This window comes from Mauremys mutica, chromosome 3, assembly GCF_020497125.1.
Source record: "Mauremys mutica isolate MM-2020 ecotype Southern chromosome 3, ASM2049712v1, whole genome shotgun sequence".
NCBI lineage: Eukaryota > Metazoa > Chordata > Testudines > Geoemydidae > Mauremys > Mauremys mutica.
This window is the reverse complement of record NC_059074.1, coordinates 164,870,421-164,942,509: the sequence shown is the minus strand read 5'-3', so window position 1 is coordinate 164,942,509 and position 72,089 is coordinate 164,870,421. Positions and strand designations below refer to the sequence as shown.

Below are 72,089 nucleotides of genomic sequence, written 5' to 3'. Positions count from 1 at the left end.
AGGTGATAACAAGTGGGAAAAGATGTAGCATGCTAATCAAGCTATATTTCCAGAAGAGCTCAGTGCCCCTTCTTCAAGCGCTATAAATGCACAGTTCAGGCTATGTTTTCAAAAAGATCTCAAGCTCCCATTTAGTTTCCTAAATAAGGGCCAGATTTTCAAAGATGAACAGCAAATAGTAGCTGCCATTGTGACTCATATGGCCAGATTTCCAAAAGATCTGAGCACCCAACATACTGAGCTCTTCTGAAAATATGGCCACTTATTTGGTACCCAAAGGAGGGCTGAGCTCATACATAAGTCTGCCTGATCCCAGTTACAGGTGCTGGGGTCTTGACAAATTCCTGCCTTAGTGGGTAGGATTTTGCAATGGGACTTGAGCTCGTAGGTCACTTAGGTGCTTTTGAAAATTCCACTAATATCAACAAAAATTAGAGTGAATTGTAATCAGTATGTTCCAGTAGGAGTGCACAGAAGCAAGCACATCTGAACCTCCAACACAATTTACATTCTTTTCTGAGAAGGTGCTCACCACAGATATGAGTGGGGTATAAATACCAAGAGAGACAAGATTAGATACACTATATACCATTATAGCCAGTGGCCAATACAAGTCCATAAACCACTATTGCACCATACTGGTTAATCAGAGTGTTTTTTTCCACCCCTTTCTCTAGGGAATCTTGGTGCTTAGGTAGTTTTGTGACCATTCCTCCAGCTAATAGCTATGGGTTGACAGATCCATAACATAGCAAACTATTCTGTGTATTTTTACACATAACTAATTTCTCTACTACATGGAATAACTTCAGCCTTAGGTTATGTTTATCCATGGTCCCCCTCACCCCTATCCCAATATTTAATGTGGGAAGATCTTTGCCCTAATTATCACTCAATATGGAGATAGTCTAGGGTGACCAGACATCCCGATATTATTGGGACCATCCCAATATTAGAGGCTTTGTCTTATATATGCAACTTTGCTCCCTCCCACCCTTGCAAAAAAAGTATCCCAATTTTTCACATTTGCTATCTGGTCATTCTAATATAGTCACATCCTGAATCAAAGATCCAAAAAAAAGAATTAGATTAAAGGATGAAGATTAGAACATATCCTCGGTGATAAAATGGGGACATATCCATGTACCAGGAAAAGGACAGGCAGATTTATGAATGGATTAAAGGAGAGGCAGCATGATACTTGTGCTGTGACCTTGAGCAACTCACTTAACCTCGCTGTGCCTCAGTTTCCTCACCTTGCAAGGTGAGATAAAGTAAAGTACTTCGAAATCTACTGATGAAATCTTCTACATATACATTAAGTGTTTTATTTTATTGTTCTGTTATTTATCTGCTATTAGGTAATTATAGGCATGTCAGTTTGACATTGATCTCCGGCAAGATAATGGAGCAGCTGATACGAGATTTGATTAATAAAGAATTAAAGGAGGGTAATGTAATTAATGCCAATCACCACAGGTTTATGGAAAATAGATCCTGTCAAACTAACTTGATATTTTTTTTGATGAGATTACAAATTCGGTTGATAAAAGTAATAGTATTGATGTAATATACTTAGACTTCTGTAAGGCATTTGATTTGGTACTGCATGACATTTTGATTAAAAAACTAGAGTAGTATAAAATTAACACGGCACTCATTAAATGGATTAAAAGCTGACTAACTGACAGGTCTCAAAATGTAATTGAAAACACAGAATCATCCTTGAGCAGGTGTGCTAGTAGTGGGGTTCCTTGGGGATCCGGTCTCAGCCCTGTGCTATTTAACATTTTTCTCAAGGACCTGAAAGAAAATATAAAATCATCACTAATAAAGTTTGCTGATGATACAAAACTTGAGGGAGTGGTAAATAATGAAGAGGACAGATCATTGATACAGAGCAATCGGGATCGCTTGGTAAGCTGGGCATAAGCAAACAATATGGTTGTAAATACAGCTAATATGTAAATGTATACATCTAGGAACAAAGAATGTAGGCTATACTTAGAGGATAGGGGAACTCTGAAAAAGATTTGGGAGTCGTGGTGGATAATCAGCCAAACATGAACTCCCAGTGCAAGCCTCTGACCAAAAGGGCTAATAAGACCACTGGATGCACTAACGGTAATCATGAGTAGGAGTAGAGAGGTTATTTTACCTCTATATTGGGCACTGATGTGACTGTTGCTTGAATACCGTGTCCAGTTCTGATGACCACAATTCAAAAGGATGTTGCTAAATTGGAGAGGGTACAGAGAAGAGCCCCAAGAATGATTAGAGGATTAGAAAACATGCCTTATGGGGATAGACTCAAGGAGCTCAATTTATGTAGCTTAACAAAAAGGAAGTCAAGGTGTGAGTTCACATTTTATAAGAAGCATCATGGGGAACAAATATTTGATGATGTGCTCTTCAGTCTAGCAGAGAAATGTAGAACATGATCCAATGGCTGGAAGTCTAAATGAGACAAATTCAGACTGGAAATGAGGTGTAAAAATTTAAAGCGAGGGTAATTAGCCATTGGAGTAATTTACCAAAGGTCATGGTGGATTCTTCATCATTGGCAATTTTTAAGTCAAGATTGGATATTTTTCTAAAAGATCTGCTGTAGGAATTATTTTGAGGAAGTTCTGTGGCCTGTGCTATACAGGAAGTCAGACTAGATGATTACATTGGTCCCTTCTGGTCTTGGAATCAATTAATTTACTAAATCTGCAGTCTGAAATACAGTCCACCAAATCACAAAGGTTGATATAATGTCCTCAGTTTGTAGGCAGGAAGTTCCATTGATTTCAATGAGGAAGGAGATCTGCTTTCAGGTAGGGTCACCGCCACCTGTAAATGACTTAAAAGGAGTATTTCCCCTGCTCTTCAGTACACCTGCTCTTCTAAAAGGATTTCTTGCCCCGTGTTAGTGTGAGAATAAGCTACACAAACAGTTGGAGAAACTGATTCACCAACTGATGGTACAGGGAAACAATGAAAAAGAGTCAACTTGATGGGCTAAATTCTGCTCCCAGTTGTATCATCTCACTGGGGTATCTCCAGATTTACTTTGGTGAAACTGATAAGAGAATGTAGCCCAAAGTGCTGCCCAGTTCAGAAAGTAAACACACTGAGAAAGTACGCAGAAATGGCTTTGTCTCTAATCTCTTTGAGTCGTACTCATCTTAGATGTCACTTCTAGCAATAGTAACGTTACACAAGTGGCAGGCAGAAATGCGGTATTTAAGTTGATAGTTTCTTTTTAAAACATGAAAGCAAGATATCGCCCAAAGCAATCAAAAATAAAGTGGATGAGGAGTCTATAGAGAACTGTAAGGAAAGCTTTTAGATATCACTTTGTTTATACCCTCCTGGAAGAATGCATTGTGCATATATTGGTACAGCTGTGCTCCTGTACTGTTAAAAAGCTCAGGTCTAGATTTTTGAAAAACTAAGAATTTCAATGGTATTTAGGTGTCTAAAGATGCAGAAAGGCATCTGGTAGGATTTCCAAATTGCCTAAGGAGGTTAGGTGCCTAACTCCATTGAGACCTTTGAAAATCTGGCCCTAAGTGCCTACATTTATTGAGTGAGAACTGCTGGGTGCGCAACACTTTTGAAATTCAGGCCATTTATTTAGGTGTCTAAATATGGACAGAGGAGCCTAACTTTAGGTACCTAGTTGAGAAAATTTTAGCCTCAATGTTTAAAGTAAAGACAAAGGATATAGTATTCTGCAGTGGTATAACCCCATTTTGAGCATTCTTGTTCAGTTGAGATCAGACCAGTCATACATTATACTGTGGGGGAGATTGTTGAAGGTACAAAGAGCAGTTAGGCCCTCAGGCTGGGTTTTCAAAGCCAATGGGAGTTGGGCACCTAATTCCTTCAGGTGATTTTAAAAATTCCAGCCTCAACTCCCATTGACTTTCAATGGGAATTGGGTGTCTGAGTATAATTTATGCCATTGAAAAATCTCCCCTGTGGTAGTACAGTGCAATATTAACTAAACTGATTACACTCATTGTGAAGTATATTTTGATGATATAACTGTAGATGGATATTTTCCTAAGATGGATCCAAGGAATAATGTCTGCACAAAATACCAAACAGTCTGAAATACAAATCTGATCTGCTTTATTAATGAAACAATCAGGCTTTTGCAATAGCAAACCTAGATTCATTTCCCTCCCTTTTCCCTCAAAAAAATAAACAAGTAATTAGGAAGTCTATAAAAACACAGACGTGGAGCAACATCCTGCCATTGACTTAAAAAAAATTAATAAGTAAGTGCATTCAAGGGGGTACTTCGTAGCTCAGGGGATTGTTAATGGGCTATAGAGCCTTTCACCTCTAGGCCACTGGTTTGAATCCAGGAAGGTTGGTAAAGACTGATAGTCTTAATCATCCAAATAGTTAATTGTGCTCAATGCAAAATGAGTTGGTTGTTTCAGTCCAGTTTCTAGTAGACTCTTGGCCACAAAACAATAGGCACTAATTAGTAACCTCCTAGGTAGCGACAGCCAAGGATTTCAATGAAATTCCTTACCATGCTTCCATACCCTCTGTAAATGAAAAGATCCTCAGATGCAGTGGAACCAGAGTGATTACATTGCTGGAAATGGATATTGGATTAAGGGAGTTTGCGCAGAGTTTCTGTGCTATCTGAATGCTAAGTTGCCCAGAGCTGTGGAGTACCACAGACAAATCTGCATACTCAGGCATCAAATCAGTGTCCTCTTACAGAAGCATTTAGGGGTCAGTGAGTGGGAAGAGCAGGGACAGAAATATTGGATATGCCCAGTGGATGCACCATCTTTGTGTCCCATAGAATGGTGAAGCAAGAGAAGTCAGGATGACTGCAGAAACAGACCCCTAAAACTTCAGCAGCTCAGAGAGGGAAATTTCTCCCCTGCTTATATATCGCAAGACTCCCCTGCACCAAGCCCCAGCTATTCTGGCTTGGCACAAAGAGGAGGATTTAGGGCTCAGTCCTGCTTCCATTCAGGTCAATGCGAGTTTGGCCATTGACGTCAGTGGGAGAAGGATGAGGCCCATAGGTGAGAGCCCTTAGAATTGGCTTCACCTGCCCAGGCTGAGCCACATTGGTGGGCAGCTTGAGGGAAGGCTGCACTGTTGCTCTCTGTTCTCTTCCTGTTCTGTGGAGCAATAGGTTTAAAGCCCTCAATGCGACCAACACTTACACAAGTCAGCAACTTTAAGCATGTGAGCAGTCCTATGGGTTTCATTGGGGCCACTCCTGGGTGTGCATATGGGCTTGAAGGACTGGGGCTTTAGCCTGTTCCATTGCCAAACTCACTTGAAATAATTACAAATAAATAACTGAAAGCAAAAAGACAAATACACATAAAGAGTGAAAGCACTGACTGATGAGAACAGTTGCTCCCAGGCACAGAGGAAAGGTGTGCACATGCTGTTCTAGGGACTCTCACTGCAGATCCCCTGGCACCATGAGTTAAGAGGGCATTCCTAAAAATGAAGCACCAAATTCACAATCTGAATGTATAAAATGAAGAGATTTCAGTGTGGGCAAAGCTACTTTTCCTAGTAACTTTTAACTGACATTTCTGGTGTTAAAAAAATAAAAGCATCACCCCTCCCTCACACATAGACTGTTATTCAAAAGCAGTATTCGCTAGAAGTGCATCAATGAAATTCCAAATGTAAATGGGCTAAATGTTTTCATTTTGTGTGTGGATCCATTTGTAGCTCTGTGTCATGAAAGAAGAAGCGGTGAGAATTTAATTCTCCATAGCACATCCCTACCCCCAAATTTGTTTACCAAGAATAAACATTTATTTAATGTAATTTAGTTCTAAATATTTAAAAGCTCACTTTGTTTAATGTGTTTTCATGCACAAGATGTTAAGTAATTACGTATGATGTGGTGGTCTTTCATTAGGTAGAGTTAATGACCATCTGGGGATTCAGGCCCCAAGGCAGTGCTGAGGGCTTCCCAAGTGCTAGATGGCCATTAACGTACTGGTAATGGACTAGTACATTGTACATGATTACTGTTATAAATTAAGCATAAAAATCACATTAAAATAGTATTACAGCAATGAGATAAAACCCACCCAAAAACCAAAAGGAAAATTAAGGTTTAAGGCTGTTCTATCACCCTAAACTGGTCCCTGGGTCATGTTGCTACATATGGCCCTCTCTTGGGTGGGTCTGGATCAAATAGAATAATGGCAAGATGACTACGTAGCTACGTAGGTCCATGATACAGCAAAGAGCTCCATGTGGTAGAGGGAGTCCCATTGTGTAAGCTGGGGCTCTGCACTGGCACAGGGGCCTGCCTGCATGGTCAGGACCTTATTGTACAGTACCATGCCGATATTAATGAAATACATATTTTCCCTCTTGCACATAACATCAATCACTTTCTGTGGAACTTTCTGATAGAGGGTAATTATTAATTTATACTATGGTAGCACCTGCCGGCCTTCACCAGCATCAGGATTCATGTTGCACAAACGCAGAGTAACAAACAGCCCCACCACAAAGAGTGTACAATCTATATAGGTGACACAGAGGCGCAGAGAGGTGAAGTGACCTACCCACTGTGACAGGCAGACCCAGGAAGATCATCCAGGCCTCCTGAGTTCAGTGCCCTGGCTCCTGGACAACACTGTGGCTCAAAGATTATAAGTGGTACAATGCCCAGGTATAGCAGAGCTGAAGGATAAGGATAAAATGGCATTTCCCTGATTATTGTATGTTTCACTTAACAGTAAGTGTATTTTTTCCGGAGTTTTACTTTCTTTCTAGTATAATAACATGTTTCAAATGTATTAGAAGACAAAGATATTTTACTGGAAACAAACCAAAGATACAAGGCGTTAGAGTATATTAATATGCTATGCCTGGGTGCCCAACCTAAAGCCCGTGGGCTGTACATGGCCCACCACTATATTTCATAAGGCCTGCAGCCTGCTTTGACACAATATACTAATGGCCGATTCATTAGTGATTCGTCATCATGTTTACATCATTTTAGTTTACATAAGTGTGTAAATAGACAATAGTGTACATAGAAACAACCTATCTAAATACATACAAAACAAAATATAAATCAATACGGGTGACTTTAAATTTTATTAAAATAGGTAGAATCTGTTTAGCCCACACAAGGTCATCTTGCTGTTGCCTCAGTGTTGTTGAATTGTTCGCATAAGCAAGTATCAACATTGCTTGTGGAAGTTAGAGAGAAAAGACCTATTAGGTATTACCAGTCTTTTGACATGTTAATGTGCTCTGCATAGACTTACACTGAGTTTGTTTTGCTATCATTTGTCACATGGTCTCCATCGACCTGAATTGCCATTATTTTGCCTTCATAATGACATCTTAATATGGTCTCGTCTCCACAAAGTTGCCATGACATTGTCATGGGATCATTAGACTATGCTAAAGTCCCATTTGGGGTGGTGGTGGGGGGAGAAGGTGTTATTTTAAAAAATGGCTATTGGGATTTGGTCATTTGTTTCTATCCCTTTTTATACAGAACAGCTACCTGACGAGTCAGTAAAAGAAGGATAAGCAGCAGGCTCACTGGAAATTCATTGGACACTACTATCTTTTACTGTTACATATGCTTTGAAGCTGAATGTTAAGTGATTAAAACAGATTTTTTAAACATTAAAGATTATAACATCATTTAAAATTATTAAAAATAAATCTTGTAAAGAAGAAATGGTAGTGTATGTAACGTTCAGTTACAGACATACTGTATATTTTTGTAGGGAAATCAGGAGTTTAAGGTAATAATACTGTAGATTTATATAGCACCTTACTTTCCAAATGAACCCAAGAACTTTGAAAGTTTAATATATAACAGGGGTAGGCAACGTATGGCACGAGTGCCGAAGGTGGCACGCGAGCTGATTTTCAGTGGCACTCACACTGCCCAGGTCCTGGACACTGGTCCGCGGGGCTCTGCATTTTAATTTAATTTTAAATGAAACTTCTTAAACATTTTAAAAATCTTATTTACTTTACATACAACAATAGTTTAGTTATATATTATAGACTTGTAGAAAGAGACATTTTAACATTTTTAGAAGGTATTACTGGCACGCAAAACCTTAAATTAGAGTGAATAAATGAAGACTCAGCACACCACTTCTGATAGGTTGCCGACCCCTGATATATAATGTGCTCTAAATATAAGAGTTTAACTACTGCTGAACGCAGCCAGCTCAGGGCTATGATGCAACAACCATTCAACAGTGCACAGTAATACTACACAGGAGTTTTTGACAAGAGGTGAAGAAAAATAATATAGCCAATGTAAATTTAGCTAATGCACAATATTTGTGCATATGTGTTTCCTGAATGTACGAGATCTCAAGTCAAGTAAAATTTCAGAGGTTAAAATAAAACAGCAACCAAGGAAACAACAAGACAATATTAACTAAAAGGTCCCAAGACAAATGAGAAGCACATCAATTAGCTCACCCACTAACATGTTCTAATAGCAAAATGACCCTGTATCAAAATAGTTACCACCGTTGAAATAGCCTAAACTCACCAAAGAACGCATGAACATGTTTTCCTTCCAAATCAATGAAGTTTCATAGTTTGCTATGATATTTGACTCAGGACCTTTAAATCCACTAAGATACCACTTCAGTTAGTACAATTTCCCTTTGAATAATAATTTAAAGGAAGAAGACATATAATTTTCCAGTAAGAAGAAGTATATTTATTGATGCCATTGCCCCAGTTGTGTGGCACCTCAAGTGCTCACATGTATTGCTTATCACTGAAACTGATCGTGGCTTAGTTTAATGTCCATTTTCCTTAATCATTTCACTCCACTGTGCAAAAGGGAACATGAAGATAAAGATTTAATGTGAAATCTGGAGGCACAGGGAACATACTTTATAACAGCTCATATTGTGCTCATCTAGAGCAATTATTATTGCTCATTACATTTATATGTATGAATCATTACATTTTATATCGCAATATGCATGTTTTTTTATAAGTAAGCTTTAAGCAAATTAGAATACTTAATATGTTGTTTGAACTTTTGCCAGAAATGAGCTCCAGAGCCAGTTCTTTCTATTTACATTGTCGCATTTATCCATTTCCAAATATTAGAAGATTTATCTATCAGATTCTGTGTAAATTCAGTACACAGATAATTTGTAAAAAGCTTCCTTTTTAAAAATGTTCTGTGGTTTTTCTAATCTAATCTCTTTTCTAATTTCCTAATCATATAACCTTGAAGTCTAAAGACACAGCCTGTGATAATCTGTGTAAACTGTCTTTATTGTTATCACAGACATTTACAAAAAAATACACACACACATTCAAAGCTCCCTTTTAAGTAATACTTTAGTCACAGTTCAATCAGATCCCCATTACTCCTACTCATCAGATAGAAAGTGTTCGCAAGCAGAAGGGGGATATTGACTTTAAAAATTCACTGGTGAGGCGTACAGAGCCTGCAGGAATGTCAAAACTCCAACCTGCATTTTGATGTTTTCGCCTCAGGTTAGTCTTGACTGACATGCTTGGAGCACTCTTGTTTGTGCTCCGGCATCCATTAACTGTCCTTGACTCAATGTTATACAGGCCTTTACGGTCAGTTCAGTGCCTAATGGTTACAGCAGATTAGGTGCCACGAGGTGTAAGAAAAGCATACGCCTCTCTTTAAGGGATCACATTGGTTGTTCTTTGCTTCATTAGGGTGTATTGTTTGATCCCAAATTAATGAGAACCTGTTAATTATTATTCTGATAATTGTGCCACATGTGGGAGCATGCCAGGCAAGTGGTATTTTAAAGAAATAGAGTTTTGCAAAGGAAAACAAAATGTCAAGGTTGAGATGTCTTTGAGTAGGGTTTGTTTATATGCAAGGCATTGCACACAAGTGTGGATGGCATTCAATGTAAAGAACATAAAGAGGGCAAGCCTAAACTACGCTTGCTTCAGCTATTGTATAATGCTAAATAACTACCTTGTAAAAACAGCTCAGAGAAAGCTTATCTGCTCCATATACAGAGCTATAGACACACCTGTAATCCCACACACTGCACTGCTGGGCCTTTGTGTCTCTTTTGACTTTACCCTTCCCTTGTCTACACCAGACGTTTTTTAAGCTTTATCGAAATGTGACCCAATTCACACTTGCACTTGGGTTCAAGGGAAGGATCCATTTTAAAATAGGGAAAAATGAGTGCTGAAGTGATGTTAACATTAACAATCATTTTAATCACTTTAATGTCACTCACATTAATATATGAGAAAGAACTCTTGAGTAAATGCTGACAGGTATAAGTATGTCCATAGAAATAGTTTTCTTTTACATCAAGCTCAGATAAGCTTCTGTGGTGCCTATATTCATTTAACAGAAAGTATTGAGATTAGACAGATGTCTCAATTTAAAATGAAAAAAAAAGTCTTATGTAGATAAACCAGGATGTGACACTGTTTCACCTGTGTTTTTCTGCTAGCCTATATAATGCTATCAGAACATAACTAGAGTTTTGATTCCTACATCCCGTTTGACATTGACTGACAGTTCTGCAGAGAACAAAGGCAGAGAGATGTCAGTTTTAAAATGTGGAGATTTTATTAGGCTCAAATGAACAAATTCAGTTCACTTTACTTCTTTTAAAATTAGATATGGGCCAAAACACTAGAGAGCAACATCCCCAAATTCAAAGATTCAGAATCTGAACCCAGGTTGGCTCCTATCTCTGTAACAGGCCAAAGCAAGGACCTGGATCTGAAACTCGCAGAAATTTGAGGGGGGGAAGGTTTGCAATTTTCATCTGAATTTTGCAGCTCCTAGCCATCTCTGCTTAAAAGTGATCTTCTCCAGTTAGTCTAGGCAAAGATCTGGACATTCTCAGATGTTCTACATCCTGAAGCTTCTTAGCACCTCTTCAAACTGGGTTGTCTGTCAGGAGCCTAGTCATGAATTTGGGTGCCTACCTTTAGGTACTCAAGTTTAAAATGTTGGCCTTAGCTTTTTAAAGCCATTTGAGATGAAAAGCCATCTGTAAATAAGTTATTCTGGGTGAAAATGTCTCCTACTGGTGACAGTAAGGATGACAAAACCAGCTGATGTAACTGGTAACCCTTTGCGGCCTTTTTAAATAGAATCATCAGAACTAAAATATTTCACCTTTATGTGCAGTAAAAGCCTGCACGAGCACCTGTAAAAAGTTGACATACTGTAGGGACAAAAATAAAGAGCAGCAATGGCCCTACAAACAATATTAACATGTTGATAATAAAATGTAATTTAGGGTCACATAGCTGCCTATTTCTCACAAGAACCTGAAGCTCATAGGCTGAGCAGGGGTTATCCTTTCAGCAGAGAAGAGAACAGCATCTAGTAAAAACAGTGAGGATGGAAACCAATGTATATTACTCCCACATTTGCTTGTGATTTAGTGCTTGTGAACGGTGATCAACCAAGTGCCCTTGAGAGTAAACCCTATTTCCACATGGACTGTGCCTTGACACAGTGGGAAGGCTTGCATGCTCCAGTGGGAGCTATTTTGGCAGGAGTGGCATTCCTGGTAAGGCTACCCAACTCAGACAGGTCGAAGAGTAGGAGCCCGACACAAGGTCCATTGGTCCTCCTGGTAGAGAGTTGAGAGTCAGACTAACAAGCTGTCCAAACAAAAATGCTTCCTGTTAAAGAAACAATCTGAGGTAGGGTGGAAGGTGAGGCGATCAAAGAAAGAAGAATGACTCCAACCAGATACATGGAGGCTTGCTGAAGAGACGAAAGAATTAAAGAAGAGAATTCAACAAGAACAAGACAGCAGTAGCAGAGCTATTCTGTAACAAGAATATGTGGACAAAGACAAGAAATACAAAAGATCAGTTAGAAGATGGAAACTAAATCAAGAGGAGCTGAGAAGTTGTACAAGAGAGGGGATTATAAAAAGCATTTTCTAGTATCTAAATATCACAGTTCTCAAGCCATTGTACACTTTTGACCATGGACAAAGGACAGAAAGCCTGTTGGATGGAACATTTCCAGGCTGTGCTAAGTCAGCCAGAACCACTAACACACATTGAGAGATGTGAAGATATAACAGACTTATCTTGGGAAGTTATCGACTTTATGGAAGTAATTAAAGCCATAAACCAACCGACGAGTGGCAAAGCACCAGGCTATGATAAGATAGATGCTGAAATGTTAAAAACTGAGAAGAAGTGATTGTGAATGACATAGGCAGGTTGTACTAAATGGTTTGGGAAAAGGAGATCTGTCCTAAAGACTGAAGAAGAGGTGTCACCTGCAAACTTCTTAAGAAAGGCAACCAGTTTCTTTGTGATAACTGAAGAGAGATGGCACTCTATCTGTACCTGGAAAAGTGTTTTGCATTATCATTTTGAAGAGGATGAAAACTGCTTTTGATAAAGTACTCAGGGAAGAATAGGCTGGATTTTGATCCAGTAGGTCATATTCAGACCAGAGTTTCACCTTGATAAAACTTATTTAGAAATATTAGCAGAAGATGGTGTTTAACTTCCTTGATTTCATGAAAGTGTTTGACAGTCTGCAGAGAAGTCCTCTGGAAGATCCTGAGACACTGTGGAATTCCAGCAAAGATTATTAATTTGAGGAAAGATTTGTATGACAAGTCTGTGTGCTGCACCAGGACAGGGACTGGTGTCATGGAATGGTTTAAGATTGTAAGGCACAGTTGTGTTCGATCCCCGCTTCTCTTCTGCATTGTCATAGACTTTGTAATGAGAAGCGCAATAGCTGCTGCCAAGGATGCTGGTATTGTCTGGGCAAGAGATAAACCACAAGACTTGATTTTGTAGATGATGTAATCAAACTGGATACCAACTTGGATGGAATGAAAAGACTCTTTACGAGCATAAAAGCAGAAGCTGTTAAAGTGGGACTTCATATCAGTATGTGTGCTGGAGGAGGCTTGAGAGCCTGGCTCAGCAAGAGAGTGTAAAGGAGCCTAGGCTGGTGGAACAGGCGGGCTCAGTGGTACCCCAGTACATCAGGTGGCACCCTGGAGCAGGGGGCAGGGGGCATCCCATCACAGCAGGACGATTGAAAGGTATGCTGCTATCATGGAGATGGCTTATGACGGAATAAAACATCTTGCTCTAGACAGACAGCAGTGGGAAAAATAGGTTGCCTCAAATGCCACCAGGCATAAGAGAATCTAAGTAAGTCCTTTTCCTAGCTACAGGATAAGGGCAACAAAGGGTGGTAACATCACGTGTAGCTAGCCCACAATGTTCAGCCACTCCTCCTCAACCCTGATCTGGAGAATGTAGGCAGTTTAATCTCTATTCAGCCTTGGGCATCCCTGGACAAGTTTGCTAATTGTGGCTGCTGCTTTTGTGTCAATCCACTTTGACTTTTAAAGCACCATTATCCATGAGATTGTTGTGGAACGTAAGAACCTGGTTTGGGGGTTCATTACAAATTCAAAGCACAGCCCATATATGCCAGAACTTCTACTGTGTTTCAGACAGCTTCAGAGTTGGATCTGAGCCCAATTTCAGTCGAATCCCAGAGGATTGATGGTTTTCCACTCAAACTACTGGAAATCTGTATTTTTGGTTTCATGATTGCTGGGTTCAAAGGAAAACCAGATAGGGTGGGTGTTTTAAAAGCTCATCAGGGCAGGCACTCTGCCTTCCTTTATCTTCATAAGGCACTCAGCAGACTTGGAGATCTACTGGAAACAATTAATAAGTAATTATAACCAACAGACAACTTGTGTCCTGGCTTATGCAGTGGCACAGGTCATCCCCTTTCACCAGCTTCTCATATCATGGGTAGACATGAAGAAGTGAAGAGGTTACACAGAAATCACTATTCCCCCTGTTCGCCTCAGTCATGCAAGTGGACAGGAAGTCGGGGGAATGGATGGAGCATTGGCCATGCTTCCCAGTAGTCTGACCAGCATAGTTGCACCAGCATGCCAGGGAATGTGGTCTGCCAGGCACGCAACCAATATAGTTGACTTCCTCTCCAGAGCAGTGGGGGAACCAGAGGGAGACTGTCACAATTTCCTTCCCGGGCTGCTCCAAGGACAGTGCAACAATGCGATGGCCCCTACTCAGAGCAGATTGTACAGTCATTATCTAGCTGTAAGTTTTGCAGTGATTTCAGGTTCATTTGGACCCAAAACTCAAAGCAAAACTCGGTGAATGTGAATGCCCTCATGGTTGATTCTGAAGAAAGTCTTTGCCTGATCAACTCTGAAATGGTCACACGTTTACTATTCTTCAGGGGGGGCGGAGGGGGAAAAAGGCCTATTCAGAGCCTCTGAACAAGCTCCAAACATATTTCATTTAGTGGTAACATTTCAGCCTCCAACCTCCTCAGACTGCTATAGAAGGCAAAATGTTACCACTAGCCATTGTTTTCAGGGCAGCGTTCGAATGCCTCTGTCAATTATATAATAATTCTACAAGGGATTGATCTAAATTAAGGGTCAGATTCTGCTGCCCGTCCTCTGGTTGGATACAGCTTTGCTTCATGTGTGTTGTTATTGGAATCAATGCAATCATGCATGGAGTAAGTATCTAATCAATGGGAATAAGGGTAGTAGATTCTGGTTCCAATTAATTGAATAAAATAAAGCATTTATCAAACTTGCAGAGAGATTTTAAATAACACTCTTCTGCTAGAGGATGACGTAGCAAGTGACTAGTGTGACTTATTGAATCTTTACTTATCGATATACATTGCAAGATAAAATGCACTGCACGTAATTACAGCAGAGAGAGTGAAATTTTCCCCTCTGCTACACGAATGCAACCCCCTATTAAAGCCATGTGGTTGCAGTGGAGGGCAGAATTTGGCTAAAACTTTCTACTGACCTGAGCATGAATGCCATGAAAGACTCCTATTTTTTTTCTAATATGGACTTTTTAATTTTTTAAGTTGACCTGTTGGGAGATGCGTGTGTTGTTTTGCTTTAGCGAGGGCTGGTATCATTTGTAATGAGTTAGTTTGGTTTAGTGAAAGGAATTTAGGCAGGGTTATGTTGTATGATAGAAGGTTCCTGACATTAGCTGTACGCCAGTCTAGTGACAGGAATCAGGCTCTCCAAAGCTTTGCACGTGTTTGTCACTGTCCTATTTGTTGTGTTTTTAATGACGTTTCCTGTCGTTTTCAGGCTTGTCAGAACTACTGTATTTGTCAGATGTGAATGTTTGACTCTGGCTGGGGCAGAGTTGAGGAGAGGATGGAATTTTTAGCTCTAAGAATGAACTACGTACCAGAGGGACCTGTGCTGATGAAACACCATTTTAGAGTACTGGAGATCATACCAAGTCAGGAGTTTAGTTATAAATATTTTGTATTAATACAAGCAAAATGTATCATTAAGTTTTAGACCTAACAACTGAAACTAGAGCTGAGTAGGAGCCTGAAGTCTTTCCATTGACTTCAATGAGCATTAGATCAATTTTTAATTTAGCTTGGTGAAAACCAGACAGAAAAGCGAGATACCCATAGTAGGTCAATCATGCTTAAGGTACGAGAAAGAACAGGTTGGTCTTGGTAGTATTACTTGATAACATTCAGTAATATGTCGAGAAAATACACTTGTGAAGCCCCGTTGTTTTCAGAGCATGAAGACAGCTGTTAATGGGGCTGTATGGATGCAAGGATCCTCATTGCAGGATGGAGGCCTAAGGCCTTATATTGGCAAGTCTTTTTTGGTCTGTAGAGAACTCTGTGTGTTTATTGTGCTATCTAATTAATAATTAAAAATAAAATAGAAGATATTTTTTCTGTGTTTATTCTACATCCCCTGAGAACCAGAAGATCTTAAGTCATCTGTAGCAATCACTTTAGTCATTAACATTGTAAAAGAAAGGGCTAAACTGAGCCTTGTGGAAGCAGGTGCAAGTCCAGTTTCTGAAAGTTTGCCCAAATAGATACTATGGATATGTAAGAAAGATCTTGGAATCACCGTTGATAGCTCTCTGAAAAACTCAGCTCGATGAGCAGTAGCAGTCCAAAAGACTGCTAACAGAATGTTGGGCACTATTAGGAAAGAGATTGAAAATAAGTCAGAAAATATAATGCCACTGTATAAATCCATGGTGTGCCCAAACCTTGAATACTGTGTCCAGTTCTGGTTGCCCCATCTCAAAAAGGATCTAGTGGAAGGTTCAGAGAAGGGCAACAGACATGATCAAGAGTATGAAATGGCTTCCATACAAGGAGAGATTAAAAAGATTAGGGCTGTTTATCTTAGAAAAAAGAAGATTAATGGGGGGATATGCTTGACGGCTATACATTCATGAATTTTATAGAGAAAGTGAATAGAAAGTGTTATTTGTCCTTTCACAGAATAAAAAAAAACAGGGGTCATCTGATTAACTTAATAGGCAGCAAGCTTAGTACAAACAAGAAGACATCCTTTTTCGCACAATGTATAATTAACCTGTGGAACTCATTGCCATGGGATGTTATGATAGCCAAAAGTATAATTGGGTTAAAGAAAGAACTAGATAAGTTCATAGAGAATAGGTCCAGCAATAGTTATTAGCCAGGATAGTCACGATTCAACTCCATGCTCGGGGCAACTCTAAACTCCTGACTGCCAGAAACCAGCAAGGGAAGACGGGGGTGAATCACTACAATTGTCCTGTTCTGTACACTCCCTGTTCCATACACTCCGGTACTGGCACACTCAGCACCAGAGATTCCCACCTAGCTCATGCAGATTGTAACACCCTAGTATTCCCTTGAAGGTTCTGGATATAAACCAAGGTTTAGGTGGGGACCCTGATCATCTCCCTTCCCTCCTACATCACCTTCCAAACCTAGTGAGGCTCCTTTCAAACCCAGTCCTCCAACAGAAGTAATTTTGGTCATTTACTAAAGTTTATAGAGTCCCTAGCTCCTCTCTTCAGCTTGGTCAGACCACAATGCAGCCCTTCTGATGGGCAGCAGGCCCTTTCCTCAGATCCCCCATTTTTTGTTTCTCATATTCTTCCCTTTGAGGGAGGCTCCTTGAAGAAATTTATAGCAGTTCTGATCTTGGCTTTTATCAGATGCTTTGACTCTGGGAGTGTGAAGGAGGGTTACACCTTGAGATCCCCCTGGGCCTCAGACCCTCTGGCTTCAGCATCATGATCTTCCTTTCTTTTGCCATGAAGGTTCTTATCCTTGGTTTTGAAGTCAGAGATCTGAGGGGAATAATCACTTCGGTTTTCTTGTTTCCAACATCCTTCAACAAAAACAGGGCCAGAGTTCAAGGCTTTGCTTGACAGTTGGCGCCTGTCTCTCCTGGGTTTGTCCTAAACTTGAGATGGCGCTGGACCCATAGTACTGAGACGATCCTGCCTATCATGCGGGTTCTTACACTGGGATTTCCTGTTCTCCGTGGAGAAAAGAGATAGATATCTACATATCACCATCTACCCTGTACAACAGCCACAGCTGTGTTCCCCTCTGAGGCGCAGTCACTTTTTGGTAGGCCAGGACCAGAGCTGAAGTTGTAGTGAGTGTAGTCTAAGGCTAAGCCCAGCTAGGAATAAATGCTTGTGTCCTGAACAAATGTTTGGGTAATGTCTCCACTAGAATTTACAGTCTTTTTAATTAAGAAAAAACAGAAAGCGTACCAGGAGTGGAAAATGGGAGGGATCAGCAAAGAAACCTACCTTATTGAGGTCAGAGGGTGTAGGGATGCAGTGAGAAAGGCAAAGCGACGGGTGGAGATGGACCTAGCGAAGGGGATTAAAACCAATAGCAAAAGGTTTTTTAGCCATATAAATAGGAAGAAAACCAAGAAGGAAGAAGTGGGACCGCTTAAAACTTTAAACGGAGTGGAGATTAGGGATAATCTTGGAATGGCACAATATCTGAATGAATATTTTGCCTCGGTCTTTAATGAGGCTAATGAAGGGCTAAGGAATTGTGATAGAGGGACCGATGGGAATGAAGATATGGGGGTAGACATTACGGTATCTGAGGTGGAGGCCAAACTTGAACAGCTTAACGGAAGTAAATCGGGGGGCCCGGATAATCTTCATCCTAGAATATTAAGGGAATTGGCGAGTGATATTGCTAGCCCGTTAGCGATGATTTTTAATAAATCTCTAAATTCGGGGATTGTACCGTTTGACTGGAGATTAGCTAATGTAGTTCCTATATTCAAGAAGGGGAAAAAAAGTGACCCGGGTAACTACAGGCCTGTTAGTTTAACATCTGTAGTATGCAAAGTAATGGAAAAAATTTTAAAAGAGAGAGTGGTTACGGAGCAGGAGCCCGATGGCAACTGGGATAGATTACAGCATGGATTTACGAAAGGTAGATCGTGCCAAACCAATCTGATCTCCTTCTTTGAGAAAGTAACAGATTTTTTAGACAAGGGAAATGCGGTGGATCTAATATATCTGGATTTCAGTAAGGCGTTTGATACGGTTCCGCATGAGGAATTATTGGTTAAATTGGAAAAGATGGGGATCGAAATGAAAATCCAGAGGTGGATAAGGAGCTGGTTAAAGGGGAGACTGCAGAGGGTAGTACTGAAAGGGGAACTGTCGGGTTGGAGGGGGGTTACCAGTGGAGTTCCTCAAGGTTCGGTTTTGGGTCCTATTTTATTCAATCTATTTATTGCTGACCTGGGAACCAAGAGTAGAAGTGGGCTGATAAAGTTTGCGGATGACACCAAGTTGGGAGGTATTGCCAATTCGGAGAAGGATCGGGATATCCTCCAGGGAGATTTGGATGACCTTGTAAACTGGAGTATTAGTAACAGGATGAAATTCAATAGTGAGAAGTGTAAGGTTATGCATTTAGGGATGACTAACAAGAATTTTAGTTATAAGCTAGGGACGCACCAGTTGGAAGTAACGGAGGAGGAGAAGGACCTGGGAGTCCTGGTTGATCGTAGGATGACTATGAGTAGGCAATGTGATGTGGCCGTTAAAAAAGCTAATGCGGTCTTGGGTTGCATTAGGCGAGGTATTTCTAGTAGGGATAAAGAAGTGCTAGTCCCGTTATATAAGGCGTTGGTGAGACCTCATTTGGAGTATTGTGTGCAGTTTTGGTCTCCCATGTTTAAGAAGGATGAGTTAAAACTGGAACGGGTACAAAGAAGGGCCACTAGAATGATCCGAGGAATGGAAGGCCTGTCGTATGAAAGGAGACTTGAGGAGCTCGGTTTGTTTTCCTTAACCAAAAGAAGGATAAGGGGAGATATGATTGCACTCTTTAAATATATCAGAGGGATAAATACCAGGGAAGGAGAGGAATTATTTCAGCTCAGTGCTAATGTAGACACGAGGACAAACGGATATAAATTGTCAGTCAGGAAATTTAGGCTTGAAATTAGACGAAGGTTTCTAACCATCAGGGGAGTGCAATACTGGAACAGCCTACCGAGGGAAACAGTAGGGGCGAAGGACCTCCATGACTTTAAGATTAAGCTAGATAAGTTTATGGAGGAGATGGTATAATAGGATAACGGGCTTAGTCAATAGGTCAATTAAGTGCCAAACTGGTAAATAGTACAATGGGTCAATGATATGATATTCTTAACCTTTTTCCAGAGGGTATGGCTGGAGAGTCTTGCCCGCATGCTCGGGGTTCAGCTGACCGCCATATTTGGGGTCGGGAAGGAATTTTCATCCAGGGCAGATTGGCAGTGGCCTTGGAGGTTTTTCGCCTTCCTCCGAAGCATGGGGCAGGGGTCGCTTGCTAAAGGAGTGGGTAGATCGGCTTATGTGGCCTGCATCTTGCGGGAGGTCAGACTAGATGATCATAATGGTCCCTTCTGATCTTGAATTCTATGATTCTATGATTACCAAGAGTAAGAACATGGCTAATTATGCAAATGCATCAGAAAATAGCAATTATTTTTAGTAATCCTCTATTATTTCAGCAGGAGGTTTTTTTCATGTCCCAGCTGAAGACAAGTCATCTCAGGATCCTAAAAGTCTCTTACTCTTTTATGTATCAGGAGACAGTCAGTTCTGCACCATTCAGGGCTCAAGACTGTAGGCAACTTTGTTAGTAGCTTCCTTCCCAAGCTGGCTGGATACATATGTGGCTTTGGCAATGGAATGATTTAGCAGGAGGTGTTTGTTCATGCTGCCTCTACATGAACAGCACCTTCCCAAAGAGACCAAGTGCATCTTGCATGTGAGCCAATGGTCCAGTAAGTGACAGATCAGAGGTCAGTACAAGGATCTGCCAAAATTCCAGACATAACAGTTTAAACAGTGTTTAAATAGACACAGAGGGCCTGATTCTCCACTGTCTTGCATCTTGTGTAGTTATCTGCACATGCATAAAACACAATAGCTGGGGCAGTCGAGTGGATAATTCTGTTTTAGTAGCAATTTGCACTTGCTTTGCAGTGGTGTAAACAATTACACAAGGTTCAAGGCAATGGGGAAGCAAGCCAAAATAAGATAGGTAGAAACTACATGTAAACGTGTGTTCGTTATCTAATTTCAAAGATATCAGAGGTTACTAGGAGGAATGGCTTTCTCTAGCAAACTTTTGTTTCTAAGGTTAATATGATATCTGAAATAAAAGATAATAGTGAGGTTCCCACTAAGAGGAGACTGCAATGTGCGTATAAATGTCACAAGCTTGTCTTTTATTTATTTTTAATGGAATCCAAAAAGTTGTATCCAGTAAACTGGAGTTTTAGAGCTGTAAGAGGCATTTTAGGTCCTGAGCTTGAGGCTGGAGGTCAGCTTGGTTGCCGTGGAGAAGGTTAGAACTTATCTCAGGACAATGAGGAAAACATGATGAATTAAACCAGTTTCACAGCTCTGAGACTAGTGGTTTTGCCCTAGTTACCTCAGTGTTTCAGGTCTCCATCTAGTTCTCAATGTGAAGTTTTTACCCTTAAGTGTTGGGCTAGGATGTCAGTGAAATGAGAATGGTAATTAGCATTGTGTGTTTTACAAGTGGGGAGCTCATGGTATTCTTGTGATCCCAGTGCTGATTGTGTGCAGAGCCGTTTAATGGAAGCCGTGGTTTGATTTTGTTTTTCTTTAGTCCTGAGAACAAAAAGAAATGTCTCAAGGAAAGTGTAAAATGGAATTCAAAAAGAACAATAGAATTTGGTTTGATTTGTTTAATTCTGAAATCAAGGTCACTTAAAAGTACTACAGCTTTTATTTGTTTTAAATTTTTTTTGGCAACATCTTTCTTTTCATTTGATGGTCTTGTCATCCCCAGAACTGTGTATGTTACTGATCCTGCTTGTATTCAAAGCTGTTATTAAGTGGAGTCTTTTAGATTTTAGAGAAATGATAATGGTTCCAAAGATGACAGAAAGTGGCAGCTGGTGACAAAAAACCCCCTTGATAAGACGACAACAGTAAATCAAACTACCGCCACTTTTTCGTTTCATGTTTGTTAATACCACCTCGCCTTTTGAAGTTTAAAGCAAGGTTCAAAAGAGCCAGGTGCTGAATCATAATATTAAAGCAAGTAAGGAGCTCCATGAAAGAGAGGAGATCTGAGAGGGGAAAGCAACAAACACAGCTTTCAACTGCCTTTTGTCGGCCTTTCTGCAGATGTCACCAGTTGTTATCCCCAGCAGAGGCTTCAAGCTTGTAGCAGTGCCTCTGGCTGATTCCAACTCAACGTTTCAAGTGTCAATCAAAAAGGAAGGACGCAGCTTAGGTCCTGGTCATTGTCCTGTGAAAAGAGCCAAGCATTTAACATTGATTTAGCTCCCTCAATATACAAAGATAGAGTCAGCTTTGTGCAGCAAAAGGGCCTTTGGCAAGGTTGCTTGTAGAGCAATTCCATCGCATCCGATGCTCCTTGGTTTAGCTGTCACGCTGCAGTGTCTGGAGTCCTATGAAAAATTATTCAGGAATGAGTGAGCAAATTAAAAAGAAATAACATGCTCTCCTAAATAGCAATGCAGGCTATAGAAAATGCTTTTAATGTCATTTAGCCTTGAAAAGCAGTTTTGATAAAAGTATTTTATGCTTTTAAATACCATTTAACAAGGAGAATAAGACATTTTAGGACAAGAGAAGGCCCTTGTGAAGCACATCTCCAATGGACTGTATGAACAGTTATGCCACAGTGTATTTTTGGCCAACTTTGTCTTAAAGCTTCTTATATTCATTGCTGTCCATAGACTGCATTACTAGTCTCCGTGTACAAAAATTCAGCCTGATTTCCATTGGTGCCCTAACTTACGTTCTTCTGCCCTTTTCCTTGTGTGTCAGATTGTTTGCCTGAGTCTCTCTGTTGCTATTTTCTTCAAAAATCCTTTGTAATGAATTATTTCATTCTCAGCCATGACACTGCCAGTTTGGCTTTGACTCCAAATTGCTGGTGACTCAATGTGAGCTATGCAAGGCACTCAATATTGTCATGGAAATAACAAGTCTCTGAAAATGTCTGGCAGTCCTGTGGTGGGGAATAGGTTCTCACACTTGTGGCAAGGCCCACACTTATGACTGCAAAATGAGGAAAACAGGTGAAACAAGCCACTGAATGAAGAATGTATATTTTTAAAAAGAGTCAATGCAAAACAATCAAATCCTGTGCAGCATCAAGTTATGTTAAACTCATGAACACAGATATTTGTAGAGAAGCGTCACCTCTGGACAGGTTGTTTCATTACAGGGTTTCAGGCATCTTCTTTTTCAACACTTGGAATGAGCCACTGCTAGGCTGCCTCTTAGGTATGAGCTAGGAGTGTGATTGCCCTGCTCATATACACATACATGAGCCGCCTCTCATTGTGCTTGCATAAGTATAAATACCAGTGTAGCCACAGTAGCATGGGTAGCAGGAGCGGAGGCATGGCTTAACATGGTTTGAGGTGGCTTTACTGAGCATGGCTGAGCTGTGCCTCCGCTGCTTCTTCCTGTGCTATGTTGCTATTTTTACTCATGCTAGCTCAATGAGAGCTTGTGTGAGTACGTGTACCCAAATAGGGGAATGATATCCTGGCTCGTAATGCAGATGTAGCCTTAGAAACAGGCCACTGAACTAGATACACCAATAGTCTGGTCAAGTATGACAGATATTATGGCCCCGATACACCAAAGTACTTATGCACATGCCTAACTTCAAGCATCTGAGGAAAGTTGGTAAAAATATAAGGAAAACAACTTTGGGAAATGTGTCAACATTTTGAAGTTGTTGCCATTTTGCATGGCTCGAAATGCAGACATAGGCTGTTTTTTTTTTAAAAAAGATTGTTTTGATCAGTGGGTTTTGAAATATTGATAAAAAATATTGGTTAAAAAGATCATGGACATTTTTTGTGAGGAATGGAAAATTGTAATAATGTCAACATTTTTCGTTAAAAAAATCTTTTCAAGAAGCCATTTTTCAATGAAAAATCTTTTTGTGTAAAATACATTGGCCAGCACTACTCACGAACAGTCCCTTTGAAGTGACCGGGATTACTCATGTACCTAACATCAGGTACATGCATCTCATTTTGTGACAAAGTTTGCTCTGTCCTTCTAGAATGATCTCTTTACTAACAGTCTGCTTCTCCGCTTGTGCATTTGATATTACTTACAAATACAGTCAAGAGTGTCAGAAATATTCAAAGTGGAATATTCAAGATATTCAATAATCTATACAAGTTCAGCTTTATTTTTAAAAACACCTAGTACTACAGGGTCCTGGTCCATGACTGCGGCGCCTAGGCATTATGATAATACAAATAAATAATAACAATACATCTGCATGTTCTTAGCAGGTGCTCATAATATTACCTTGCACGCATGTAGTCAATTTACAAAAAATGGGATCAATGGAGTTGAGTGATCAATGCAAAAATATTTCCGTAAATCTTCATTCCGATCTTTAAATACATTTGTTTTGATCAAGTTCATGCCCCTTTTGTACTCGCTGTCCACAGACATACACGATAGACTTTGACTCAGAGAAAAATGAATGTTAATCTTGCATTTTCTACTACCCACAGGGAGACATGTTTGCACCAAAAACCTGGTTATGAGAGTGATGTTCATTAAGGGCTAGAATGTGACCAATTCCATAAGCACAAGGCATGCCCTCACTCCCTTGTGCCAGTGTGCCATCCCACTACTGCCAGTATGTGGGAAATAGAAGACCCATGGAGCTGGTATTGGGTAAGAATGGGAGGACAGTAGGTGGAATTTTGGCTCTCCCACTCCCAACGCACCTGGTGGTGTATCTATGCCAGCATGTTGAGGCGTGTGTGCTGTGCCAGGTGCATGCCTGACACAATTTTCTCTCTCCCTGGAGCAGCAAAGGGACTGGAAGCTGAACAGTAACTCCCCAATGACAGTCTCACTCCCAGCCTGCTCCACAGGCAACACAAGAAGGCACTGCCCCTTGCTCTGGGTAGACTGGAAATGGACAGTCTAGCCCCAAATCAGTGACCAGAAATAATGGATGATGTGATCAGCCAGAACTAAGCATTGCTGGAAAACCAATTAATTATGACTAAAAGAAGAAAGGAAACTCCAATGCAGGCTAGTTCTAACTCAGAGTGGCTGTGCACATTGAACAAATCCTGTGTTGTCTGAAATTCAGACATTTGCATGAACAGGTGTTTATTCACACAAATATTTGTGACCAGTTGTTCTTTGTACAAATGCCCATATTCACATACGATCAAGTGTACCCATGCATGAACAAGAGTATTCTCTATTCACCGGGCGTTCGATTGAATCCTGCATACAGGGTGGCATGTAGCTGCACCACCCCAGGAGGAGCCAGGGGGAAGAATTGTGTCACAAAGCCCTGGGAAGAGCTGTTATAACCATTTACTGCTCACCTCATACCAGCTGAGCTCTGCTGACTGGCTCATTGAAGGGAGGGACTAAAACTCTGACCACTCCCTGCCCATCTCCACCCCTTCCTTGCCCACCTGTTACCAGGCACTCGGCCCTTGCTCTCGCCTCTGCTCAGATCCAAGGCCCAGGAGACCTCTAGTAGCCATGAAGTAGGGTGGGTAGATCTCATTTTCCCCTGTGCAGGGCCAGGCACAAACTTGCCTTGTGAGGCATTTGCTATTTATCATTTGTTATTTATTGTTATCCTGTTTAACTAGTTTCAGTCACTCAATTAAGGAGCAGAAGCAACCTCATGTGACTCAGGTGACCAGGCACATTTTATGAGTAATTCAAGTGAGCATTTCACAGAAAACTCATAGGCGGAACATTTGCGCCAACTATTTGGGCAGTAGGTACTACAAATAATAAATAGACCAAGGTTGGTTCACAAGTAATTTGCAAACAAAAAGAAAAAAAAGGCTAAATTAATCAGATAATTTATTCCCAACAAATAATTCCACCAGCCTTGCCACAGAAAAAATGGATTCAAAAGTCAGTGCAAATTCAAAGGAAAAGATGGATCAGATAGTTTGGAATAATGAAAACATTTGCAAGAATCACTGTCTATTTGCTAAGAAAAGGGGCAAAATTCCTCTCGTGCCTTGCTCATCACATGCTATTCAGTGAGCTGTTAAATCAGATAAACCACCCAAGAGGTAGGTAGATCATGTCCATCTTGCAGATGAGAAAACTTTGGCACAAGAAGGCTGAGTTATTTGCCTAAGATTACCTAGTAAGTCTGGCAGCATGCCCTTCCGTGACCTCCAATCTGTGGCCTTCTGAGCCACTCTCAGTACCCTCCTCCTTTCCGTTCTTTCTCCTCCATCCACTTTGCACTCTTTACACCCTCAGTTTTTCTGCCCCTTTCTCCCAGCCCAGGTCTGCCTCACCAACCCTGGACCTTGGCTTATCCCTGGTATCCATTTCCTCTGATCTTGTTCCTGCACTGCTGAGTTCTTCAAAAAGTCATGTGGTCACCTGGACTCCTTCACTGATAATTCATTCTCTCCTCCTTCAGTTCTGCCATCTTTCTAGACAAGCAGCACTACATCTGCACTCACCCTGACTCCCATTGCTGGCAATCCTGCCCATCTTTAAATTCTGGTTCCCTTCCAAACACACAAAGCCTCTCATAGTGCACCCTTCTCCTTATCCACACAAGATTTTACTGACAAATTAAAAAATAAATGGAAACAAGATCTGTCATGACCTTGCCCTCCTCCACTCCTTTCCCCAACTGCCTTCCTCTCTTCTTTTTCACCCGTTTCACCAACACTGAGCTTTTGGCTCCTTGGCTGTTTTTGGCATCATTGATCATACATTGATCATTCTTGAATTCTTGTCATCCTTTGCCTTCTGTGACTCCATCCTTTTCTGGTTTTCCTTCTACAGTCTTGATTATTCCTTCGGTGTCTAATTTGATGTGTTCTTTCCCACCATTCTCCCTCTCCATTCAGAGGGTATCCACTAAGGCTCTGTCCTTGGTCCACTCCTCTTCTCTACCTACAGTCTATCTCTAGGTGCTTTTATCCACTCACATGACTTCAACTACCTCCTTTAAGCTGGTAACTCACACATTCATCTGTCTACTCCTATCCTGTCTCCTTCCATCCAGCCTCTCATCTTGGCCTGTCTTACTGACAGGTTCTCCTAGATGTGCTGTCATCAATTAAAACTTCACTTGGCTAAAACTGAACTCACCTCCCAAGCCCTGCTTTTCCTTTCTCTCTCATCACTGCCATCAACATTGTCCCAGGACAATTACATGGGTGTCTCAGTCCTCCCTCTTTAGCAGCACATGTGTAGGGCATGTCCAAATCTTGCTGCTTCTTCCTCCATAATATTCCCAAGATTTAGCCTCTCTCTTTGTTCACACGACTAAAGCTCTCATCCAGGCTGCCATCAACCTCTCCTTAATGATTGCAAACTCCTTTTCTCTGACCTTTTTATACTAACCTTGCCTCGTTGAAGTTGCTAAGATCCTCTGCCTGGTATATAAGTCTCCCACATAACAAAGCCTGGTTTGCTCTAGGAACTGGATGACCATGAGCTCAATGCCTTTAAGTTAACTTCACAGTTCTGATCATGTCGTACACAGTCCTTAATTAGGGCTTAAGGGACTGATGAAAGATTTCACCAGATTGTTAAATCAGCCATCGACCTGGGAAGCCCGGGGTTTGCAGCAGCCTTCTAGGCAGGTTCCATTGGAACCTTGCCTGAAATTTGATGCAAATTTGTCGAACCTGAAGTGTCACCAAAATTTGTTTTGTCGGAAAATTTCTGACCAGCTCAAATTGAGAGTTCTCATTTGTATATTAGCTGGCCCAGCTGTCACTGCTCTTAAAATGGGTGTGATTGCATACTAGTTTAGGCACCAGTGCTTGAAAGGCTCCCCAGGGCACTGTTGCTAGGGACATTGAGACTTATGGACTGTACTCTTCCTGCCACTGCCCTGCTTCATACAGGATCTGTCTCACTAAGACAGCCCTCTACCTCAATAAGTACAAATTAAGGGGCATATTCTCTACTACACTTCAGCAGCTTTGTACTGCTCTGGTAATGTAAAGCAACTGTAAACCCAGCTTAATTGTCTGGCATCTCTAAATGCTTAGCATTGTTCTGGTGTACCAGTGGCCCTGTCCTTAAAAGTTAAAAATATATATTTTAAGTTGATACTGCATCATTGGATATATTGTATGGCAGCAGTCTCTTAATGGTTTCCTGTTTAGTGCTGGTAAATGAAATCTGTAAATAAATAAATAAATAAATAAACCCTGAGAATATTCCCAGACAAGAAAACTACATGAAGATGGAGTTAAGGTTGTGAGTATGTACCAATAAAAAGGGCAAAAAATGTTACAGAGATGCTGCAACTATCCTAAAGCCAAGCATTACAAATCCAGGAAGTAGTGTTAAAATTGCAATTAAAAGAAATCACCGTTAAGGTAAGAACAGCACAGTTAAGGCACCAAAACATCCTTAACTCTGCCCTGCAGTGATGTTAGGAGGAGAAAATATGAAAAAAAAAGCAAATGTGTTTTTTAAAAAATGAGTTTATACTAATCTGGGGCAACAAACACTAAAATGTCTTAATCCTAATCACACATATTATTATAGGGCAGAGTTAATGTTTGGGTTCTTTTTCTGTGTCCCCTTTCAAAATATAGACTTTGCCTCCTCTGCAGACTAGATCCACAAAGGGATTTAGGTGTCAAACAGCCACTCTAGCTGCTTAAATCCATTGTTTAGATCCTCAAAACCTCCACTCAACTGCTGCCTAACTCTATAGGCACATAAATTCCCCAGGTGCCCCAGTTTCTGCTGGTGGTCATGCTTACAGCCACCTAAGTCCTGACACCTGGTGTCTGGGTCAGAGCTAGGCCCCGGCAGGATTCACAAACTAGGCTCCCCACCTATCTTGCCTGCAGGGCCCGATCCAGTAAGCGTTCTCAGAGGCCACCTTAGACCACACCTATCAGATCAGGCTGTGAACAAGGAGGAGGTGGCAATGCCCCACCCTTGTGCCACGTAGTCCAGAGATCAGAACACTCACCCAAGCTGTGGGAGACTCAGGTTCACATTCTGATTCTGTCTGATATGGAACAGCGACTTGAACCCAGGTCTTAGTTTCACCACCCAAGTGAGGGCTTTTATCACCGGCTATGAGGTATTACTCTCCATTTCTCCTCTGCAGCTGTTCCACTTGGGCCACAGAGGAAAAACAAATGACATTTTATCTCAGTGGTTAGAGCACTCACCTGGGAGAGTCATGTCTCTGCTCCGGTGATTAAAATGAGGTGTAAGCTGAGCCTAAATTTCCTTTGTGGCTCTAGTCTCGCTGTTCCTGCTCTCTCATGTGCAACTCTCTCTTTACTCTTCCAATGTCTCATTTCTCTCTTTCTTCCCTAATTGGGCTAAATTCAGTGCTAGTGTAAGAAAGCGTAATGCCACTGAAGTCATTGGAGCTTCCCCTGCCGACACAAGGACTGGGTTTGGCCCATTGTGGATAGGGGGTGGCTAGTGGAGTCCTAGTACTGCACTTCTTTAACCAACTCTATTTAACTAACTTAGACTCCCAGGGAATTAAAAATCTCTCTGATGGTTTCACTGCATTGTTTGCTACCCTCCCATGTGATTATGTCTTTACTCCACTGTCCAGTGGAACTGTCCAGCAGAACTCTCACATGCCACTCTACCTTCCTAACCTATTCATTCCAAACCCTCCTGCTACGAATGTGGTAACCTCTCTAAATATGACCTGTGTGAAACATTCAGTCTCCTTGAAGGTCAAAACAAAGCAAATCCCAGGAACACATTTCTCTGAGTGACTAAGCACAAATATATTGCAAACCAATTGCAAAACTTTTTTAAAGAGCGGTGCTATACATTATCTTCTTGGAGGTCATCAGATAATGCATTTATGTTCTTCCAACATTGTGAGAGTTAATGCTTCTGGTTGCCATTGTGTCCTGTGGAAGTAATGGCTTCTGGTCACCACAGGTTACTATATGCAAATAGAAGAATACATTGCAACTGCTTTGCTAATGCAAACCATTGTACATGTAGTGGCTCCCGCCTTAGCCATAAAAAACACCGGTCTAAGAGAACCAGTCAAAAACCTGATACAGTCTTGGGAATGTCAGGGATATAACACCTGAGGTTCAACTCATAATTTCATTTTATATAAGGACTTCCTTTCTTAACTATAAGTATAATATACTATTCAATTTATGTATCCTGTTTATGTATCCTGTTATCACCATTGTTAAAGATTGTAGCACAGAAAAATAAAGTTTAATTTGCTTTTATATCCGATTACAACTTTCAGTATTTGTACTGTTCCTTCATTAGCAAAACCCCAGCATACACCCTCTGTGGTAAATATTTAGGCTCACCTGCTCCCCTATCAACCCCCAGTTAAACTGTACAGTGTTTTCAGGGGTTTTATACCCACTACGACACCAAAAGAACAATCATTGCCATGTCCTATTGTTCACTGCTGTATGAAGGCCTCGTGATGGTGCCTCCAGTCACCTCTTTCCAGTGACAAATGTAAGTGAATAGGTCCTGCAGAGGATACCAGATCATTGCTATCATTCTCTGTTGCTAGTGCCTCTTAAGATAATAATTAGTCATACTTTACTCTTTTTCATCCAAGGCTCTCCAAGAGCTTTACATGGATTAATTAATGTTCACAACATCCCTGTGATTTATTATCCCCATTTTGCAGCTGAGGAAACTGAGGTACAAAGCACTCAAGGCCCAAATGTTCAAACATGATTTGTTTTAGATGTTTCAGTTTTGGTTTTGCCCAACTTTGGGGCCTGATTTTCATAAGAACATAAGAACATAAGAAAGGCCGTACCGGGTCAGACCAAAGGTCCATCTAGCCCAGTATCTGTCTACCGACAGTGGCCAATGCCAGGTGCCCCTGAGGGAGTGAACCTAACAGGCAATGATCAAGTGATCTCTCTCCTGCCATCCATCTCCATCCTCTGACGAACAGAGGCTAGGGACACCATTCTTACCCATCCTGGCTAATAGCCATTTATGGACTTAGCCACCATGAATTTATCCAGTCCCCTTTTAAACATTGTTATAGTCCTAGCCTTCACAACCTCCTCACGTAAGGAGTTCCACAAGTTGACTGTGCTCTGCGTGAAGAACTTCCTTTTATTTGTTTTAAACCTGCTGCCTATTAATTTCATTTGGTGACCCCTAGTTCTTGTATTATGGGAATAAGTAAATAACTTTTCCTTATCCACTTTCTCAACATCACTCATGATTTTATATACCTCTATCATGTCCCCCCTTAGTCTTCTCTTTTCCAAATTGAAGAGTCCTAGCCTCTTTAATCTTTCCTCATATGGGACCCTCTCTAAACCCCTAATCATTTTAGTTGCTCTTTTCTGAACCTTTTCTAGTGCTAGAATATCTTTTTTGAGGTGAGGAGACCACATCTGTACACAGTATTCGAGATGTGGGCGTACCATGGATTTATATAAGGGCAATAATATATTCTCAGTCTTATTCTCTATCCCCTTTTTAATGATTCCTAACATCCTGTTTGCTTTTTTGACCGCCTCTGCACACTGCGTGGACATCTTCAGAGAACTATCCACGATAACTCCAAGATCTTTTTCCTGACTCGTTGTAGCTAAATTAGGCCCCATCATGTTGTATGTATAGTTGGGGTTATTTTTTCCAATGTGCATTACTTTACATTTATCCACATTAAATTTCATTTGCCATTTTGTTGCCCAATCACTTAGTTTTGTGAGATCTTTTTGAAGTTCTTCACAATCTGCTTTGGTCTTAACTATCTTGAGTAGTTTAGTATCATCTGCAAACTTTGCCACCTCACTGTTTACCCCTTTTTCCAGATCATTTATGAATAAATTGAATAGGATTGGTCCTAGGACTGACCCTTGGGGAACACCACTAGTTACCTCTCTCCATTCTGAGAATTTACCATTAATTCCTACCCTTTGTTCCCTGTCCTTTAACCAGTTCTCAATCCATGAAAGGACCTTTCCTTTTATCCCATGACAGCTTAATTTACGTAAGAGCCTTTGGTGAGGGACCTTGTCAAAGGCTTTCTGGAAATCTAAGTACACTATGTCCACCGGATCCCCCTTGTCCACATGTTTGTTGACCCCTTCAAAGAACTCTAATAGATTAGTAAGACACGATTTCCCTTTACAGAAACCATGTTGACTATTGCTCAAGAGTTTATGTTTTTCTATGTGTCTGACAATTTTATTCTTTACTATTGTTTCAACTAATTTGCCCGGTACCGACATTAGACTTACCGGTCTGTAATTGCCGGGATCACCCCTAGAGCCCTTTTTAAATATTGGTGTTACATTAGCTAACTTCCAGTCATTGGGTACCGAAGCCGATTTAAAGGACAGGTTACAAACCTTAGTTAATAGTTCCGCAACTTCACATTTGAGTTCTTTCAGAACTCTTGGGTGAATGCCATCTGGTCCCGGTGACTTGTTAATGTTGAGTTTATCAATTAATTCCAAAACCTCCTCTAGTGACACTTCAATCTGTGACAGTTCCTCAGATTTGTCACCTACAAAAGCCAGCTCAGGTTTGGGAAACTCCCTAACATCCTCAGCCGTGAAGACCGAAGCAAAGAATCCATTTAGTTTCTCCGCAATGACTTTATCGTCTTTAAGCGCTCCTTTTGAATTTTGATCATCAAAGGGCCCCACTGGTTGTTTAGCAGGCTTCCTGCTTCTGATGTACTTAAAAAACATTTTGTTATTACCTTTGGAGTTTTTGGCTAGCCGTTCTTCAAACTCCTCTTTGGCTTTTCTTATTACACTCTTGCATTTAAGTTGGCAGTGTTTGTGCTCCTTTCTATTTGCCTCACTAGGATTTGACTTCCACTTTTTAAAGGAAGTCTTTTTATCTCTCACTGCTTCTTTTACATGGTTGTTAAGCCACGGTGGCTCTTTTTTAGTTCTTTTACTGTTTTTCTTAATTTGGGGTATACTTTGAAGTTGGGCCTCTATTATGGTGTCTTTAAAAAGGGCCCACGCAACTTGCAGGGATTTCACTTTAGTCACTGTACCTTTTAACTTTTGTCTAACTAACCCCCTCATTTTTGTATAGTTCCCCTTTTGAAATTAAATGCCACAGTGTTGGGCAGTTGAGGTGTTCTTCCCACCACAGGGATGTTGAATGCTATTGTATTATGGTCACTATTTCCAAGCGGTCCTGCTATAGTTACCTCTTGGACCAGCTCCTGCGCTCCACTCAGGATTAAATCTCAGAGGTGCTGAGCAGCACAACTCCAGTTTAAGTCAATGGAAGCTGCAGGTGCTCAGCCTCTCTGATAATAAGGACTTGGGTGTTTCAAATTGGGTACCTAAAAATGGAAGCTCCATGAATTAGTGGATCTTAGGAAAACTATGGCCTATATTGGCTTGTTCAGTCTTTAAAATGACACCCAGCTTTCCTATTTATTGTCCTCCTGTCTATCGACATCATTCCAGCCATACATTTCCCAGGCATCCTTTTCCAGCTCTTTGCATCTCTTTCATCACACATACAAGTCCTCATGATTCTAGATCACATGTTTACAGCTGTACTGTATGGATATATGAAGTCTTATTTAAACAGATCCCTTCATGGCACTCATTGTCCTGCTCATTTTTCTACTGGGTCTCCTTTAAACCTTCATTCTTCTTTTCTAGGAACTCTTTTTATTTGCCTTCTGGATTTTGCACCTTTAGGGTTCATATTTTCCAGCATGTCTCCATAACCACTAGGGCTAGAAACTTGCTTTTTATTTTTTTTAAAAGAAAGCTGAGATTCTATTATATTCAGATGACTCCAGGGCAAAGGCTTTAAGACAAGCACTAAATTTTGCATGACTTGCTATAAAATAACGAGAGTAACACTGCACCTGAGAAAACAAGACTTGGTCCTGAAACAAGTGATGCATGTGTGTGATTTTACTCACCTATGTAGTCCCATTGACTCCAATGAGATTATGTACATGAATAAAGTTAGTCATGGAAGGAATGCTTGCAGGTCAGACTCTAATACAGTAAGATGTCTTTTTAAATAATCTTCAGTAAAAATAAAAGTTAACTACCATGTATACACAAAGCCTCTAGAACCATTTTTACTGTAATGTAGATCTTACAGTTATTCTAGCAAGAAGCTTATTATAAATAAAATTGTTATATGATTCACATTGCTTTTAAAAAAATTCTAAGGCCTGATCCTCTGTTGGCATAAATGGTGTAGCTCCACTGACTGTTGAGATCACACAGACTAACGTGTAGCAGGATGCAGGTGACACTTGGATCTACATTTATAACACTTCAAAACAGCTCATGGATTTCAATGGAGTTACACCAATTCACATCAGTGGGGATCTGGCCCCACATGTATTAACTACTAGGTAGACTGTCTAAGCACATATTAATTTCTCTCTGACCCCTTTCAATTTCCCGTCTCTTTCTGTTATTTCCTTTCAGTCAATACTCCCCACCTTCTATTCAAATTTTGCTCTGCTGAAATTCAGTGTCCTAATTTTGGTCGCATTGACATCCTAATTATAAAGCCAATTGGATTTCACCATTGCTCGAATGCTCTCGCACTCACTTTCTGTAATCACATTCATTGTCAAACTCAAGGCTAAGTCAAGAATTGCTGCCTTTTTACAGTTCCCTCTTTTGTAGATGTTGTATTAGAAAGCCGTCCTTACCACTTTTGTTGTCACTGCTTCTGGGCTCCACTCCACTGCTAGCGCACTGGCCTTCTCTCACTGCGCCCGCTCAGTAAATACTGTAACATTCAGCATCCTTTTGTGCCTGTGCTTTTAAAGAAAATCTTGGGACAATTAAAGATATGAAATACAGAACTGAGTTCATTGTTCTTGCTTTTTAAAAGGTTTAATCACACTTAATGGCTCTCTTGAAAACTTGAATTTTCCATTTTGATGTTTTTACCCCATTGAGGAGTTTACTAATAATCTTGTCAAGTGTTTTCTCCTTAAATGAGCCATTCAATAAGATTTATGCAGAACTGTAAGATTTAGGGGGAAAAACAGAAAACCATTTAAACTGGGTTCAGGGGTGTCTTTTCTCAGGGTTTTGTCAGTCCAAAATGTAATTATAAATATAAAGGGGGGAAAAATTCCTATCCCACTTCCAAGAGGCTGAAGAGGAGAATGGGAAATTCCCTGAAATGCCGCTTAGGTCCTTGCACTGAGACAAACTCAGGGCAATTGTTCCTCACTTTGAAAGCCTCACCTGCAAAATCCACCAAAGCTCAGTCCTCCCCCTATTATCCAACATCTATACAGAACCACTGCAGGAACTGGTGATATTCCACTGGCTGACGTGCCAGCAGTATGCAGATGATACTTGATTCTCCATCTCCTTTATGTCAAACATAAACAGAACAATCTTCCAGCTCTCTGAATGCCTAGCCAAAATCAGCACCTGGATGAAGAGCAGCTGGCTGAAGCTGAACCCAAGCACGACTGAGGAGATGCTGATATGAAGAGAGAAGCAGTTTAAACAATTCCTTTGTCACATCACCCATTATCGAGGGCATCTGACCTCAGATTGTTGTCAGTCTGCAGCCTTGGAGTCTGTAGTAATGGGGACTGTTCCTGTAAGGGCTGAGCCTGCCAGACAGAGTGGGCAGTGTGCTGGGAAGCTACTGTTCTTGTACACAACCAGTTGGAATCAGCTCTAGAATAAAGGAGAGCTCCTAAGGACCTGAAGCACTTAGGTCCATATCCTCAAACATATTTAGGTGTCTAACTCCCATTGATTTCAATAGTGAATAATGACATTGTCCCAGGAGTAAAAAGAAATTAAGAAAATACCCTGAATAGATGAATGCAGCAGTTAAAAGCTACACCAGAGCCAAAACTCTCTGGAAACATGGAAAAATAACTGAAGGAAGTTCAACCAGCACTTCTCTCTATATCTGCAAGCAATGGGTGCCAGTAGAAAGGAAGACTTTCAGAAGGTAGCTTTATTTTTGACAGTGGCTGGTTCTGAAGCACTGACTAGGTTTAATACTGTTCAATTAACTCAGGCAGAGGAGGCTAACTATGAAACTGTACTACAGGAATGTGAAGAGTACGGCACTTCATGTAAAAATCAGACATGGTCAAGAGACATTTTTCCTTTTGGACTCCTCAGTGCAATCAGATGCCCAAATAGCCATGGCAGCAAAATACTCTGTTTCCCAACTGTGTCTGACCAGAAGATGAAGCCCAGTGCTATCAGACACAGACACAGACCAGACCAGGGTGATTCATGCATTTTTTGACTCCTGGGCTTGATTATTGCAACTCAACATATCTAAAAATGAAGCCACCCTGTAAAAGCTCCAAATGGTTCAAAACACAGCCACCTGCCAGCATAGTAACACAGACTTCAGTGCTCTGCTCTCTGCATTGGCTCCCCCATTGAATACAGAGTCTCCGTCTTGATATTTATGGTATTGGCCTTAGCTACCTGAGTGATCACATCTCCCTCCACTAATGTGACCTCCCATGACATTTCACTGGAACAATCTGAGCTGTCGACCAATAGGGGAGGCTTGTGAGCGTGGGAAATGGAATTTTCACAGCAGCTGGACCTTGACTATGGAACTCGCTCTTGCAAGTTATAAGAACTGTCAAACATAACACTTTCAGAACTAAATGGAAAACTCATTACTTTGACTTGCTTTCTCCAAATAGCTTCTTAACACAGAGAGACACACAATGCACCCATTTACACACAAAACCATACAAAATGCAAACAAAAACAAACATAAACAGCCTATAAACTACAGCCTGGGAAGCAAGAGAGGGAGAGAGAGAGAGAGAGAGAGAGAATTTTTTGTTATTTATACGTTTACACAGTTGGCAGTCACTCAGATACTTTGGTGATGGGGGCCATATAAATAAGTCGGTGCAGAGATAGTGAAATTAAGATTATAAATTAAATGCCGTAGGAGTAGTATTTCATCTGTGTGTCTCAGGGTTTATGCCACAACAATAAATCCTGAGATAGATTAGATTAGGTAGATTTGATATGCCAATATTCACTTAAATATTTTGGGCCTGTTCCCAATAAAGTTAATGGAAGTAAGATCAGGCCTTTATTGTTACTATGTTATCAGTGAGTCTTTATTACACATGAAGCAATTCTTTTTTTTTTTTCATACTAGTCTGCCACAGTGGGATTTTCAAAACTGCTCTGCATTGGCCTAATTCTGCTTCTACTGAAGTTAATGGGATTTCATTCTACTGTTGACTTCAGTGGGAACAGAGATAGCCCAATTCTAAGTGGGTTTGAAAATCTCTGACTCAGGGTATAGTTCAGATTCTGCCAACTTCTATTTTTAATACATTGTTCTTATTAGGCTCAGTTCTCGTGTGCACTAGAGCACATGGGTTAGGGAGACAAAGACGACTTCACTCTCTTCCCCTTCTTGGTCCCTGGGCTGGCTGGGGCCTTTTTGGCTTAGGACTGCTCTTAATGGCCCAACTTGTAACAGCTTCCTAGGAACCATTACACTTGTTGAGATAGTCAGCGTGCAGCATTGTTGGCCCACCCTACTTCTGACTCCCAGCACATACGCTATATAAGGAGAGTAGAGAGGCATGTCATAAATGATTCTCCACACACATACCCTTGGATCCCAGGGACTGTATAGGATGAAGCAGCCTATCTACAATCATTTTACAATAAATGTGCTTTTACTCAATTTGCACACCTGTCGGGCTGGCTTTCTGTGTCTATACTAGTGCTGCATGAGGTTTATTAGCTAGGGGCAAGAGCAGGTGAGGGTAGAACGTATTGGTGAGCCCTCAGCAGCATAATGGCTCCCCGTGAGATATTTAACTATTAACCAAACGTGAGTTGCATGGGTTGCAGTGTGAATTTGGTGAGCAAAATTTAAAGACAAATATGTGATTTGAAATGTGCCCTGTTGTTGCTTGGTCAGAGAACAGAAACAAAATCATGATATATACAGAACTGACCAATGCAGCAGACAGTCACCATAGTGGCAATGGACTGTTCCCAAAGAAATATTTTGCTGATGAAGTTTGTGAATGTCAAATCACAAATATTCAAGACTTTTAATTTGTGTGAATGGAAATGAGATGAAATTTGTAGACTAAGATTCATGTGCCAGATGCTACTTCACTTACGCTGCATACTGCCTTACACCAAAAGTAGTCCTATTGAATCTGTGGGACTACTCACAGAGGCCCCAGTCCAGCATATCATTTAAACCTGTGCTTAACTTTAAGCATATGCAGTTTGCAGTGTTGTTGTAGCTGTGTTGGTCCCAGGAGATTAAAGAGATGAGATGGGTGAGGCAATGTCTTTTATTGGACCAACTTCTGTTGGTGAGAGAGATAAGCTTTCGAGCGTACACACAGAGCTTTTCTTTAGGTCTGAAGCTTCTCTCTTTTACCAACAGATGCTGGTCTTATAAAAGATATTACCTCACCCACCTTGTCTCTTTAAGCAAATATGTAAGTCCTATGTAAGTCATGCTTAAAGATAATTATGCTTTGCTGAATAGGGATGGTTTGCTGAATCTGGGAAGGAGTAAGAGTGGCAGAATCTGGACCGCTGTTTTTTTTTGCCCAACTATAATTATGATAAGATAATAAACGTGCTTAAAACACATTTCTTATGACTACATAACACATTACAGTTCATTTTGAGGTGTGTCTGGCTGACTCAAGAATTTGTCTAGCATTACACTTCTGGTTTTTCTACAGGCATGGTGCTGGAAACTACTGTGTCGCTTATCATCTTAAATCCACCAGGAATGTCACATGGGAAAGTCTTTATATGCCATGTGATGTCCATTCCATTTGTTTTCTGGAATATAAGCATGTCTCCAAAGTTACTGATTAATTTTACAGTGTACAAGAAGTGCTACTAATTTCTTGTTTCTGCCACTGACCCTTTTAAGATGTAAAAATGCAAATACTTCTGCATTGCTCTTTGGGAGGGGGTACTTTTATTTATTTATTTATTGTTTTCCTTTACACCAATAAAGTGTAATCTTTAACCTGATACGAAGCTTTTAAATATAAAAACATCATTGCTTTGATAAACTCTGTCTTGCCTGGTATTCCATCCAAACACTAGTCTAAGATACTCATTTCTAACCTATTCTTCATGTCTCATAGCAAAATTGCCCTTCTCTGAATGCATTTCCATGTGCAGAACACACACACTAATGTGGTAAACCTGCAACTTCACAGGTAATGTTTATTTTCAAAAGGCAAATATTATGCCAGTGTTAACTTCAATTACAGACTTATTTGACAATCTGACTACTCCATCTGATGCCTCAAGGGCAAATTTCAGCACTTTATGAAAGAGGTTGGCCAATAACCATCTATATGAATAAAATATACAGGCGAGAAGTTTTAATGAACATTTGAAAACAAAACTATCAAATATTAATTTCAAACATTTACATTAAAACAACAAAGGATTTGATTCATGCTGGCAAAGGCTAAAACATTCAGAATGAAGGTTGCCACTCCATTCTTTATATTGCCCTGCTGTGACTCCATATTACAAGTGTCTCAAGCAGTGCATAATCAATACCTTATGAGCTGCAATGCCTAGCCACAACAGGGGGTCTGATCCTGCAGTCTTACTGAATGACAATTGTGCATGCATGAATACTGTAGCATCAGTGTTATGCTGAGGCAAGGGTGCCTCACATCTCTAAATTAAAATATTGGTTTTTTTAAATCATTATTATTTAAAATCAAATCATTCAATAAACTTTCACTTATTTCATACTTAATTACTTTTCTGGTGGTTTACGAGCAGAACATTTTCAAGAAATTTAAATGACTTCTATGTTGTTCTGTGAAGGGATACTCCATTCAGAGTGAAGCTTATTAGGTACAGAGAGCCCACACAAAGCCTTTGGTACCACTTAAGATTTAAACTGAGCTACATTTCACCCTCTTACTGTCTTTGGCAAAACTTTGGATGACTTTAAGGGGGAGTTTCACCTATGTAAGAACTATGAATTCAGATCCTCAGTGTTGTTACAGTGTTACTGCAAGTGCAAAAGGCAGCTTTACATTACAAAGGAAATATAAAACAACTTCTTTCATCGTCTGTTTCAAGGAATAATAACTGAACTGGACTGTGAGGTGTCTATGGCGCCTTTGGACTCAAATCCTATGAACTGAACCAACAGATTCTTACTAGATTGTGGAGAACCTGAGAAGCAGCAGCATTTCTAAGTCAAAATGCTAGTCATCAGTGGTTAAGCAAGTGTTTAAAGTTAAGCATGTGCTTAACTACTGTGCTAAATGGGAACCTGAGTGGGGCGCTGTTACTCGTCTTAACTGCATATGTGCTTGTTACCTGATGTTACTTTTGAAAGTATGCTGAGCTGTGACTACCAGGCTGTTCAGTGAAGCCAGCTGCTGGCACCTCCTGTTGGATCATGCACATGTGGATGATACAATTTGGAGCTGTGGAAGAAGTGCCCTCCTTGGATCCTTTATCTGTGAAATTAACAGCAATGAATGGTGCATCACTAGAACACAGACAAAGGCAAGTTTGAAGTACCTTGCATGTAATTTCTTGGTTTTCTGCCAAGCGCAGATCTGGGGTGCCATTGCTGAAAAGGTTTCTATTTGGATAAGGATGCAAAAGTTTGCATGCCTCTCCAAACCAATTTGGTGGTAAGAACAGAACTGGAAATCACCCCCATAAGATTTCAGTCCGTATGGAAAAATCCTACAGCATTTATTAGAGAGTCAGCAGGGCCGGCTCCAGACCCCAGCGCGGCAAGCACGCGCGTGGGGCGGCCCTTTCCCGGGGGGGGCGGCAGGCTGGGCCGGTGGACCTGCCGCAGTCATGCCTGCGGGAGGTCCACCGGAGCCCCGGTACGACCGGACCTGCCGCAGGCATGACTGCGGAGGGGGCGCTCGTCCCGCGGCTCGGCTGGACCTCCCGCAGGCATGACGGCGGCAGCTCAAGCGGAGCCGCCGGACGTGCGAACCGTCCGCAGCTGCGGGAGGTCCAGCCGAGCCACGCGACCAGCGGACCCTCTGCAGTCATGCCCGCGGGAGGTCCGCTGCTCCCGCGGCGCCTCCCGCGCATGACTGCTTGGGGCGGCCAAAAAGGTAGAGCCGCCCCTGAGAGTCAGAATCTTTCTGTAGAATTTAAACCCATCTAGGGAATGCCACAGCAGGGAATATAATTTTCTATAAAATTCCAGAGGTTGGTTTAAAAACTCCTGGCCAGATCTGCTGCTGAGGTAAGTTTGTGTAGCTTCATTGACTTGTGAATCAGTTATTATTTTTATCGGACCCTGTTCATCCATCCTTGTTTCATAACAGAACTTTTGAGTGTCTTCTGTTGACCTCACCTAGAGCTCAAAGGTCCTTCAAAACCAATACAATGTCAATCGAAAAATAATTATGCAAATCTTATTAGGACAAAGTCCAATTTATTAACAGGATTTTTTGCATTATCCACACTAGCCACAAAATATGTAGCACGGGTGAAATATAACCCTACTCAGAAGGCCAGCCAAAGGCTTATGAACCAATTTAGTCCCACTTAAGACCTATTTTGAGTGGTGGCCCTGATTATTAACATTGGTGGATTGTGAATGTTGACTTCATATTTTGCCGTTACAAACAAATGGACAAACTCAAACTGAAAAGCCATCTGAAGTCCCAACAAACCATGTGCCTTTACCAACCATTAAGCAACAAGTGGAAAAACTGATTTCAATCAAATCTTGTAAAACCAAAAGGAAATACATCTGGGCTGACAAACACAATTTGAAATGGCTGAGTTACGACTCCCCAAAATTCAGTGGTTTTATGGAGTCAGTCATAGACCTTTACATATAACACAATGAATGTGTCCTGATGTAATATCAATCATAAACTAGATGGTGAGTTTATGTCAGGCTGTACTTTGCAGGTTGTGAAGAAGGAAGTTGTGCTTAGTACATTGAGAGAAAAAAATGTATATTCAATTAATGACTGCACGTATGAAAAGTCTTTAGCACCAACACCCAGTCCTGGAGAGTATTCTTTTGAGATCTCTGTCTCTGTCTCTGTCTCTCTCTCACACACACACACACACAAGTTGTTATAGGACTCATTTCTCTAAATATCTTTTTGAGTTCTTCCATGGTTGGTTTTAGAAAAGAGAAAAACCTACAGTTCTGGTACCTTTGAAGCATTAGTTTTAATAAAATGATATTGACAAAACATTTCTGAAAAAGTCTTGAAACAACAACAAAAATATTTTTAAATCTAGAACATTCTAATAATGCATCTATGATTAACCTATAGGTATTGTACATTGCATGAAGCTGATATTAATAAAACACTAAATTATAACAGCATCAGTGCTTAACAACATCAGTGCAATAGCAGAGCAAATATCTTTTTAATTGAAGGCTCTGTATTATTATTTTATAGTATAGGCTTTTAAGATAATTTATTAATACTCTCCTAACAAAGATAAGTGATTTGGAGGCTGCATATTTTTTATTTCTTAGGAGTTATTTTATTTGATAATGACATTAAATATTAGAAACTATAACAGCTGGTGTGTTTATCCTTACTTGAGTGTATTAACCTCTTTAGCCGTTTTTTCCAGAAGAAGGATTCAGCATTACAGATTTGACTGTCAGCTGCAGTGCCTGGCGGCCCGTTGGATTGGCATCCTGACAGAATCTAAAGTCCAGTGCTGCAAGTAAACATGGATGACATTGCAGATAGATAGAACTGGCTGACTTGAGGCACCTGCAGCTGCTTGCTCCAGAATAAAAGCAAAGGTTGTGCTCACTGGAGTGGAAAAACACTGAATTTACCTCTAGTTATTTTGCCTGCTTTTTTTTTTTGGTTGTGCGTTTTGGAACCTTTCCACTAAAAGCACATTAAGCTGAAATACCTAAGTGAAAAAATCCACCAGATACCAGATTTCATAACCTTTTTTTCCCTCTTCACTGAACAGTTTCCCTACTAATTTCTGACTGGTACCAACTGGTATTTTACTGGTGTGAATATCAGGTTATAGGAGAGGATGCTAATGCTATCTGCACAGAAGCAGCCGTTAGCAGTTTATTTTTTTTTACAGATGGAATTCATGAGTTGTGTTTTAAAGCTGAGTTACATAATGCTATAAAAATTGGTTATCTAGGAAAGCCATTATCTTTTAAACATTCCTGTTTTCTGGGGTAGGTCCAGAAAGTCTCTGGGTCTTGGAACCCAGGAAGAAAGCACATGAACTAAGCAAATTGTTCTTGTCAACAGCCCATATAGTCAATCATTAATTCATAGCCACAATATTCATTTTGATAGCACCAAGGATTTTAAAATGCTTTACAAACATCAATTAGTTGTCATAGAACCCTTGATGTAGGTATTATATCTAGTTTGCCAATAGGTAAACTGAGGCACAAAAATGCTTAAATGACTTGTTCAAGGTCACACAGCAAATTAGTGATGATCCTGTAACAGAATCCTGATTCTCAGTCCCGCACTCTAATCACTAGATAATGCTTCCAACATTACCCAGTAAAAGCTGCTCCTACTTTACCCAGCTATTGCTGTGTATCCTGACTTGCCTGAGTTGAGATAAGCAGTCCAATTTACAAATGAGTTGGAGAGAGGTTGATACGACAGAACTGAACTGAGGTGTTTGATGGCTGGTTCTTTTTCCTTTTCCCACCTGCGTCCTTTTATAACATCAGATCATTTACCTTTTTAAAGAAAGTGAATTCTTTTTCATCATGGGTCACCGGTGAGCCTAACACTCTCTTTTGTGTGGAACCCCTGCTAACAGAGGTGGAGGAGTATCAATCACAGCTCTCCCTGGGGTTGCACCTTGCTATGCTGGCTCTTGATCAGAAAGAAGCAGATGGTTATTTACAAATAAAATAATCAAGACCTCAAGAACGTTTTCCCCCAAAGCTTCCACCGAAGAGGCCCAAATAAGGTAGAATAGTTTAATATCCCCTTCTGCCAGCTCTCAAGGACACTGCCTGGTCTGCTAGCACCTTTAAGCCTGTTATTGGTTAAATTAACCAAATATGTGATACCTTACACAATAGAGCTGCTTCCGATTTTTCTGTGGTATTCAGGAGGCTCTGGCACTCAAAAGACAATAGAAATTAATGCTGGATTATTGTGCAAGAATACTGTATCTGCCTTACAGTATATATATTTTTCAGTCAGTTCTTTACAAGCAATGCACAGACTGCCTTTGAATCTCTTCAGTAGCCATGGTCACCCTCCTTCTTTATTTAGTGTTAAGTGTTATGCATTTAGCAGTAAAACCTGAACAAAAGAAAAGAAAGCAGGTGCTCTAAGTTTACTCTACAGCCAGCTGCCAGGAGAACATACTGTACTTATTTATTTATTTTTACAGAACATAAGGGCTTTATATTGAATGCTTTTAAAAAAAAACACTTATGAACATACATTGGATCAGTCTTTTACTTTATTTTTAAATCAATAAGGCCATGGAAGTAGCAATTACTGAAATAAGTTGTCACAAAATTTTAATTTCCATTTGCTTCCCTATTTTTGATTTAGACAAGGACAGTATCAGATAATTCTAAAATCAGGAATGAAGACCTTGCTGATGCTGTTGGGTTTGCCTCATTACCGCCATCTGTGGCTGGCTAACAGCATCACTGGTCACTGATGCAAATTCTTAATATGGGCAAGGTAAGCCATGATTTGCACTGGTGTGGTTTACTCCACTTTTGAGCAGGGATTAGCTGCACTGGTACAAATCATGGCTGATCTTGTCTACAGCAGATATTGTTGCGACTACACTGGTGTCCAGCAGTCACTGGCTCAAATTCAGTTATATTCCCAGTGTAGGCAAGAATGAAGACTATACAGATCAGGGAGAGATACAGGAAATATGCAGAATCTGCGATGCTGAAAACTGGATTAGATAGGGTGATGCCTGCAAAGCACCAAAGATCCTAGAAATCATCGAAATGTAGGGCTGGACATGACTTCTAGTCCATCTCCCCACACTGGATTAAGTATACTTGGATCATCTCTTTCTCCTTATATTATCTTGCACCCATCACCATAGTGCACGCCAGCTGTGTGCTAAAGGCCGCTGGGCCTGCGGGGTAGGGAGTGTGGGCAAAGCTACCTCCTGGCACGGTGGGGTCCAGGGCCCCGGCTGCCCTGATGCCCTGCCTGGCTGGGTCCGGGGTCCTGGCTTCCCTTCCACCCTGTCTGGGGTCCCGGCTGCCCTGCCCCACATGGTGGAGTCTGGGGTTGGGGATGCTGGGCCGCCCTGCCCCACACTGCGGGCTGCCCTGCCCTGTTGCCCGAACCCCCCGGTGGGGTCCAGGGTTGGGGCTGCCATGTGGCGGGGTCAGGGTAGGGGCTACCCTGCAGCCCCATGCCTGGGGTTCGCTCCTGGCCCCACCCTGTGGAGGGGTCTGTGGGTGGGCTGGGTCATTGGGGTCTGTAAAGGGATTAGTAGGGGGCACTGGTTCTCAGCCTGTGGCCCAGGTAATGCATTGGGGGCCGCATAGCGGCCCATATGGATAAATAGAATCACTTTGCTTTGAGAAGGCTCCATAAAGTAGGTGACCTGTGGACAACTCCAGTGACGTCAGTGTGGTGATATGGTGTGAGTATTTTGCATAAAATAATTTGATTTTACAGTTTCTTTCCCTTCATGCCCCACAACTTGAGACTGATTTGTTCAATTTACTGTTTACAGAACTCACATACTTGAGTTTCATATGGTTTTTTCCTAGAGATATGCCTGAATTTCTCTTCTTGCCCCCCAAAGTATACCTTTATCTCAACACCCTTCTCACCTAACAAGATTCCTCTCTGGGGAGTGAGTGACTGTCAGAAGGGTGGTTTGGCTATAAAAAAAGAAGTAAAAAAATAAAGAAACACCATTATTAGAGCTGATCAGAAAATATTTTTTCTACAGAAAAATCTGACTTTTGGTGAAAAAACAAAATCCAAATATTTTCAGCCCAGAACCAAAGATTTTGATTTGGAAATACTGTTGTGGTACTTTAGGGGTTGTCATTCAAATGCCTCATTACCCTGTTTGCCTCTATACACTGAGCTCCCTGACATGATTACATTTCTCATGGTGCACCACAGTCATCCCATTCACTGGGCCACCATGGTGCATCCTGGGAGTCCCTGGCCACAAGGTATCATGGAAGATGTAATCCAGCCGGGCCTGGCAATAGGGAAGAAGAGGGGCATCAAGCAATTGAATTGCAGCTCCTATGAGGCATCACAGCAGCAGTTCCAAATCACATTTTTTTTTCAGATCTTTAAGTTGAAAAACAAAATCTTTATGATTTTTGGGTATTCAATTGTATGACTAGAAGTCAACATTTTCCATGGCAAGCAGACAATTTTAGTGAAAAATACCATTTAGTCAAAAAACAAATGTTCCATGAAAAACAGTTTCAACAGAAAGTTTTCGACCAGCCTGGCTCACTTTGAACATTTCTGAAACACAGGTTTTGACATAGCTATGTGCTCCAGTCCCCTGTTGCCAGGGTTTTAGATTATAAACCAATCCCAATGGTTCAGTTAGGCTTAGATTGAAGGAAACCCTAACACAGAATGTTTTACTGCTTCCTCTCGCCTCTCTTCCCCTTGTCACTCTTTTTAAAAACATAATATTTATTTATTTATTTATATCTAGACAGCCACAGAAGTGATACTGGGAAAATACAGTGCCTTGCCAAAATCACATACATTTTAATGGCTTTCCTGTTCACTTAACCCCACATCAACAGCGTATCCTCCCTTGCCTCTGGAGGGTGTGGAAGGCCAAGAGCTGGGTGGAACTGGCCTGGCTCCAGTGCGTGTTTAACAAAGGAAAACTTGGGACATTTTTGAAAACACGAGGTGCCTGTTTCAAGACACTTGGGCCCCATCTACATGGCAACTTCTGATAGAGTTTGTAGTCAGTTAGTGACATGGTTGGCTGTAAATGTAATCTGTGCTCTCACACACCATGGTTAATACTTGGTTAGCAATTGGGCAGCTAACAGTTTCAACCATGCCAGCGTTCTAGGCTAGAGAACAGTTGTCTTCCTGTAACCACTTCCTTGGGCATGTAGAAGGGATTCCTTAATTGTACCTGTGCACTATGGGATATTTTGTGTACAACAACAGGCCACGTTTTCCAGAATGCAGCAGTACTATCAAGATACTTATAAGCCCTTCATTACTGTGGTATCTGAATGCCTCACAGTCTTTTAAGGGTTTATTCTGGAGGTGGGGAGGTCGGGGGGGGGGGGGGAGGAATGGAGGCACAGAAAGACAAAGGGCAAGATTTTTCAATGTATTAAGGTGCCTAAAGACTCTGATAGATGCCTAGGCCCTATTGAAAATCCCACTAGGTGCCTACCTGCATCTTTAGGCACCTAAATACAAATTCTGGACCTTAGTGACTCAGCAAATTGAACCTGGGTCTTCCAAGGCTCACACTAGGGCCAGATTTTTAAAGGTATTTACATGCTAAGGGAGATTTTCAAAAGGATCTAGGCTCCTAAAACTCATTGATTTCAATGGGTGTTAGGCACCTAGATATTTTTGAAAATCCCACAAAGCACCTTAATACCTTTAAAAATCTGTCCCCTAAACACTAGACCATCCTTCTTCCTAAATACGGGTAGCCAGTATGTTAATACGGACTTTGTTGATACATAGTTGTGTTGTGAATCAGGCTGTTGCGTGGACACAATTCTACCGTCTTTGTGGGAACAAGGTCAGAGGAGAGCGTCACAAACTAGTTCCAAGAGTGTAGTTTTAGGGTAGACAGAACCTTATGCTCTTTGATGCATCCTAAGCCCCTTGGCCCCTCAATGACATCCTTAAGGGCACAGGGGTCTGCCTGTACAGATATCGCTGCAGGATTGGGGCCTGACTAGGGATATACTATGAGCCCCTTAACTTCATGATGGATATTCCTGTTTTGATCATTTCCTTGAAAAAAACACTGGCTTATGTATTAGGCTATCCACTAACTAAAGTAATGGCAAGTGCTATAAAGCATAGAGAAAAAGCTATTGCACTTACCCTTATTTTTACTTACTTATTTTACTACAATATCTTGTGATTTTCCAGAACATTACATCTTACAAAAATGATACTGCACTGTTATGAGCAACGTCTATGGTACTATTTTTATAAGGAAGCTCATGTTCTGTATGATACATATATCAATGACATAGTAGTATTGTGTACTGATGCATTTTTAAATACTCAATTTTGTTTTGTTTTGTGTATATCCAACCAAAATATATTCTTACAGATAGAATTGTGGGTATTTCAGTGTTCATGTTTCCTGTAAACCAGGGGTCCCTGTGTGGTAGGCAGAAGAGGTGTTTCTTGATCTAAACATGCGTGGCTAATTTAACTCTGCCCGTGATATAGCTAAGTTGTGCATTGAGATTTTTTTGTGAACAAGTAATAAAATGCATGGGCATTTTTCAACATAACATTTTCAGACTTACTCTCATATAATTGTAATTCTCTACATGTTCTTTCTAACAGATAAAGCCCCAAAGTTGAGTTTTGGGGTTTTTTTAGTCAGATATCCTTGAGATTAGTTTATGAATGAATTATTTTCTAAATTGCAATGTGCCAATAAATCTTACAGCCAGGAAACACTGAAAAAAGGATCCTCCACCCTATTTAGCAGAATCAAATAAGCAATTCCATTTAATACATACACACTAGCTGGGCCATTGAATCAAAACAAAAAAAAATCCATGACTCCAAATTTGGGAGAAAAAAGGTGCTATTAGACATTACATTTTTTTAAATTTACAAAATATTTTAAATTAAAACTTGAGGGGACAAACATTTTTGTTGCAATTGTTTTGATTGGCCACAATCTCTTGTTAAGCTGCATTAAGAAAGTGATAGAGAATAATAGTGAAAATACTGTAATGCTGTTATATGAAAAAAATTGATGGCACACTCTTACCTTTAACAGTTTCAGTTCTGGTTCCCTCATTTAAAAAAAAAAAAAAGGTATAGCAGAAACAGAACAGTTACAGCGAAGGGCAGAGTTCAGATTCATGCAATGACTTCCATTTGAGGCCAGATTTTTAAAAAGTAGGACTAAATTTAGGGAGGCTATGAATAAGAGGTGACATGACAGAAGTATATAAAATAATGAACAGTCTACAGAAGGTAACTCAGGAGTTCCTATTTACCTTATTATATAATACAGGAACCCAATACAGTTAAGCACTACTGTTTTTACACAACATGTAATTAACCCATGGAATCCACTGTCATAAGATATTATCTTAATATCTGATACAAAACAGAACTGGACATCTATAAAATAATATCATCTTCATTAACACTAGCTAGGATAAAAAAATGCCAGTCACCAACTGCTATGGGTTAGGAAATTCCTTCCTCCATAGCTGTAGTTACTGCAAAATTGTCCATTGCGGGGTTTATATCTTCCTCTGAAGCTTCTGATATGGGCCACTATGGGACACAGGATACCTGACTAGATGGACTATGGGCCAATACAGTAAGGCAATTCCTATGTTCCTGTGGCATATTCCTATTATTTATGCAATAATGCGCTAACAAAAAGAGATAGTTACATCTTACATACCTGATAACTAAGCAAAAGCTACACAGCAATAAACTTTATTGAAACTGTACTGTAAATACAAATGGAGCCATTAGCTAAGTGCAGGCAGTTTTACATGGGAAATAAACAGTTGGTACCATGGGCTACAAAACTTGGGATTTAAACGTTTGGCATCCTTTTATTTACAAAATGCATCAGTCACAAATAAAAGTTGCATTTTTGAAAGCTTCGTTTTGGCAATTAGCACACATGGAATAACAGTCACAAATGATAAATGTCATACCTTTGTCACCAGAAGTTGAAGAAATCTGCAGGGTTCCTGTTTGGATAAGTTCCACCCCCTGTGATTCAGATCAAAAAATCTTTGAAAAAGGTTTTGATTTTGGCAGCTGCTGTCAAGATAAAACTTTCTTTCAACTTCAGCCATCCCAATTCAGGGAAGGCTTACCTTTTTCTGCACAGAGGTCTTGGCATCCATTTTCCTCCAATTTTCTCTTTTACACTGAGCAAGTAAAGCAAAAGTTTGTGATGAATATTTTCATTAGTTTTCTTTCTTGATACCATGTTGTTATTTAGTACCTGATAACACATTGATGAAATGTCACCTTTCCCCACAAATGCTGAGTAGATAAACAACATTCACCTTTTGTCAAATGTATTTTTATGTTTAATGTGTTCTTTAGTGCTCACCAGGAGCATCAGATTGGCAGCCCTGAGGAATGGCGGTCTCCCACTAGCCGCAGAACAGGTAGGTCAGGGCAGTTGCTAAACCAAGCTCCTGCATGTTGTCCCATCAATCTGCTTCACACATGAGGTGAACACATGCGGTAGCCTATTCTCTATGTCTATAGACTCCTTGGCCTCTTGCAGACTGACAATGTGCCAGTTAGTGCCCATTGTGGTGGCAATAACTGTGATTTACACCAAGGAGTTCAGAATATGCTCTTCTGATGCATGGCCTTTTTCATGCTATCATTAAAACCATAGCTCTCTATTCACTAGAAGGCTGCTGACTATACCGGACAGCCTGTGGAGGAAGGCTGTACCTATGCAAGGCTTCAGTAGGCTCCACTCCGCTGGGATGCAGGCTCATGCAGGATGAACTAAATATCTCTGCTAGAATTTACAAAGGAGCTGAAGGAAGTTAGGTGCTCAGCTTCCATTGAAGTTTAGTGAGATCTGGGCACCTAGCTCTCTTCAGCTCCTTTGAAAAGTCCTGCCTAACTCATCATAATTCCGTATCACCTGCAAAGAAAACACGTTAAGAAAACAATTACCCACCACTTCAAGTTTCATTCTCTACTATTTTTCTTGTGTCCTTCAGTTTGGAACAGTTGAGCCTTAACATACTGAAGTGCTAAGCATTCTTGCTGGAATATACGTAAAAATAACACCTTATAATTTAAGTGCAAACTTTACTTGTCTAGCCTTAAGGACATAAAATATGCCTAGGAAAGAAAAGATAGTGTCTATACGCTCATTAAAACACATTCAGCCCAGGGCAAGGATTTGATCAAAAGGATTCCTGCCAACGGAAGGGCACGCTGGAACCATTGTAAGAAGTTGTGTATGTGTGTGCATGTGTGTTTCTTTTCTTTTGTGTGCCCTGTCCCTTCCCCTATCACCTCCAATCACTTTTCTTCCAGCTGGGGGGAACAGAAGAAATCTTACTTCCTTGATGACAAGCCTGGCCTTTGAGCAGCTAAAGCAAACGGTTCTTTAAGTTCAAATGAGACTGTGACTTAAACCAATAATACCTGAGACCAACATATGTTTATTGAAATATAAGTATCCTTCATTCCGATCAGCAGGCTTTATTCACCCCACTGCGATTTCAATCGTTGCCCTTTTATTTGTCCAGAGTGAATAAGTGAATGGGCTGCACGTTTTTATTCACAGCAGTAGGTTTAGGACTTCAAATCAGAGAGGTGTTTTGATTTTAGAAATAAACTCCAGAGGAAACAGTTTCAGCTGGAACTTTCATATTTTTTTTACCAGTTTAAGGTAACATCAAAACTCATCTTTCCCAAAACCCAAAACCCAACAGCATTCTTTTAATCCAAATTAAATCAAGTGTTGTCCCTTTTTCTTCTTCCTTCCAATTTAGAGGAAAATAAAACTATTCTTGTTTGAATGGTTTTGTTTGCAGATCCTAAATGCCCTGCTACTGCAAATTTTCAAATGATCTCATACAGCCCAAAGTCTCTTTGGTGTCAGCAGCTGCTCAGGTACCGACACAACCATAAGAATGCTGCTGATCAGAACAATGACTGCCTGGCCTACAGATGTCATATTGAGGTAGAAATCTTGATGCTCATTGGAGTGACATTACAAAGTGCATTGCACACACACTGTATCTGGGTCAGAGGAGAAGTTATTTCACAAAGTTAGCAAAGCACTTCTGGGCAAACTGACTTTTAGGGTTCAGGAAACATTTATTGTGTTGACAACTTTACAATGATTAATAATAAAAGTTGATATAGAAGTACAAAGAATCTTTTTATCTGAGAATGTGTGAGAGGAAGGATGATCCAGTGATTAGGGTGCTTGCCTAGGAATTAGGAGAGTGGGTTTATTTCTCTGCTCTGCCACAGACTTCCTGGGTGACCTTGGGCAAGTCATGGAGTTTCTCTGTGCCTCAGTTCCCCCATCTGTAAAATGGGGATAATTGCACTGCTGCCCTGCCTCACAGGGTGTTGTAATGGTAAATATATTAGAGATTGTGAGGTGCTTAGATATCATGGTAATGGGAGTCACATAAATACTTAAGCACACAGGATAGATAGGCAATTTGGGTAGGAGATGTGGAGCTGCTAATTGGCAAAGAGAGACACCCAAGTACAACCCAAAGGACGTCACCTCTGAACGTCATTTCCAGAATCTAGCAGGGAAGACAAGCGACAAAAGAAAGACAAATTATCTCTATGCACCAGGAGAAGGCGTCAAAACGAATAATTTAGAAGATTTGACAATTCAAGGTAAGCAACAAGGCCATTGGCTCACAGCATTGTGAGAAGGTGATTCTGTCAGAAAAGCATTGGGGCTATCAACACACCAAGTACTGAAGGAATACCACTGGGAAATGATGATGCCAATGACCCACAGGGGTGGGGTCAAAATCTTTGATGGATATGACCAGTGGCAGCCAAAAAGCCCTCTTGGTTTCAAAGAGGCACTGAGAACTCAAAGACTGTTCCAGCAATGTTGCTAAAAGTGTACAGGGAAACCAGTGTTGCAAGGAGACACTCCAGAACACTTTTTAATAGGCTAAGTCATTTGAGGGATACAGAATTGCCATCCAAACCAAACCTAAAATCTGCAAAGCTGGTAGAGGCTGGAACAGGCCTGAATAATTCCAGCAGTGAGCTCCCTTGCTGAGAGCAGTGAGAAAGAAACTGGAACCGCATGTTTTAGAGGGGAGAGCTGAGGCACTGGCAATCAGTCTAAGATGGAGCCTGGCCTGCCTGTGCATCAAAGGACCCCCATTTTTTGAGAGGTAGAAAAGTTATAGCCTCCCTTACACAGAGAAGCTGAGAGCCAAGAATAGAACTTTAGTCCATATGGTGCCTTGAGAGAATAACACGTACCTTCTCTTGTAAAGTCCTTTGAGATCTTCAGATGAAAAGTGCTAATTAATATAACTAATTAATAATAAAAAATGAAAGTTACATCCAAGAAATCATAGCCATAACATTTCCATCATCAGGTGTGGGCTCTGGCATGAATTTAATTCAGGGTAGTAGCAACTCAATTTATAGCCCCAGACAATTTATTTTTGTTATATCATTTTGAAAGGTGGGTCATATTTTTGCCCACAGATGTAGAAATTGTGGAATCTAAAGATCTCTGCTTAGAAGAAGCTACCATGGAGGGAAAGATGAATTCAAATGCTGCAGCAGTTCCTTTCATGAAGATGTGTAAAGGACAATCAACTCACAGAGCCTAAATCCAGAGGTCGAAAACTGACAACCATCTAAAATTATCCTGGAACCAACACAGCTACAATAACACTGCAAGCAACCATCTAAAATAGCAGTTCCACCAAATCATATGACACAAATGAGTGTCCTTCTATTTGACTGGGTTTGTAACATGGACTTAAACGCTGAATTTATACCATAAGTTCTGATGCAAAAGAGCTGAACATTTTCTTTGCTACCTTGCCACCTTTTATATATTGTTAAATACCTAACCTCTCATATGTGAAGTAAAGACTTAGTCTTATTTTAGATATACGCAGCAAACAGAGCAAATGAAATTACTCCACACAAAAGACGGGTAAAACTATGGTTTTGGTTTAAACGAGACCCCATCAATTGGGCTTGGGGTTTACAAAACCAAAACCAGAGGTGATTTCTGTTCAGGTCCAATTTGCTCCAACACTCCATAGTTTGGGGGCAGTTGAATAAACTATTCTAGGTTTGGCTCATCTATATGAGAGCTAATTCCCTAAAGCTGAGGAAAATCATCAGCAAAACTGATCGGAAAGAAAAATGTAGAAAGAAAAATGTGAATGAAAATTGGAAATTCTTCAAGAAGAGTTTATTAGATGGCCAAAAAGCCAAGTTTCCACAATCAAGAAAAAGGACAACTTTGGCTGGTTCACTGGTAAATTGAAGGCAGCAATTCAAAATAAAGAAGCAATATATAACAAATGGAAATGGGGGGAAATAGATAGCAATCAATATAAATTAGAATGTATGAAGTACAGAAAATTGATAAAGGAATCTAAATAGATCAGGGAAAAATCCCTGGCTGGCAGAGCAAAGGACAAAATAAGGATTTTTTAAAATATATCGGGAAGAAAAGAAATCCTAGCAATAACATAAGCCCATAACTACAAGGAGATGGTAAAACTGTTAAAAATGAGCAGGAAAGACAGAGGTGTTTAATAAATATTTCTATTCTGTATCTGAGAGATAAAAAGGCATCTTTTAAAAAGTGGAAGTCAAATCCTAGTGAGGTAAATAGAAAGGAGCATAAACACTGCCAAATTAAGTGTAAAAATGTAATAAGAAAAGCCAAAGAGGAGTTTGAAGAACGGCTAGCCAAAAACTCAAAAGGTAATAACAAAATGTTTTTTAAGTACATCAGAAGCAGGAAGCCTGCTAAACAACCAGTGGGGCCCCTGGGTGATAGAGATACAAAAGGAGTGCTTAAAAACGGTAAAGTCATTGCGGAGAAACTAAATAGATTCTTTGCTTCAGTCTTCACAGCTGAGGATGTTAGGGAGCTTCCCAAACCTGAGCCAGCTTTTGTAGGTGACAAATCTGAGGAACTGTCACAGATTGAAGTGTCACTAGAGGAGGTTTTGGAATTAATTGATAAGCTTAACATTAACAAGTCATTGGGAACAGATGGCATTCACCCAAGAGTTCTGAAAGAACTCAAATGTGAAGTTGCAGAACTATTAACTATGGTTTGTAACCTGTCCTTTAAATTGGCTTCTGTACCCATGACTGGAATATAGCTAATGTAACGCCAATATTTAAAAAGAGCTCTAGAGGTGATCCTGACAATTGCAGACCGGTAAGTCTAATGTCAGTACCGGGCAAATTAGTTGAAACAATAGTAAAGAATAAAATTGTCAGACACATAGAAGAACATAAATTGTTGTGGTTTCTGTAAAGGGAAATTGTGTCTTACTAATCTATTAGAGTTCTTTGAAGGGGACATAGTATACTTAGATTTCCAGAAAGCCTTTGACAAGGTCCCTCACCAAAGGCTTTTACGTAAATTAAATTGTCATGGGATACAAGGGAAGGTCCTTTCATGGATTGAGAACTGGTTAAAAGACAGGGAACAAAGGGTAGGAATAAATGATAAATTCTCAGAATGGTGTTCCCCAAGGGTTAGTCCTAGGACCAATCCTATTCAACTTATTCATAAATGATCTGGAGAAAGGGGTAAAAAGTGAGGTGGCAAAGTTTGCAGATGATACTAAACTGCTCAGGATAGTTAAGACCAAAGCAGACTGTGAAGAACTTCAAAAAGATCTCACAAAACTAAGTGATTGGGGAACAAAACGGCAAATGAAATTTAATGTGGATAAATGTAAAGTAATGCACATTGGAAAAAATAACCCTAACTATACATACAATAGGATGGGTAAGGAATGGTGTCCCTAGCCTCTGTTTGTCAGAGGGTGGAGATGGATGGCTGGAGAAAGATCACTTGATTATTACTATTAGGTTCACTCCCTCTGGGGCACCTGGCATTGGCCACTGTCGGTAGATAGGATACTGGGCTAGATGGACCTTTGGTCTGACCCAGTATGGCCTTTCTTATATTCTTATGTTCTTATGAGAAGTGGCAGGATGATGTACCCATAACATGTGAGGATGATGAAGTACTTTCCAGTTTATTAGTAACTACAGAAGACATTAGACAACATCTACTAGAGATAAGGATTTTTAAATCAGCAGGCATGGATAACTTGAACCCAAGAGTCCTAAAAGAGTTGGTTCAGGAGATCTTGGGTCCACAGATGTTAATTTTTAATACATTTTTTGAATATGGGGGCAATGTCAGAAGACAAGAAGATTGCTAATGTTGTGCCAATATTCTAAAAGGGCAAGTGGAATGGCTTGGGTAACTATACCTTGGTTAGCCTGACATCAACCCCGGGCAAAATAATGGAAAATCTGATATGGGATTCAACTGATGAAGAAGTGAAAAATAGGAATATAATTCATGCCACTACACATGGATTAATGGAAAACAGGCCCTGTCAAACAAACTTGATTTCATTCTCTGATGAGGTTACAAGTTTGGTTGATGAAGATAACTGCGCAAATGTAATAGCCATTGTAAGGCATTTGACTCAGTGGTGCATGACATTATGATTAAAAATTATCACTATACAATATCAATAGAGTTCACATTAACATGGATTAAGAACTAGCTAACTGACAGATCTCAAAATGTAGTTGGGAATCAGGAATTGTCATTGAATGGAGGTGTTTCTAGGGGCATTCTGCAGGGATCAGTAGTAGGCCTGATGTTATTCAATATTTATGTCCATGTTCTGGGAGCAAATATAAAATCACTCTTCATAAAATTTGCAGATGACACAAAGGTTGGTGGAGCAGTAAATAATGATGGGGACAGTCATACAGAGCGATCCGGATAGCTTGGAAAGGGGGCTGCATTTGGGAAAAAATATTTTAATACAGCCAAATGCAAACCTATAAATCTAGGAACAAGGCATGCAGGCCATACCCACAGTACAGGGAACTGTATACAAGAAAGAAGTGACTCTGAAAAGTAGTTAGGAGTCATAATGGACAAGCAACTCAACATCAGCTCCCAGTGGCTTATGCAATCTTTTAGTGCATGAATAGGGGAGGAGTAAGTAAGAGGAGAGAGGTGATTTTATCTCTGTATATCGCATTGATGAGACAGACTGCATCTGGTTTGGGTCTTCACAGTTTAAAAAGGATGTTGAAAAATTGGAGAGGATGCAGAAAAGAGCTACAAAGATTATTCGTGGGCTGGAGAAAATACCTCACAGCGTGAGACTTAAAGAGCTCAATCTGTTTCGCTTATCAAAAAGAAGATAGAGGTGCAGTTTATAAGTTCCTTTATGGAAAGAAAATACCAGGTTCTAAAGGGTCCTTTAATCTAGTGGAGAAAGGCCTAACAAGAACCAGTGATGGAAGATGAAGCCAGACAAATTCAAAGTAGAAACTAGATACAAATTTCTTAACAGTGATGGAACAAACTACCAAAGGAAGTGATGGATTCTCCATCTCCTGATGTCTTCAAATAACGACTGGCTGCCTTTCTTAAATATATGCTTTAGTCAAACTCAAGTTATGGGCTGAATCCAGGCATAACTGTGTCTAATGTAATGGTCTGTGACACACAGGAGGTCAGACAAAATGATTTAATGCTTTTGGGCTTAAAATCTATGAATCTATGACTATATTTCAGACCAAACAATGGCCTTCAGTGGGGGAAAGCTTGGTCCATGTTCAAATATTGCCAAAACTCAGCTCAGGTACATTCACTCTAATATAGTTTCTCTGTATAACAAGTGATATCTGTCCTTAGATCTCTATAGCAAATACAAGTTTATCTAAAACTGAAACATAAAGGTCTATTTTCAAATAATATCGGGGTCAAATTAGATTTTGTAATTTTAGAAGAAAAGGATTTTACAAAACCTAATACAAATGTTTCCAATACTTTTTTTTTTTAAAGAAAAGTTAAATGAAATTGGCATTTTTTTATTCCCTGAAAGTGTTTGGAATCCAAACACAATAGCTCCATACTATTGCTTGAGAGTCAGAAATTCATACTGATTCCATAACAGAAAGTGAAACTTACCAACATCGCGTTTTACTGATCACGCTGAGAAATACACACACACACACACCATAAATGAGGGAAAGTAAATTAAATTATTTTAATTATTTTTTAAAATAATTTCTACCCAGAATATAAAAATATGCAATATGTCCTCAAATTTATGATAAGTCCGTTTTATATTTTCCTCTGTGAGGATGGTGTATTTACTTTCATATTAATGAAACAGTACATGGGAAAGGTAAGGACTGGACCCAATGCCCATTGAACCCAATGGAAGGTCTCCCATTGACTTCAAAGGGCATTCCAGCAGGCCAATAACCATATCCAGTATAGTTCATTTTACTTTGTGGTTGTTTCAATTTTTCTTCAGCTGGGTCAATTTTAACACAGGTCTTTGTTTTAAAACATGTACAGTGTTACATAGACAAAATAAGGTGATATGTTTTAACTACAGTGTAAGATTTATATCTTGAAAATATCCCTTGCATCCTATATTTAAGTTTGTATTCTAATTCTCAATCTATTTAAAGAGGAAAAGTAAAGCAAGAAACAACCATTTTTGTTACGGACTCTAACTAAATTTATAAATTGCTGTCTCTCTTTTATTTTTTTCCAGTAGGAAGATAGTCTTCCTTCAAAGCATTTCACTATTTAAATGTTTCCAGCACTTGCAAAAGGTTGCAGCAAACCTTGACTTATTTACAGAGAGATGTTGAGCAGAGATAAAACTACTTAATAATCCACCAATTCTTGCCAAACACACTTTCCTTCCATGTCCTCAGTGAAAGCAAGTACAAAAAGACTCTAATTTGCCATAGATATTTTTACATTATATAGATGTTCTTTTTATTCTACAGATGGCTGTCCGAACCAAGGGTGAAACAGAATGGTTCAAACAGATGAATCTGAAAGTTCATCATAATAAAAGAGCCCTTAAAGATTTTAAGATTAAAAAAAGAAGTGTTCATTTGAAAACAATTGTACAATAGCAGTAACACATGGAAGAGAATGGAAACAACAAACCAAAAACCGTATGTTTCAAGAAAGGTTGACCACCTGACCTCTGCAAGACAAATTATTGCCCTTGCATTTTGTGGAACATCTGTTAGCTTCACAATAGCAATAACAACAACCACCACAATAACAAACATGAAAGGCTCATGAATCTGGGCAGAGAAAATTTTCAATCTATAGAAGAAGTTGCCCCTGAGTATTTGGATGCATTCCAGCTCACACTATACATATTTACAATGACGGTGTTGACTGAATAGTCAGCCACTATACCACGCATACCAGCACTGGCTATTATAATAAGGACATAGGCATGTCAGATATTTTAGGATACAGGCAGTCCAATATATCTGAGTCTGCCCTTCCTTTGAGTTAACACTTGTACTCATAGAACAGTACGTCTCCAGCCCTTCTTAAGCTCCAGTTCTCACCCTTTTCTTGTACTTGACTCAGTTATCATATAGCCTTGTAGCAGCTCCACTCCCTGTTCTCTTCTCTTTGGAACTGGGTAATCAAATACTCCCTTAAGGCCTGATCCAAAGCCTACAGAAATCCATGGGAAGACTATCATTGTTTCCAATAGGCTTAGGATCAGGCTCTTACTCTCCACACCAAGCCCCTAGGCTGTCTTTGCCGATCATTAAAACAACAAGGAGTCCGGTGGCACCTTAAAGACTATCATTGTCTCTTGGCACTATTCCGGTTGCCTCTGTTATGCCTTAGCTATTTCTCCATTAACATCTCTAGCAGTACTAGAGCCAAGTGCCTTGCCCCAGCCCCAGACCCTCCCCAAGCCTTTTGCACTGGTTGTAACAATGCCCCCTGGGAAGTGACAGAGAATTCTGGAGGGCCTCTTCCTTTTTGTTCTTTCTCCCTCTCTTCCTTGTTTTCCTCTCTCAGCAGCAGTAATCCTTTACCAGTTAAAAGAAGCTGCAGAGGGAAACAGATTGGCATTCTGGTTTATATCCTTCTGCACATTTAGATATGTAAAAGTTTATCCCTTGCTACCAAGGGAAGCTGATTAGGACTATTCCTAGCCCTTCTTTACCAGGGGTTAGCTGCAAAAGAAGAGTAACTAGAAGTGCAAAGTTCTAGTCAGTTTCCCTTTGCAGGTAGCTCAGAGTGTAAAAGGCCTACTGGAGTGGGACCTAATCCTACTCACTTTCCTTCTGCAAGCTGTTTATACAGAAGAGCCACAAAGGAAAAAGGGAGTGGAGTGCTAGTCATTTTCTCTTCACCACCAGCTGCTGATGGCTGGCTTTCATAACACAGGCACTCAGTGTTCAAATCGTTTCTTAAAACACTTCTCCATAAAAATCTTTAAGAAGGCACATTCTTTAATCGGTGCCCTGTTGAGACTAGAGGGGTTTTGTTTCCAACTGCACCATGTCTATTTCATCACTATCTTCAGCCCAGTATCTGACTCCACCAAAGTTATCTGCAGTCTTATTTTATTCATTTAAATCTCTCCCCTCACTACTATACAATACATAAAATTCTGACCCAGATCATAATTTTGCAAACTCCAGCCCACAACTTAAGATGTTCAGATCTGGGGTTTTGGGTGTATCTCTAGTTAGTTAGTATTTATATTATAGTAGTGCTTAAGAACATCAATCAAGGACCAGGGCCCTTTACAGCAAGGCACTATATAGGTAAGTAATGAAGAAGACAGTCCTTTCCCTGGAAAAAAACAATTCACAAGGTAATCAGGACACAACAGGTGCGTGAAATAGACTAATGGTGTAGGGTGGGGTAACTATCAATGAACAGAATTTGGCAGAAAAGCGGAAGCCTCTAGTTTCCAAAGAGGATTTTGAGTATAAGTATTTTAATGCTACCCCTGCTCTTTTTTTGCCTCAGAAATCTAGGATGAATCCAGCATGACCGCCAAGTTTGGTCTGTCTTGAGGGGATCTAATTTCTTTTACACCTGTTCTGGCACTGTCCTAAGTTTTTCAGTATTCCTTCTTTTCCTCTAGGGAAACATATGTCTGTTGCTTCCTGGTTTCTTCCCTCCTCTCCCCCGGATCGTAGTGGATGATACACCAAGGCAAGGGATTCACGTACTTTTGTAAGCAATGACTGTTATCCCTTCAATAAATTATCCATTAAAAGCCTTGCTATCTCCTTCACTATTTTGAGACCTGTTTGAAACCTTTCGTAGGGGCCAGTGCTCTCTTCAACATGTATGTGAAGAGAACCTGTATCCATGAAGGTCTGAGTCCCACTGCTGCAGCATGATTGTGTCACATATCCCTTATCCCTCCCCTGGGGTCTAGTCCAGGAGTGTCCAGTCAAGACGCATGTCTCCAGCTGTCATCTGTCTGTGGGCAGGGGCCCTTGCCCCACTCCCTTCTGACTGAGGGGTTTAAAGATGTACAGCTCCTTACACTGATATCTTAGCAAGCTGGTCTGCATAAAGGCCAACACCTGTGCTTTGCTTTCTCTCTTGGGGGCTATGAATAGTGTATTGTCAACCATTACAAGTTACCAGAGCTCCAAGCACGCACATTTATTCTGAATGTAAAAGCATTACAGAGAAAAACATAAAAGCCATTAAGGTTCCTATACACATGCTAATAGATTACCAGGAGTCACCATCAGTCTTATGCGGCCCTACAAGATCAAGCCTTTCCAACCCTTCCACAAGGGTTGCAGTCCCACTTGGACAAAGGGTCCCATAAGACTGGATCAGGGTCCCATTTGCTGGATCAGAAAGAAGGCCCTCAGAGAGTTTAAACCCAGCCTTTTGTATCAAAAGCCTTTTCTTTGTCTGTTGGCCTCTGGAAAACACAGTTTGAACCAGTGTACGCAAGCCTCCCCAGCAGATGGTATCCCTCTGGAGGTGTTTATAACCTGAGTGATTCACCTTACTCACCCCCTATTCTTTTAGTCGCTGGAGGAGCAATGCACATCCCTGGAATTGCATACAGTCTCCGGCCCACAGTGATATACAAACTATTCATAAGCCATACAACATGGTCCCCAAAGATATTGCATGTGGTTCCAATATTTATCACAGTATGTCCCTCCACGAGATTGGCAGGGGCAAGTGAGCGTGTGAGGTGGCAACGTGGGGAACTGAGTGGCCTCCTGTTCTTGCAGCCTGGGGAGACCAGCAGAAGTTAACACAGCCTATGGCTGCACTGAAGTAAGATGCTGCCCTCACCAAACTGTAGAAAGGTCCCCCAACAGCTGGGAGAATCACAGTAGTAGGATCCCAAGAGAGAACAGGCACTGGTGGAGTTGGGCAGCATTGTGGAGGCGATGAGCTACAGTATGAATGCCTCCAGGTTGTTTCTGGTGATCAAACCCAGTCCAGAAAATTGAGTATAAAACTCCACGTATTACATTTCCTCTTTCTATGTGAGTTATTCTCGAGAATGGGTTTCGAAACTTTTATTCTGGCCTCTTGTGTAAGCTGTATTTCCTTCATTACCTGTGTTTTTTTCTGATGATTGTTTTATACTGCCTCAGCTTGGAGCATTTACCTTGCCACATCTCTCCTCTCTCATGCCTTAGGTAGGCCTCTTTCTTCTGCTTGATTACTTTCTGCACTGCCCAGTTCATCCACATGGGCTTTTTTCATTCGTTTTTCTCCTACACAGTGAATGTATTGCTAGCGTCCATGCATCACCCTTAGGCATACATTCATTTTTCTCAGCCTGACCAATTTACATTTTCTCTTTGTGTCCTTTTCTTCCATTGCTTCATCCCTGTTGATTTCATCCCAACTTCTCGCTTTCTTCCTAACACTTTCTGTATAGAAATTCAAAAACTGTATTACCACTTCTGACGGAGCACTGTGTCTTGCTTAAACTCTAATTACAGATCAAACAGACACATTTAGCAAATGCTGTAAGGACATGGGGCAGACTGGTGTGAGCCTCCTGATTTTCTTTAGTATTTCTTCTTCCTCACCTGTGAAATGTATGTCTTCTGGCAGCTGTTCCCCATCTCTTATGTGAACACACCAAGGTAAAGATTTTATTACATTTTTTTTAGCAATGTCCACCTCTTCTGTCAATATATCATGCTTGCCATGTCTTAGAGACCACATTGTCTCCTTCACTGACCTCTTTTTCCTTTTGTACTTGAATCGTTTCTGATTATTATCTTAACTTCCTGTGCAATCTGACTTTATTTTTCACTTGTTCTTGCCATGTCATTGTTCTAGGCTTTCAATTTCTAGGCCTGGTCATTGTGAATACTTCACATACACCCCTTTTGGAACTTGATTATTTTCCCCATTTCTTCTTTATTACCAATTTATTTATTGATTGTGGCTGGGAGTGTCATTTTTGTTTTGTTTCACTCCTGGAACCAAATTCTGGCTATCTTCAGCTTCTTTCCCCATTAGAGAATTATATCAATGCTGAAACTGCAATCTCATTTTGCATTTGTATTCTGGCTGGCTGTGGGTTCACAATCAGCAACCCATACAACTGTCTCCTGAAAGGTGAAGAAGAAATGGGAACAAGGAATGGGCATAGGTGGATCAGGGGGTTTCCCCCTGAAGCCTGGGGACGATACTTCCCTATTCCTTAAGGCCTGCCTCAGAATGCCTTTCTGTCTCAGTGCATGGAGGACTCACATATGGCCTGTAGAATAACATTTCTGTGAGTTTTGGAAGAAGGATACAGATTATAACAGTGGCTCATTGTAGCTCCCCTCCTAGCTGCCTATTTTCCCATATATGTGGGAAGCCCAGCCAGAATTTGGTACATAACTATAGCTATGGGCATGCTAGTGATGGTTAAGCCACAATGGAAACACCATCCAAACTCGGTTAAGCCTCTATAGAAAAAGCACTAAACTTTCACCTATTTCTAGAACTGAACTGGAACCATCCCTTTCCAAAGGTTCTGAAATGTTGAGATAAATGATTCTGTCTATCAGATTTACTGCCTCTACTAGAACCAGAAGTTCCAATATAGTACAAGGAAGGTTATTCTCATGGCATTTGCAGCCTGATTTTGTAGATTCAAGAGGTTTGCAGAACTATCCACACTTTTGGGCACTTATCAGAATGAAACTCACCTCCAAAGGCTTTGGGATTTTTTTGGGTGGGGAGTTTCGATCCTGAATAGGTATCTTCTGGCAAGGTAAAATATGAATGCATCTATGAATACTTATAGAGAAGGGCAGACACCCAACAGCAAAATACCCTAACTATATTATGACTAGAGCTGTGTGAATAATGGATTTTTTGATTCACTGATCATTCCAAAAAGATGGAGGGGGGGAACTGTTTTCCAGTCAACCCAACAATGACATTTTTTAAATTTTTGACAAATCAAAAAGTTCAAAAAAAGACAACTTGTTGGGCAATGTTGCTTTCTGATTTGCTCTCCTTGCCTTTGTTTTTCTAAGCTGAACCCACTGAGCCAGGTCATATCTTATGCGTTATCTTCTAGAAACTCCATGCCAGGTCATTCCGTTCTTAACATTAGTTAGCACTCTGAATTTGTCATGCTGCACAGTACCTTTTTGTACTTTTGTACCGCCTCCGTGGTGTTTGTCATGTACAGCACCTTTTTGTACATAAGTCACTCATTTCTATACTCCTTTCCAAACTTCAGACATTCATGTCTGAACCATATATTGTGTCTGGGTTCAGAATGGTCAGGTATTTACCAGCTATTTCCTTTTGCTACTTGCACAGTATTTAACTCCTCACTGGACAGACTGGGAACTAGAGTGGTGACTGTCCTGTTATCCAATGAGATATAGCAAACTTACCCCTAAGTAAGGCAGTTTTTCACCATCTTCCTCTTCCATGCAGATTAAAAAACAGCAATAATCTTTCGCTTTTTAGATGCTGCTACTTCCTAATGTCAATTAAAACCCTATTATATGCTCTGTTTTGGAGGTGAGGACCAGTTTCTCTTTGAGTCTGTAATTTTGTTATGTACAAAATTATTTCTGCAGCTCAGTACTGCTGGAGGAAATATTAGATTAGATTCTCAGGTGCTCCAGGTCATCACTCATTGCACCTGAAGGGGTCAGGGAGTAAAGGTATCATTAAACCACTTCCTCCCCCCCTCCAATCAGAGGAATAGCCGGGGTTGATTTTGGGTTCACTATAATTTAGAGCAGTATCGGGGCTGTTCAAAAATACGAATGTCTGTGGCTCTCACTTGACCCTCTATACCAGCCAGGGATCACTGAAATGATTAGCCGTGGTTACCATTTTCCTTGTTTAGGCTTTCCCCTTTTCTGTTTCTTTTTAAATATCCTTCTATTTTTTGTATCATGTTCCCAAAACATGATAAAATTTCAGTTAAATTGCATGACAACTTTTATTTGCTTAACTCATTTCTTCTAGTGTCAAGAGCATTTGTATTTGTAGACAAATTTGAAATATTTGTCTACAGTATTTCATTTCTAATGATACATGGTGTCACTAGATCCTAAATACTCTCCATCTTCAACTTAATTGATCAGAGTTGGCACATTTCCTAGAACTAGGACCTGTATAGCCTCAGACCATGTACACTAGGCTGTTTGACAAACTGTGAGAGATGGCAATCTTACATTACTTCTTCTACCATTCCTCTTCTTAGCTTTTGCATAGTTGCTGTCCCAATCAATATCTGAGTAATTAAAATCCCTCATGATCAATGTTCTAGCTGTTTACCGGTCTCTGTTATCTGTAAAAACATTTCCTGATCTACTTTCTTTGCCTGCCCTGGGGGTCTGTGGAAACATCCAGGAATAGCATGACTGCATTTATTGTTCTTACTTAGCTGCTGTTCAAACTGTCTCCACTCTGACAGCCAAAATATTTATGCTGTTTCCTACTGCAGACTCAATACATTGCCATCCTCCTTTTGACTGAAGATGGTTGTCTAACCCCATTAGTAAACTTTGCATCTTGGTATTAAATTCTCAGATGTTTTTGTCTTTGAAGTTCCAGGAACATCATGCTTATCCTTGAAAATGCATGATTCCATTTCGTGACCCTATTAGTATGCTTACAGCATTTGTTTGGAAGATATTTTCTCCTCCCACCTTTGCTTTACATTCTCATTATCTCCTACAGTGATAATCAGTGGATACATTACCTTGAGATCCATGCACTCCCCCCTTTCGATTCTTCTCCGCCCACACCACTAATCTAAAAAAAAACAACCCACCAGCTAGAACATTTCCCTATTAGTGGCCAATCTGTTTGCTCCCATAGGGTGGGGAATAACACAGGCTCTCTCTCCTTTGCCATTCTGCTTTTCCATGTTGTTGTTTGTAATTCCCCAAACCTCTCACATCTCCACCCAAGATCTATGAATCTAGTCATGGGAACAAGAATCAGAAAACACTGTTATATAGCTTTCTTCTTCCAATATCCAGTAAAGGGGTGTGAGGATCTTTAGACAATGCCTGGATACGTTCCTCTCATTTCATTTAGTTCAACAGGCACAATGGTCACAGGCTTTTCCTTAAGCTTTTTGACCTGGCCTATCCCACTTATTAAAAATCCTTAGTCTGTCTTCCTGGACACCTCCACTTTGTCCTGTTGTTTCTGTTAGTCTTTGGTGTTTTAAAAGCAGCCATGTCTATCCACAACATCAACTCTGCTGCTATCAGTACTTCTCTGATTTAATTCCGCTGCAGATTGCCCCTTGCTAATTTCATCATTTTGTACCATCCTGTCTTCTGAATTGTCCACAGTTAAAACTATAGGAAATATACTGGGTACTGATATGACACCTGTGTCTTTCACTCTTCTTTCTTTCTTTCCTACCTCTTCTCACAGTTACCCAGCCTCTGCCTTTTATATCATCTTTCTGCTGGAACAACACTGTTTCTCCTGCACTATGCTGTGCTTCCGATGCACTCATCCTGCAACTTGCTCACAGCTGGTTCTCCTCCTACTCGGTCACTCCTTCGGAGTCTGAAACCAGCCATCTGTCATCAATGAACATCTCAGATTCATTGATCTTCCCTAGCACATCAACCTGTCTCTCTAATGCTACAGTCCAATCTCTGAGTGTCACAACTAACCGGCAATACACGCACACACGTGTTGTTCTAGCTCTCCCATCCTCCAAATTGAAAAAATGTTTCTCCTGCAAAATCTTTTATTATTTTAATACAGTGCAAGTAGATGCTGCTGCTGCCTGCACTATCATTTATTTAAATGTGAACTGCAGAGATTTAATTAATAAATAAGGATCCAAGAGCCAAATCCTGCACCCGTCTAGGCATTGTGAAATGCCACTGACTTCTGAGGAGGTGTTTGGGCATATATTGGTACAAACTTGGGCTCTAAATCATCTATAGAACGTAAACCAAATTCTGGACTGTGTGCTATCCCCCACTAGGCAATCCAGCTGGGAATAAAAAGGGGGAAATAAACTTGTGCAATGGGAGCAGTGGCATTCTCCCCCTAAACTCCCTGGCTTGAGACCATGGGAACTCCAACAGACAGAGGAGAAGCCCAGGGTGGATTTTCTGTCTTCTAGTTTGTCATTAAATTTCTGAATGGAACTTGGCTCAGGCATTATTGCTGTTTGGACCAAACCTCTATTCTTTCCCCACAATTCAACCCCTCCCAGGGAAATCAGAGTTTTGTACAAACTTTTTACCTTCCTGTAGGTATTTCCCTAGGAGGGTAAGATCAGTCCTCTGCTTTGTTTTATGTTTGCAAACCACTGAAATCAATCACGGTACAAAGATGACAACAGAATTTGGCTCAGCTTGTGCAGACTTGGAAAGCACAAATGCATTTATGTTTTAAAACACAATCTATGAAGATCAGATCCATCTTCATTCACCTGCCACAAAATCATGCTGCAGGGCCCAGTGTTTTCTCTGCAATGGGTGATGACATCAGATTAATAAAACCAGCAGAGTCAATGCAGTTTGCAACAAACCTTATGGGCCCATTTGTAATAGCTGCAAAGTTCCTCTGTAATGCACATGAGCATTATATTCTCATGCTAAAAATCCCAATGACATTTGTGTGGAAGACATTTACTGCACATGATCAGTGGCTAATTGATTTTTAAACCATAGGTATCTTGTCTGGTTTTATTTTATTTTTTTTCCAGAATGCCAAACGCTGATTAAAGCATATGATAAAAGAATTTTTGTCTAATTCCATTATTATGATAAGGCTGTTTTTCAGTCGTGGAAGCAAAAATATAGGGCATATTAAACTATAAAAGCCTCTTTTTCACATTTCTATGCCTCATTTTACTTTATGGCTGTGCTTGCCTCTCGGCTTGAGCTGTTCACCAATATTTGGGGCCTTGCACACTTGTTTCCATTAGAAGGAGAAATTGTTGACATGAAGCAGGTATTTCCTTGGTGCAATCGTATCTATTTACAAAGTCCCGTTTCCCCGAACACAGTAAGAGCAAACAACTAGAGGCAGTTTCCTTGTTGAGGAATCCAAATTTCCCTTTCCTGTGCCCATAAGAAACTCTCTCTTGGCTTCCTCTGATAATCACACTCACACTGCTTCCCTTCCTGTCTGTTCACTTTTTCAATGCTTTAGGCCTCTCTCACACAGAGACACACACAACTACAACCAATCAAAGCCCCAGCCCCCGCATGAGCAATCAGTCCCCAGGGAAATCCCTCGGCCTGCATAGCTTAGCTACTGATCAGCCTTGCATGTGGCCTAGTACGTTGGGCAGTGGCTTCCGTTGTCTCCAGTTATCTTACTTCATAAAAGGAGTCTAATTGCTTCTTCCATTTAGCCTAAATGAAGGGTGGTTAGCATGCCCATCAGTTTTAATGAGGGCTGGGATTGCCTATAAATCAAAGACATGCTTGATCGCAGCCATTAACATCTTCTAGCACATGGTTACATATTTGAAGTTAATTTATTTGTCTTTAAAAGGGCCAGAATGACACCATTTTAAAGTGAAGGTCTCTTTTTATACACAAAAGGCCAGACCCAAAGCCCAGTAAAGTCAACAGTAGTCTTTCTATTGACTTCATTGAGCTTTGGATCAGGGCTCAAATAGGTAAAGAAAACACAATAGCAGTGCATGCTTCTACACTACACTATTGTCACCTGACCTACAGAGACCACATACAGGTTGTGAGAAGGAAGTTTATTCTTTCTATTCATATGCCCATTCAATTCTTGACATTACAAGGATCCAAAAGGGTAGCAGTTGAGTGTGGGAGACATATGTCACTCTACCAGGAACGTGACTGAGATCTATACATTATTTTCCAAGGGTCAGTGAGCAGTTGCTAGGTGTTTGGGCTCAAGTCAAACCAGTCCCTAAAGGATTGTTTTCAAAATGTAATGGTCAAAAAAATTGCTTCTGGCTCCAAATTTCTATGATTGAGTTTTAAACCCACCAGCTTTTGTGATGCTTCAATACATTTTCTGCATTTACATTAGTTGTTCTCAGTCTGTTTTGTGGAGAAAGATTGACCAGGCAGGGTCAAGAAACCCTCACTCACACCATATGATCACCCTTACGCTGCTTGTCCTCATTTTCTGGCCCATTAGGAATCAGTGCCCAGGAAGAGCCCAGTGTCTCTGTACCAGAGCATTGGTGCATCAAGGGCACCCCACGATATTGTTGTTGCACCACACAATGCCCTCATAGTGAAGAATCCACGTACAGGTTTAAGCGCCCCCAATAAACACAGTGCAACGACTCACACAGAGACGTAGATTTCACTGCTACACTTTCTACTAAAAACTGAAACTTGCTTGAAGAGGCTCGTTAATGGCATATAACGCACATTCACTAATGTTTTACAAACAACCATATCGTGCAGTCACCATTGGCAGCCTGGCACTATGCCTCACTTTATTTATACCCCCGACACCAAACTACATACAGAACTACACACAACATCGTTCATGAAACGCACACCTCTCCTGTATTATTCACCTAAACCACATGAACACATATCTGATAAACATGGTTGGAGCTGATTGCCAGGTAGGCAGATGGAAATATGCGGGCTCTGGGTGGTGGAAGGGAGGTAGCTGAACCTGCGAACGGTAACTGAGGAGTGGATTGTAGATGGGATAGTGAATGAGTTTATTGCTTTTTCTGTTTTTTTTTGATGGATTATGCAGTATAACACCCTTAACTTAGCATCAGCTAATTTTTTCATGAGTGGATATATAATTAAACAGAGGTAGTTGAATAGTTATGTATTATTTAAATACTCCACTGTACAATGTTGTGTCATCCTTCATTTCCACACATGGAGAATCATCTTTGTAACTCATTTGGCTGCCTGGGGTCTCAAATTGCTAGACTCTCTAAACCCGGGAGCGATTGTTAAATTGAGCTGCAAACTTCCATTAGGGCATTGTGTGCCGCTTCCTCTGATAACCTGGTTTTCCCTTTATTAGAGACTTTAGCTTTTGCACCAGAGGATAGTTTATGGGAAAAGGAACACAAATAAAGCAAGCTCCTACACTCAATCTCCTCCAGAACAAAGCATTCACAGGTCCAGCAGGACTCGTGCTGAATATAATGCATGTGAAAAGAGTAAGGGTGAAATCCTGGCCCCATTAAAGTTAAAAGCGACTCTTCCACTGACTTCAACGGGGCCTGAGTTTCACTGTAAATATTCAAAAACCTTCTTTCCTTCTTTGCTCTATTGGTTCCCATGTCTGTGCTATTTGGAAATCAGATTTAAGTTCTGAGTTTCTGGTGTAATTTCCTAGTCCCATTAACTCCAGATTCCTGGTCAGCATTTTAGAACAACAGAAGTAGAGCTTTCCCCCAGAGAATATTCCCTAGAAGCTGAATTCACACATTGGAATAGGATTAGGGGTGTTTAGCCAGTACTCATACAGTGCCGATATGGGGAATTATTATGTACCATGCTGCAATGATTTGCCTTAAGAGACTTCTAACAACATGAGAGGATAAAACATCACCTCTAAAAGCAGGGTGGTCCGAAGTTTGTGGATCAAGTGAATATGCTACTACTTGTGCCATTGGCCACCCACTTTTGTAAGCAGCTAATGCTAGTATTGCTGCCAAGATGAGCATTGCAGGGTAGGAAAGTGATTTGTTAGCAATGCGAAGCCATGCCCAGAAGCGCTGTGTTACTTCTAGGAATGGTGCACAGTAGCCATCCATATTAGAGAAATACTGTAGAGTACCCTACGTGTAAAGGTATTTGAGATAATTGGGTAGTGGCTGACTAGCTCAGACAATGTTTATAATCCTATTATTGTCCCTATATTTCAGACATTCCCCTGAGATTAGGGAGTGATGAGCGCAAGCTATCAAAAATGGTTTCAATGTGTATTCCAAAATAGGAAGGTTTAAACATTCTCCAGTTTCAATGGTGCATTTTGATTTTCCTTTAGATCAAGTTGAAAATGTTGCAGGGAGGCTTTTAAGGAAGGGAATGAGTGGGGATAAAAAAATGAAATGAACGTGTGGTGGGGCTACCATTGCTTAAGACTCTGGGAAAAACCTTGCACTAGAAACGGAAACAAGTCATTACAGAAGGCAAAAGAAACAGAACTGGTGAACAGCCAAAAGGTCTCCAGTGTTGGTTTGGATAAGGGGGTTTTGTATAGAGCTCTTCCCACAGAAAACTGTATGGTTTCTGTGGGAAGGACTTGCAGACTTACAGCCAACAAAGGTCATAGCCAGGCAATCCATTTTTGGATAAATTGGGGTATATTTCCAAAAGAGTATGTAGGAGGAATGATCAGCAAATACTTGTGAGTTAATCATCAGTCTGACAAAGGGCATCTATTTCATAGACAACACACAGTAACAAACCCCCCTGTGACACAGAGGACCTTTCATATAGAAGATGAGTGTGAATCTTATTTCATTATCCATGGGCCCATGTGTAAGAGAGAGACAGTTCATGCAGCCCTCTGGTCTCACTGTGCAGTCATGCAACAATTTTTTAAAATCTTGTCTTATGATTTTTTTCTTTTACTCCAATTTTCTTTCTTATTTGAATTAAGGAAGGTCAGTTTGCTAGAAAGCAACTCTCTCTTTTGTCTGCTGCTGGGATACAGGGATATAGATGAACAGATGTACCATGCAGAATTCAGCTGTGAGAGTCTTTCCCATTTACTTCACTTCTTCAGTGACTTCATTACTGATCTGAAGACCCTCTCCCGGTCCCTTTAATTTGAAAAAGTGTGAAAAAACATTCACTCTCCATCTTAGCTCCATGTTTGGCTTTCCTTCAGATCCCTCCAGTTGGGCCAATCTGTACCCATGGCTGCTGGGCTCCTCTTTTTAATTCATATGCTATTGATTTTTCTGTGAAGTTACAGACATGTCAGTTTATATCTCAATCAAATAATGCCTCAGAAATTCAACAAACATATTCCACGTAATAAGAATTGGTGTTCTGCTGGCCTACATGTATAAGGAAGAAGGGGGGAGATTTGCAAGGCACAAAGGGCAGCTAGGCACCTAACTCCTAGTGAAAGACAATGAGAATTGAGTACCTAACTCCCTTAGGTCCCTTGAAAATTCCTGCCCAAAAGCCTTCTGTCAGGGAAAAATAAACAGGTCTCATTAACACTCATATTCAGGGCTTCTGGTAGAACATGAAAGCAAATATAATTAGTGTTATATTTTAATTAGCTAGGTGCAGCGTGGAGAGCATTGCTTTCCACTGAAACATCAGGTGTTGACTGCTGATGGAAGCAAGATACTTAACTAGGTGGACCAATGGTCCAATCCTCTAAGACAAATCCGAGGTTCCTGTGAGGAACAGGGGAAAAGGGCACGCTCTATTCAAAATGAACATTGTTGAATATACAGCTGATTAAAAAACGCTGCATCTGAACATGGTTGTAATGAAACATAGCTCCATTAAG

General features: G+C 40.5%; 1 long non-coding RNA gene across 1 annotated transcript; it reads right to left on the bottom strand.

The window, feature by feature from the left end:
• Positions 1–21,122: 21,122 nt before the first annotated feature.
• Positions 21,123–43,271, bottom strand: LOC123367272. The gene is made up of 3 exons (XR_006578382.1): positions 43,081–43,271; positions 34,046–34,156; positions 21,123–21,812 (listed from the first exon to the last, which is right to left on the bottom strand). It is a non-coding gene; the product is annotated as an uncharacterized LOC123367272 (long non-coding RNA).
• Between the last annotated feature and the right edge of the window lie 28,818 nt (positions 43,272–72,089).